The sequence below is a fragment of the Pipistrellus kuhlii genome, unplaced genomic scaffold, assembly GCF_014108245.1.
Source record: "Pipistrellus kuhlii isolate mPipKuh1 unplaced genomic scaffold, mPipKuh1.p scaffold_m20_p_3, whole genome shotgun sequence".
In the NCBI taxonomy this organism is placed as follows: domain Eukaryota; kingdom Metazoa; phylum Chordata; class Mammalia; order Chiroptera; family Vespertilionidae; genus Pipistrellus; species Pipistrellus kuhlii.
Genome location: NW_023425529.1, coordinates 12,090,025 through 12,162,113, shown reverse-complemented (window position 1 = coordinate 12,162,113; position 72,089 = coordinate 12,090,025). Strand labels below are relative to the sequence as shown.

At 39.3% G+C, this 72,089-nt stretch overlaps 1 protein-coding gene, 1 long non-coding RNA gene and 2 other non-coding genes across 10 annotated transcripts; 3 read left to right on the top strand and 1 right to left on the bottom strand.

Moving 5' to 3' along the window:
• Positions 1–17,704: 17,704 nt before the first annotated feature.
• On the bottom strand, positions 17,705–24,641 carry LOC118729268. Its single transcript, XR_004991176.1, has 3 exons — positions 24,458–24,641; positions 23,001–23,003; positions 17,705–17,715 (listed from the first exon to the last, which is right to left on the bottom strand). It is a non-coding gene; the product is annotated as an uncharacterized LOC118729268 (long non-coding RNA).
• Positions 24,642–25,429: 788 nt separating this feature from the next.
• TRNAD-GUC lies at positions 25,430–25,501 on the top strand. Its single transcript has one exon. It is a non-coding gene; the product is annotated as a tRNA-Asp (tRNA).
• A 770-nt stretch (positions 25,502–26,271) lies between these two features.
• Positions 26,272–26,343, top strand: TRNAW-CCA. Its single transcript has one exon. It is a non-coding gene; the product is annotated as a tRNA-Trp (tRNA).
• A 9,435-nt stretch (positions 26,344–35,778) lies between these two features.
• TMPO (thymopoietin) lies at positions 35,779–64,356 on the top strand. Of its 7 annotated transcripts, XM_045587636.1 has the most exons (10): positions 35,807–36,532; positions 43,634–43,760; positions 46,194–46,352; positions 47,392–47,484; positions 52,018–52,115; positions 58,617–58,736; positions 58,836–58,931; positions 59,353–59,463; positions 60,698–60,786; positions 62,125–64,356. In XM_045587636.1, exons 1-10 carry the CDS (start codon positions 36,260–36,262, stop codon positions 62,408–62,410), a joined length of 1,452 nt encoding a protein of 483 aa, XP_045443592.1. In that variant the 5' UTR covers positions 35,807–36,259; the 3' UTR covers positions 62,411–64,356. The 7 variants fall into 7 exon arrangements, with proteins under 7 accessions (XP_036314851.1, XP_045443593.1, XP_045443594.1 ...); XM_036458959.2 differs by lacking the exon at positions 47,392–47,484 and having other exon boundaries at positions 35,824–36,532; XM_045587637.1 differs by lacking the exons at positions 58,617–58,736; positions 58,836–58,931 and having other exon boundaries at positions 35,800–36,532.
• Positions 64,357–72,089: the final 7,733 nt, after the last annotated feature.

The window sequence follows — 72,089 nt, the reverse complement described above, 5'->3', positions numbered from 1 at the left end:
TTTAGATAGGATAGAGGCCTAGTGCATGGGTGAGGTCCAGCTGTTTTGCCCTGAAGAGTGTCCTGGATCAGAGTGAGGATTCCCTTGGGGCATGGGGTGGCCTGGGCAAGGGGCTTGTGGTGGTTTGCAGGCCAACCATGCCCCCTGGCGACCCAAAAGGAGTCCCTGGTATCTGTAATTTATTTACCTTCTACAATTGAAACTTTGTAGCCTTGAATGGAGGCCTAGGCCGGCTAGGGCAGGTGAAGCCAAGTCCAGGAAATTCAAGCCTCCCTCCTGCTGTCTGTGGCCATAGCCATCTTAGCTGAGTTTATTTGCATACTCACTTTGATTGGCTGGTGGGCGTGTCTTGTAGGTGTAGCAGAGTGATGGTTAATTTGCACATTACTCTTTTATTAGGTAGGATAAGCCAAAAATTGGAATCAACTCAAAGGTACAGCAACTGATGGACAGATAAACAAACTGTGATATATCCATGTAATGAAATACAATTCAGCAATAAAAAGAAACAAACTTCTGATACATGCAACACCATGGATATTACATACTGTACAATTCCATTTACATAGCATTCCAGAAGCAAAATGAGGGACAGAAATCTGATCAGGATTGCCAGAGTCTGGAGGCAAGAGTGAAAGGAGAGGAGATTGACTGCAAAGGCATAGGAGGTTGCCTCCTGGCATGATGGGAATGTTCTATATATTGAACATTCCTGCTTGCTCCATGGCTGCCACCATTTTCGTTGGGATTTATTTATCTTCTATAATTGCAACTTTGTAGTCTTGAGTGGAAGCCTGGGCCAACCAGGGTGTGCAGAAAGCTTGGCTTCCTCCAGTGCCAGGAGCAACTCAAGCCTTCTGCTAGCTCTGTGGCCACAGCCGTCTTGACTGGGGTTAATTTACATATTTGCTCCTGATTGGGTGGTAGGCATGGCTTGTGGGTATAGCAGAGTGTGGTTAATTTGCATATTACTCTTTTTATTATATAGGATTAGATAGGATAGGTGCTTACAAATTTAACTTGTTAATTTATTTTTTAAATATATTTTGTTGATTATTTTACAGAGAGGAAGGGAGAAGAATAGAGAAACGTTGCTAAAAACGTTGATCAGCTGCCTCCAGCACATCCCCCACTGGGGATGTACCCACAACCAAGGTACATGCCCTTGATTGGAATCGAACCCAGGACCCTTCAGTCCACTGTCCAATGCTCTGTCCACTGAGCAAAATTGCTAAAGGCTGTAATTTGTTAATTTAAAATTAAGGTACAGGAATAGGGTGTACCTTAATCCTAATGAGTAGTATCTCATTTGGACACAGACATAAACACTTGTAGAGAGAAGTTAATGTGAAGAGACACAGGGAGAAGATGGGAATCTACAAACCCAGGAGAGAGGCCTGGAACAGCTCCTTCCCTCACAGCCCTCAGGAGGAACCAGCCCTGCCAACACCTGACCTGAGCTGGGCAAGGGTGCTGGGATCCTACAGCCCTGTACAGGCCAGTCTGTGGGTGCAGGTGCTCCAGGGACGAGGACAGAAACTTGAGCAAGGTGATTCTCTTCAGCCATGGGAAGCTCCTGGAAAAGATTGGAGCTGGAAATGTGAGCCAACTCTAACCCGAGCATCTGAGGGATAAAGCTTTCCATCCTGGAAGAGGGGATCTCAGCTGTGCAATACAACCAACGTCTTTCTCCCCAAAAAAACCTTCTAGCAATGATACATTATTAATTTAGTCCCTTCTGTGTTTTCAGCATGTGCCAGGCCCTAGAGGCACTTCAACTCTTATTGAAAACTAACACTTGATGAAAAGAGAGAAGAAGCCGATCTAAATATTTGATGAATGAATTCTCAGTTCTTTATATTGAGATTCTCATACTTTTTCTTTTGGTCGTTTGAGATGGAAATGTTTTTCTTTCAAAATATTTTTTTTGAGGACACATTTAATTTTATACCCATCCCAAATAAAAAATTTATATAAGCTAGAGGGGGGGGGGGGAAGATACTTCCTTCATTTGAAAAGGGGTTACTACCAAAAACTTAAAACAAGTCTTGTTCTTTTTTATTTTTCAATTACAGTTGACATGCAATATTATGTTACAGGTGTATAGCATAGTGATTAGATATTTATATAATTTAAAAGTGGTCATCTTGATAAGCCTACTACCCACTTGCACCATATATAGTTATTATAATATTATTGACCATATTCCCTTTGCTGTACTTTACATCCCCATGATTATTTTGTAATTTGTTCTTTCTTTTCATTTGAATCTTTTTTTTCATTTAACTGTTAATAACAGAAGTTTTAAAACATACACACAGAGAAAATAGATTAACGATCACTATATACCTGCCACTCAGCTTCAACAATTATCAACATTTTGCCAATTTCCAAATATCATTCTGAAGAGTAAAATATTAGACCACATCATCATTAAATGGGAACAAGATATAAGAGTGCCTACATTTATATTCAATAATCATGTTCTAGAGTTACTGGTCAATACAAAAAAGATCAGAAAAAAAATAAAAAAATATATGAATATTGGCAACGTAGACATATATATAGAAAATTCAAGGCAATCACATAATATCTATATGGATCAACTAAAAATTTCAGAAAGGTAGAAACAAGATTAACATAAAAAATCTACAAATTCTCTATAATCATCACAAACTAATTTGAAAATGTAGTAGAGAAGAAAACTATATTCAATTCCACCGAAACCTTGAATTACTTAAGAAAAAAAACTAAAAGGAAGCTGGCTGGTGTGGCTCTGTTGGTTGGCCATTGTCCCATACACCAAAGGTTGCTTGTTTGATTCCTGGTCAGGGCACATGCCCAGGTTGTGGGCTCTAGCCCTGGTATGAGGTGTGCAGGAGGCAGAGGTAGGAGGCTGCCTCCCTGATCAATGTTTCTCTCTCTCCCTCTCCCTTTCTCTCTTTCTCTGAAATTCAATAAAAATATTTTTTAAATGTAAAAGTATGGACTTTATTGAAGATAACCATATAATTTCAATGACCATAAAATGTGTTCCTAGATAAAAAGGTTCAATATCATACTGATACTAATGCTCCCCACATTAAATAATAAATGCAATGCAATTTTAATCAAAATCCCAACAGGGTATTTTATAGAATTGGCAAGCGAATTCTAAAGTTCAGCTATGAGATGTGCCCAAAAATAATCAAGGTTTTTATTTTTGGGGTTTTTTTTGTTTTTGTTTTTTCGAAAAAGAACAACCAAAAAAAAAAAAAAAAAAAAAAAAAAAAAAGAACTTTACCAGATATCAAAATGTACTATTTCCTATGCACCTCACATTGTATTGGATACATCTTATTTAACACTCACTGGAATGCTAAGATACATGCATTACTCATCCAGTTTACAGATGGGAAATCAGAGGTTCATAGAATTTAAGTAGCTTGCCTGAGATCAAATAGTGGCAGAGCCAGGGATGTAATTGACACCCTGCACTTCAAAGACCGAGTTCTTTGTCTTGCACCATTTAGAGACATTCTTCCCCTTCCTGTATTTCTACATTTTTTTAAGCCATTACACAGTATAATAAGGAGATAAGGAATGCAAGCTCTAGGGGCAGACTGCCTTGTTTGGTGAAAGGAAACTGGTTACCTAACCTCTGCTAATATGATCTGGGACAAGTAACTTAACTTCTCCAAGCCTCAGTTTTCCCCTCTGTAAAATAAAAGATGTGATAGTAACAACTACCTCAGAATTTCAAGACTGGTTAAATGAGATGGCATTTAACACAGCGCCTGCCCATTGGCTAGTCCACAATCCATGTTTGCTGCATTGTTCCCACACCAGGACACCCTGCTGGTACCAGCCAAGTCTGCTTAGGACACCATCCTAGGGTACTTTCAGGAATCCACAACAAATTACAAAATTTCTCTGAAATGTCTTAAATACATACTTTCTGACAGGGTCTAGTGTTGCTTTCCTCACTTTTATAAACTCCGAAGTGATAGGGTTGAAAAGAGGGAGAAATAAAGGCCATCATAACTCATAAAATACATAATAAGACACCGAGAGTATAGAAAGTTGGCTTAGCTGTGACTCATGCAGGCATATTTGTACCAGTTCCTGTTGCAGTACCACAACTCACTCCCCTTATTGCTCAGCCCTATATATTTATCAACCACAACTCACATTTGAGGGCCCCGATTACAAAATGTCCTTTTGTACCTTACCAGCCACCACCAGTTCCCCCACCCCCACATTCACCAACCTGACATGGGTTCAGATAACTAAGGTTTCGGTATTTCAACAGGAGGAAAAAGGAACTCATTGTGTACCACATGGGTTCTGTGAGATATTTATTTCTGTCCCTATTTGACTGCTGAGGAAGATGCGCTTCTCAAGACCATTATTTGTATTTTACCCAAAGTCACAGAGTGGCTCAGTGATTGAGTGGCAACCTGTGAACCAGGAGGTCACCATTCCACTCCCTCACATTGCTCTGGTTGCAGCCTCAATCCCCAGTTGGGGGCGTGCAGGAAGCAGCAATAAAATATTTCAAAGTCACAGAGTTGATAGGGGTGGAGATAAGAGTTGACCCAGATCACCCACAATGCTGCTCCCGGTGGAAGGAGCCCATCGCAAACACGATGCTCCCAAGCTGGTCCCCAATTCACATGCCACCCATGGCAGTTTTGCAACATCTTTCTTCCTCCTGTGGGATTATTTACTGACTTTTTTTTAAAGTCAGTGCACTTTCTGCTAACTAAATAAATTAGGAAATAGCAGTCTAAGTAGCAACAATTGTGAAATCACATTTTGCACACCATGTACCGTATTTTTCGGACCATAAGACGCACCGGACCATAAGACGCACCAGTTTTTAGAGAAGGGAAATGAAGAAAAAAAGATTCTGAAACAAATAGTGTCCTAAAATATTTTATGTGCATTAAAACCCAACATCACAGTCATAAACACATGTAATCAACCCTGTAAAGTAAACAGCAGCATTTAGAACCATTTTAGAGCCGGGCAAGCACACAGAGACCACACAGAGCCGGGCAAGTAAAAAAACTTTTTTTTTACAGTATATGTGTAGGCTATATTTGGACCATAAGACGCAGGGACTTTTCCCCCCCACTTCTGGGGGGGAAAAAGTGCGTCTTATGGTCCAAAAAATACGGTATTTTTTGTAGATTACATTTTTAGGTGTATTCATTTTCTAAAGCTGCCATTTAAAAAAATAAAAATAAAAAACTATAAACTGGGTAGGTTAAAACAACAGAAATTGATTCTCTCACAGTTCAGGAGACCAGAAGTTCAAAATAAAGATATCAGAAGGGTTGGTTCCTTTTGGAGGAAAAACTGCTCCACATCCCTCTCCTAGCTCCTTGATGTTCCTTGGTTTCTATCCACATCATTCCAATCTCTACCTCAATATTCACATGACCATTTTTTTCTAAATCTCCTTTCTCTTATGAAGACACTAGTTATTGGATTCTAGGCCCTCCTACATCTAAGAGTATTTCACCTTCAGATCTTTAACTAATTATATCTGTGAGGACCCTATTTTGAAATGAGGTCACATTCTAAGTGTATTTGTGTGGACCTGAATTTTGAAGGGTCACTATTCAACCTTCTACAACTGAGAGTGGGGTAGGACATGTCATGAGAATAGAGGGGATTGGAAGAGTTCCAGTGGCCACTTCCTCTTCCTTCTTTGCAGTCCGGGCTCCTGTCAGGCACTCTCCTCAGACCCCCGGGGAACTTGGCTCCGGCTGCCCACCCCCTGCTGCATGCAGAGCCTCCTGCTGGTCTGTCAATATGCAAATTGGTCATTACTGGGACACCATAATGAACAAGTACCATATTACCTCTTTATATGTATAGATTATTCACCTTATTGACTATAAATAAGAAGTTTTCTTACAGAATCTGAGAAACTGGAGGGTGAAACAGGCCTGTAAGAGATAAGACATCTGTAAAAGATAAGAAACCTTACTTAGAAAAGAAACACATTTTGAGAACAGACCAAAGACAGGACACGCTTTGATTTGGTTGCTGCACCTGGACCCTGACCCCCTCTGGGAGTTTTTCTCAGGAACGCTGACCATTCTCGGTCCCAGGAATGGGCTGAGCTGTTTGTAACGTCACGGAAGATTAGCCACCTTGTTATCAGACTTTGAGCTCCTGAAGGCCGACTGCAGACTCTACCCACCCCTTTCCCTGTTACATTTATAGCTCGCAGCTGCACATACCTATCTTCTTCCTCGTGTGTGTATATAACCAGCCAACTGGCAAGGGTGGTCAGTGCAGATTTTTGTGGGTGCCTGACTGCTCTACCATACTGCCAGCATTATTGGAATAAACGCTCATATATGGCTCAACCCTGTTTCTGATTAATTGGCTCAAGTGGTGACAGGCAGCCCAGACCCCTTTGGTTGCCCAGTTACACAACAAGTAAATAATGATTACAGTATTTTTTCTATTTTATTATTGATTTCAGAGAAGAGATAGGGAGAACTAGAAACATCAATAATAAGAGAGAATCAATGATTGACTACCTCCTACACGCACCCTACCGAGGATCGAGCCTGCAACCCAGGCATGTGTCCGTAACTGGACCCCTCAGTCCACATGCTGACGTTCTATCCTCTGAGCCAAACCAGCTAGGACGTGATTACAGTATGTTTTAAAGTTTTTCCATGCACCACCTACAATCATCTTGCATCCATGTGATTTGTAAACCACACTAGGGAGACCCTGATGTACACATCTGGAGACCTTGGAAAGGAGCAGATTTTATAGTGAAGGTGGTTATACTTCCATTGCTGCATTTGAATCAACATGTTTTAGTTAACTAAGAAGTTGGTCCCCTAGACAGAGCCAATTCTCTGGTTTTCAGAACCTAGAAAACATATTGTTTCAAGAGCTCTTTCAAGAAGATAGAGGAGTCCAAGCTTATTTCATGATTCGTTGTTTCCTGAAATCAGTAGCTGTGTGAGTACTGGTCTCTGCACGGTTGTGTTTGGGGATTTATTGTCTTATCTCCATAGAGAAAACCAAAAGATCATAATGTGAATTTGCAATTTAAAGCAAGTCATTCGATAACAGTGGACATTGTGAAACTCCACTTTGAGCACAAAGGCGGGATTCCAGAGAGCACTATAAACAGGAGCCCAGAGGAAGCCAACATTTCAATCCAGAGAAGAATGGAAAGGAGAAAATTATTCTCAGCAGCCTTTCTGTGGCCTAGACTTCCATGTGAATGCAGGTAGTGTTAGGGGCAGAACTAGATTATCGGGGACCCACTACAATTCTAAGAAATAGTAATCATGCTCTGTGAACCATGACAGTTCTGTTCTCATTCGAGAAAGCACATTTTCACCTGGCTGGGAGTTGCACACCCTGAGACACGAGAGCTAACATCGGAATGCAGTCCACCTTCCTGTCCCAGCCTCCTGGCTGGAACAATCCAGTGCCAGAGGCACCTGCTCTGTACAACCCCCAGCACCTATTACTTGTAATCTGGTCCTGGGGTGCCTGGAGGTGCCCACCCTCTGCGACCCTCACCCCCAGCCCGCATGACTTGTAACCTGTAATGATTGTCCCATGCCCACTTTCCCATACCTGTAATCCCCATTTTCCCACATAATCTTTGGCTTCTACACAATTTAAGCAGCTGGTTTATGGGGACTGGAGAGCAGACTTTAGTGGATGACCTGCTGCTTTTCCTTACTGCCAGCAGTATTGGAATAAACATTCATATATGATTCAACCCTGTCTCTGCTTAATTGGCTCAAATGGCAACAGGCAACCCTTGGTTGTCCGGTTATAGTTATATAAACCTGAGTTTTTCCATTTGAGATAATATTCAGACCTTACTCTTCTAAATGCACAGACTTGAAGTTTTTCTAAAAAGTATAAACTGGATAATGGAAACTAAAGATCTCAGGGAAGACATTTTTATTGATCTTCCTTTTTTTTTTTTTTTTTTTTTTTTTTTTTTTTTTAGTTAGATGTTTTTTGCTCCAAAGTATTAAAAATAACTATTTATCAAAAACATAAAGGGAAACTGTCATAAGTGAAGAATTATCAGGTGGTAAAAATCTATTATCACACAGGCTTGATGCAAAATATTATGAAAGATGCATAAGAGCAGATGCTGTGCTTGGAAACATCTCAATAAACACATTTCCATAAACACATATGGTGCAGGAGCTTTCACATCCATACCTCAGTGTTTATACTGAGATAAATAATTCAAGATGGTATAACCAGCATGCAGAACTGTGACAAGACACTTTAAGTAAATGGGACCATTGCTATGACAAATAACCTAAGCAAAAGAAATGACGACAACAACAAAAACAACCATTTAGACAGAGGAGGTGGGGAAGGTCTCAAAAATAAAATGTTTGCCCTGACCGGTTTGGCTCAGTAGATAGAGTGTCAGCCTGCGGACTAAAAGGTTCCAGGTTCGATTCTGATCGAATAGGGGGTGTGCAGGAGGCAACTGATCGATGTTTCTCTCTCATATATGTTTCTAACTCTCTATCCCTTTCCCTTCCTCTCTGTTAAAAAAAAATCAATAAAAAGAAATAATAATATTTAAAAATAAAATGTTTAGTATTTTTTGGGAAAAAATTAAAGCACACGATGTCATTAATAAGCGCCTTGTGTTTCTACCAACAAATATAGCTTAAAGACCCAAACTTGCATGTATGAATGATTGTTGGCCTTCAAACAGTATTTTTTTTATTTTATTTTTCAATTACAGTTTACATTCAATATTATATTGTTTTCGTTTCAGGTGCATAGAGTAGCGGTAAGTCAATCTTCTATTTTATAAAGTGGTTCCCTCAGTATTGTAAGTATCCACCTGGCAATGTATGTAGTTATTGAAATATTGTTGACTATATTCCCTTCCCTGTACTTTACATCCTCATGATTATTTTGTGACCACCAATTTGTACTTCTTAATCCCTTCACCTTTTTCACCCAGCCCCCACTTCAACATTATTTGTCATTATATGACTCAACATCCCCCAATACCGACAGAGGTTTGTAAAATTTCTCTGCAGAATCTCTTCAGAGGCTGACCATTCACCTCACCAGAAAATGTGTTCCTTTACTTATTTTTTATTATTTATTTTGTTTTACTTTTTCCATCACCATTTATCCCCTCTATGCCCTTTTCCAACCCTCCCCACCCCACACCCTCACAATCACCACACTGCTGTCCATCGCCATGAGCTTGTTCTCCTTTTGTTCTTTTACTTTTTAACCGCTCTTAGGTTTTCATGATGTGCATTGCCCGAATGGATAGCAAGGCTTTGGAGGGTCAAGGATGAGCAACTCCAGATGAAAATGTATTGCTTTGCCAGAAACATAAATTTTTAAGAGGAGACAGGCAGCTTTCCCACATGCTTTTAGAAGGAAGGAAGCGGGGATGGAGGAGAAGTTGGAATATGGGAACGAAACCGTGGTGTTACTTATTCCACTCCCCTTTCAGAAATTCAAAGCAGGTATCAGCGTACTAATAGCTTCATGGAGACAAGAAAGAAACCTGTTTAACCTGGTTTAACATATCCTTTCCCAACTGTCTTGACTGTAAATCCCTTCTTCATGTAATAATACCAATTCTCCGGGATGTGTTTTGGGGGATGTGGTCTCCTACCACGGCTCTGAGATGGCCCCCAGTGCTTCTCACCTCCTGAGATCCCCACCCTCGAGCAATCCCCTCCCATATTTAATAGAGCTGATTCACATAATAAAAATGATATTGCAAACATGATCCAGTGTGACTCCTGAGGCTGGGCCATTAAAACACTGTGACTTTCCCTTTGTTCTCTTGGATGCTCGCCTGGGAGAAGCCAGCCACCCTGTCCTAGAGGCACTCTAGCTGCCTGTGAGGCATCCCACATGCGGAGGAACTGGGCGCCACATGGATGAGCCTATGTAGAAACTAATCCTGCAGCCTAGTCAAGCCTTCAGAGGACTCCAGGCCCGGTTGACATTGTGACTACAACCTCAGAAGAGACCCTGAGCCAGAACTGCCCAACTAAACCAGCCCTGAAGTTCAAACCACAGAGACTATTGAGAGCACACATTTTCTTCTTAAGTCACTAAGTTTGAGGTAACTGCTGTGGGGTCGAATCCTGGGTTCGAAATAAGACCACCGGAGGCTGATGATTAATTTAAAAAAGCAGGCAAGAATTTATTGAAATATCTGGCCAGGATAGCCGCAAGAGCACCACACACAAGTGGTCTCCACACGACTGCACCATTTCAGTGGTAGGCAATCCCTTTTAAAGGTTCAAACCACAGGAATTTTCCTCTGTTCTAAATTCTAAATCTTAAAGACTACATTCTAAAGACTGGGGTCAGCCCACAGGGTCATTGCTAGTCACATTCTGCTGGACATTGGAATGTGGCCCTATCTTGCATTAGCCTATAACATAGAAGCAGAGCTCAGAGGTTATCTACAGTTTCTATCTCTGAAGGTTACTGAGTCAGTGGGAATCAATCCTGTGGTCCTGGTCCCAGGCAAGGGAAAATTGCCTTAGCCTCCAGATCTCCACCTGAAAGCTAAGGTAAATAGTTTTTTCCCCCCTTGTTTAATCAGGTGCAAGAGCCAAACTAGAAGGGTTAAAATTCAATCAGCAGTTTTTACCAAAGTATGGTTGCCACTATATTTTAGTAACTTGTTATGCAGCAATAGATAACTAGTATGGGGAATAGTAAAGCACGTGGTATCAATCCTTTTGGCTTGTCATTTAACCCTCATCAAACTGTAGTGTATAATATGTTTTTATATGATTCTACCTCTCTAAACACAGTTAATGGGTTAAGTGATAGACTCATATCTAAAGCCCCAGCTGGCAGCTAGGGAAGGGATGCCCTAGTCCCCACCAGTCCTGATGCCAGCCAGGCCTAGGGACTTTACCCATGCACTTCGTGTACTGGGCCTCTAGTCTTCAATATGTGGCAACCAAATTCAACTCTCAAGTGTGTCTCCACACAGCCATTCAGAAGGAAAAACTAGCAGGTAGAGAGCCACCCACTCCTTGGCTGTATTTCTGCAAATATCCATTATCTACACCTCAACCAGATGTCCTAACTGTGGTAATATGCTACATTTCCCAGAACTCACTCTCCATCCAGACGCCAGACTTCCCAGAAGGAGATCCTGGAACCCTCAGGAATATGGAAGCTGAACACGCCTCAGAAACCTGTTTGGCTTATCTTTTGAGAGCTTTGCAACAATGGTTGTGCTTGCCACTCAATTGTCAAAAACGTAATGTATTATGTAAAGGTGCACGAAGGTGGTAAAAGTATAAAGCACAGCAAGGAATAATTAACAGAAATCAAGAGTGGTTACCTCTTGAGGGAGAGGGTGGAGAATGTGAATGAAGCAGAATACACAGAGGAATGCCAAGTTCCTGGCAATCTTTTGCTTGTTAACCTAGGTAACAGGTACACAGGTGTCATTTTACCATTGCTCTTTAAACTCTGCATATATGTCTTTTTTTTTTTAAATATGTTTTATTGTTTTATTGATTTTTTACAGAGAGGAAGAGAGAGGGATAGAAAGTTAGAAACATCGATGAGAGAGAGACATTGATCAGCTGCCTCTTGCACGCCCCCTACCGGGGATGTGCCCACAACCGAGGTATATGCCCTTGACCGGAATCGAACCTGGGACCTTTCAGTCCGAAGACCGACGCTCTATCCACTGAGCTAAACCAGTTTCGGCATAAACTCTGCATATATGTCTTATACAACCTTCTTTGTGTGTTATACTTCACACCCAAGAGCTTAGTACAGGTAGTGTTAGACATAAAACTACAGATTAAGTTTTCATCCTGACTGCTTTGCCCTTGAGTTCCTTTCCTTAGAACTTTAACTAGAGTGTTAAAAGTACTGGGATATGGAGTGGGTGGGAGGTAATCAACCAAAGACTTTGTATACATATAAGCATAATCAATGGACACAAATAATAGGGTGCTAAAGGCCTGGGGGGCGGGGGGGGGGGGGCGCACAGGACAGGGGGGCAGGAGCAGGCTGGAGGGGGTCAATGGGAGAAAGAGGGAGACATATGTAATAATTTCAAGAATGAAGAATTTTTTTTTAAAGTACTGGGAAATGGAGTCCCTAAAAATTGGGAACACTTTAGAGTTTCCTTTAGTGGGGAACAGGTGGAATGTTCAATAAACAATACTAGATGGAATTCATACCCCAAACATTACACCAAAGTAGATTCCAGATGGATCAAGATTCTATTCAATATGTGAAAAATTGAAAAACTGAAAGTACAAGAAGAAAAATGGGAGAATTATTTTATAACCTGGGAGTAGAGGAAACCTGCTGCAACCTTTTGCAGGGAAGATTCAGGATCTGGAGAAGGGGCCGTGCACAAATGGATATACTAGGCAATAAATATAAATTTTGAAATTATTGGGAGGAGCCAGGCAGAGACCTACTCTCTAGGGGAGTGGCTCCTGGAATCTCTGGACCCATAGCTTTTTATTTACTAGAATATACATTTTCCCTTTAGCAAAGCAAACAGACATCAAAGGTATGGTTTGGTAAACGATAAAGGATTATCAGGTTAGGGGATTGCTTTCAGCCATTCAGCCAGCAGCAGGGTAATACAACATGATTCTCAGCCCTTGCTGAATATCAAAGTCCATCAGCCTTCTGACAGACTTCTCACATTTATATGTTAACTACTTGTTGGTCTTTGCCTCCAGCAGAAACTTTTGTGAGCATGATACAAAACATGAATGCTGCCAAGTCCGGTTTATCTCAATGGATAGAGCGTCGGCTTGGGGACTGAGAGGTCCCGGGTTCGATTCCGGTCAAGGGCATGTACATTGGTTGTGGGCACATCCCCAGTGGGGGATGTGCAAGAGGCAGCTGATCGATGACTCTCTCTCATCGATGTTTCTAACTCTCTATCTCTCTCCCTACCTCTCTGTACAAAATCAATAGAATATATTAAAAAAAAAAAAAAAACATGAATGCTATCAAAGAAAGATCTTAAATATACCAACTCAAAAGGCAAAAAACCTGGGAGCAAGTATTTGCATTCATAAAAGTCAATAAGAAAAAGACCAATAATTTGATTGGAAATAAGCAAATAATATGAGTAGACAGTTTCTAGGAAAGAATTTCAAATGGCTTTTAAACATATGAAAAGATGATCAATCTTCTCCATAATAAGAAAAATGCAAATTAAAACTACCATCTTGATGGATACAAATTTTGATAAAATCATGTGGATGAAGGTTAGAGAAACAGATGCTCTCCCATATTGCTGGTTGGGGTAATCTGTCTCAACGACTGTGGGAATCAATTTGACATTATCTATCAAAAACCTAAAATGCGTATTCTGGCAGGCACCATTAGTTATATACCTCAAATCATTCTTCCATATTCCTTGCTAACAGTTGCTTAGGTGGCAGCATGCCAAATGCTAAGCAATGAGTTTATTTATGGATTCATTAGTATTTAACAAGCATTTACTGTGTACCAGACACTGTTCTAGGCACTGGAGATTCAACAGTGAAGGAAGAAACCAAACCCCAGTCTTCATAATAATTATGATTGAGATTGAGATTCCAGAGCCAAATAACAACTGGAATATTTTGATATACATTTCAAACAATAGGTGACCATATAATTTTCATTAAAAAAAAATGTAACACTTGCCCTGACCAGTTTGGCTCAGTGGATAGAGGGTTGGCCTGTGGACTCGAGGGTCCCAGGTTTGATTCCGGTCTGGGGCATGTGCCTTGGTTGTGGGCCCATACCGGGTGGGGAGTGTGCTGGAGGCAGCTGATCAATGTTTCTCTTTCATCGATGTTTCTGGTTCTCTATCCCTCTCCGTTCCTCTCTGTAAAGAATCAATAATATATATATATATATATATATATATATATATATATATATATATATATATATATATATTATTTTTTTTTTAATGAGACACTTATCAGAGTGAATGGAGTGTTATTAATAAAATACACCCAGGTGCTAACTGGGATGGTCATAAGAAATATGGTTGCCCCTAGTAATTCTGAGACAATGATGACAGCACCATAGGCTCAGTTGCTGTTCTAAACAATGCCCTTCCATTCTACAGTGATTCCACCAGAAGTCTTCCAGTCCACTGGGGGTGTGGGGTTGAGGGGTAGGGATTAGAATCAAATTAGCTCTGGAGAAAGCACAAATAACAGATAAATATGAAAAGATACTCATCCTCCTTATAATGAGGAAAATTGAAATTAAATTTAAAATATAGAGAAAGGATGTGGTCAGAATACTTTCAAAACATGTGTTACCTTTGTTGTGACATTTAAATGCAATATATAATTTTTTGGACATAGCTCCAGATATAAAACTGATTAAAACATTGTTGTTAAAGTAAGGAAAAACCATATTATACTAACCAGATTTCAGTTTTTAAAAACAACACAGAACACTAGAATACTGAAAACTAATAGCATAATCACCACCCATTCCCTTTTGCCAGATAGTCACTTTACCAGCCTCCTTGTGAACTAATAGTGGCTAAAAAAAACATGGGGTACTCTAGCTGGTTTGGCTCAGTGGATAGAGGATTGGCCTGGGGACTGAAGGGTCCCAGGTTCGATTCTGGTTGAAGGCACGTGCTTTGGTTGCATAGGGGGCATGCAGGAAGCAGTTGATCAATGGCAGGAAGCAATTTATCAATGCTTCTCTCTCACTGTTGATGTTTCTCTCTCTCCCTCGCCCTTCCTCTCTGACATCAATAAAACCATATTTTTAATTTAAAAAAAAAAAAAAAGTTAGTTGGCTAAGGTTTGCAGAGAAGAAAGAACCCAGAGCTCTTTCTTGATGACTTCGGGGAACTACTGGACCAATTTGACAGAGAATTGTAAGAGGTGCCTGCCTATGCCAGGAGGAACGGAACATTCTTATTATCAGAGACATCAAGGCCAGGAGAACTCTGAACACGCAGACCTTGTTAAAATAACTCTATCATCCTTTATTCTCCCCATAGATTTTGGTTACTTTCCCACAATTGCCTCTTTGTTCAACTTAATATAAAAAAGCATTTCGATATTGCCACTTCTTTGGGTCTTCGTTTTCATATGGGAGCTCCCATGTACATATAAAAATCTGTATGCCTTTCTCCTGTTTGTCTTATGTCAATTTAACCCTCTGTCCCAGTAGGAGACCCTAAAAAGATAAAGTTTTGCCTTCCCAACACTTATTCAAATAAGACTGTAATGCCTGGGATCTATCAATCCTTAAACATTTAAACCAAAAATATTTTTTTGTCTATGTTAGGGTAGCGTTTGTTTTTTAGGGGGGGGGGGGAGGTTTTTTTTTAGTAAAAATATAATTTCAGCCCTTGCTGGTTTGGCTCAGTGGATAGATAGATCATCAGCCTGTGGACTTAAGAGTCCCGGTTGGATTCCAGTCAAGGGCAGCGTACCTCAATTGCAGGCTCAATCCCTGAACTGATCAGGAGGCAACCAATCAATATGTCTCTCTCACATCCATGTTTCTTTCTCTCTATCTCTCCCCCTCCCTTCCACTCTCTCTGAAATGGAAAAAAAAAAAAATATCTCGGGTGAGGATTAACAGCAACAGCAACAAAATACAACCTCAAAAAACATGTAGTTTGATAGAAGTAAATTACAGACATAAAGAACTTTCAGTATCAATTCTCACATTATAGGGATAAAGCTCAAAGTGGCAGAAATTGCTATCAGCAAACAAGCTAACGTTTATGTAACCAGCCCCCTTCGCCTAATTTATCTGCCATTAGTCCAAAGTATTGATTTATGTTGAAATTGTAGGACAAATTTTTGAACCAAAGATGTTGAACCCAGAAACATGTGCCACATGTTTTGAGGGCTGACTTGGCTTCTACATTTTTTCAAAAACATCAGTGCCCACACCTCTATAGTTTCTCAAAGAGGAAACTTGCCAAGATTCTGTGTGTGATTCCTTCCCCTAAAATTCCAGACATTCTTGTCTCCAGGCCTCACCGAGGGGAGGGTGCGTTGTGGAAATGAAAGTGATCTTTGTGGGTTATTGTGTGGCGATACCTCGCTGGGGCACCAGAGGGCGCGCGGAGGGCCGGCGCTTGTTTTTCTTTAAATCCAGAATCCAAGTCCGTGCTGAGAAAAACAAAAGGCTGGGACCGCTGGGGCCCAGAGACAAAGAGACGTGGAGAAAAAGGCTGCACGCCCAGTTTCACTGGAGTGAAATTGCTTCCTCCTCCCACGCCCATCTCCGCGCCTTTAGAAGCTAGAAATAAACAACTTCGGCTACAAACTAATGAAATCTCCGAGTAACAAACAAAACAGAGTCGAATAGATTACTTAGTAGAGTTGTCCCCATAGGGTTAGGGGAAGATATCACAGGTGTACATTTGAGCGATTTGCAGGCCTGATGTTAGTAACCTTAAAAATATTTGTTATTGTTTTGTTTTTCTGAGTTTAAGAAGAATCTATGCACATAAGTAGAAAACTTAGAAAATATTGAAAAGCAAAAAGAACAGACATTCTCTAACCCTGATCGTCCTATATTTCCTTCCAAGATTTGTTTCAGTATTTATAAGTGCATGGGGGGGGGAGGAAATGGGACTCTGCATGCTATTCTGCGCTCGTTTTCCTATCATTTATTGCATCATCTTCACTTTTTAGCAACAAATGCTCATAACACAACCTTGCTAATCACAAGCCCTGGTAGAAAAGCAGGAGATTTCAAATGTGCTACAGGCAGCTTTTTTCCTGAGGCTGCAGCAAGTTGTCAGCTCCAGGGCAAGTACTTGAAGCAGGAATGTTTCTGTTGCTTTGCATTTAGGTAAAACAAGTAAAGACTTAAAAAGGAGAAGCTATGTCACCAGACCCCAAATAAGTGGAATGAATGTGTCCTTTGTGGGAGCCTGAGGACTGACCCCAAAAGCAGAGAGCGTAGGTCACCAGAACCCAGTGGTCCTCCCACTGAGGCCAGTGCCATTACAGACCAATATACACAGTTACTGACACAGGCAGGCCAGCAAAGTGGTCAACAAGACATTAAAAAAACTGAAGGATGCCCAGGACCAAACTATTGTAGAAACAGTCGGACCTGCATCACCACCATTTGTCCACCAACCAGATCTGAAATATCATGGCTGGCATGTACACATAAGGAACTATCTGGCATTGAATTTGGGACTCAAAAGAACTGTTGGCCCAGAAAGGAACTCACTACAAACTGATTCATTTGCCTCTCAGCATAACCATTATGGCTTGTCGCAGTTTAGGTTCTTACAAGGGTATTTCTTGGATCACATGATCTCACACAACTAGAGTAAATAATGAACAACATAAACTGATGAACAAAAACAGACCCAGAGAAAGAGAAGCAGCGATTAGACTCTCAAACCTCAGAGGGAAAGTAGGGGAGGGTGGGGGTAAGGGGAAGAGATCAACCAAAGAACATGTGTGCATGCATATGGGCCTAGCCAGTGGCCATGGACAACAGGGGGGTGGGGGCATATGTAGGGAGGGGTTTGGGATGGGAATGGGGGGATGAGGACAATTATGTGATACCATAATCAAATAAATAAATAAATAAATAAATAAATAAATAAATAAATAAAACGTACAATCCCTTGGGGTGGGGAGGGTCAGGAACAGGAAGGTCACTGAGTTTGAGGCTAGGGACCAGTTGTCACATCTGATTTTTCTCAAAGAGCAGCTGAGACTAGCCCAGAGGCAGATTACAACAGGGAAGGTGATTGCCAGATCTGATGCCCCAGAGGCACCCCGAGACAACTAATCACTGAACCTGCTGCCATGAATTACTGTAGCTAATAAAGGGAAGAGTGGTGATCTTCTCGACCTAGAACATCAGAGAAATCGCTGGAGCTCTCTAGGCCTCAGTTTCCTTATCTGTACAATGAGAGGGTCTTAAAGATCTTGGAAGTCTCCAGCGGTTGCTTAATCTGTGATTTTTCACTGTCCCCAAATGTGCACGATAATGAAAGGTGAAGACATTTCCTGCAATCCACATGCAGCAGCCCTTCGACTGGGTATTTCCAAATCTCCACAGATGCTTTCTGAGCCTTTGCTTCCTCTTCTAGAGGTGCTGGGGCACCTTCCCCCTCCTCTTTCAAAGCTCTGCATCACCTTTTGAAGGCCCAGATGAAAAGGAGGCCATTTTCAACCCCTAGCTGAACTAGTCCTTCCTTCTCCAAAGTCCAATAGTATTTTGCACTTACTTCCACCATTTTCTACCTGTGTGACCTCAACCTTCCTGACCCTCAGTGTCATCATCTGTAAATGGGAGGGAAGTACTATTATACATATCAAATTCATAGGACTGTAAAAAGGATTACATATGTAAAGCACTTACAACAAAGCCTACATGCAGTAGGCTCTCAATAAGCATGGACTATCCCTTCACCATGACACTTAAAACTATCAGTTAATGCCCTAGCTGGTTTGGCTCAGTAGATAGAGCGTCAGTCCTGCCTACTGAAAGGTCCCAAGTTTGATTTCAGTCAAGGGCATATGCTAGGGTTGCAGGCTCGATCCCCAGTAGGGAACATGCAGGAGGCAGCCAATCAATGATTCCCTCTCAACATTGATGTTTCTATCTCTCTCTCCCTCTCCCTTCCTCTCTGAAATCAATAAAAATATATTTTAAAAAAACAAAACAAAAATTATCAGTTAAAGGGTCCACCTCCCCCATGAAATCTGTGTTCCTGGAGGGCAGGAAGTGAGCCTTACTGATATCTCTGTCACCAATGCCTAGCTCCATGCCTGGCACAAAGAATAAATCAAAAAAGATTTTGGGGTGTATGCTTGTTTGTTGTTGTTCTTTTAATAAGAAAAAAAAGGAAAGAGTAAAATGTTAAAGTGTTGATTGCAGTGGAGGGGGATAGACTTTAGTTTTTCAATTTTCACTCTGGGTTACTATTTAAATAAATTAAGAAAGGAAATGGTAATCTATAAACTTACTCATGGATTTTTCCCCCCTTAATAATACAAATATGTATCCATCTAAGTCTGTCTTCCAGACCCAAATCGTAAATATTCAACTTGGAATATTAATGTTTATGGATGTTTAGTGTCCATATTTGCATGGAGTGTTTTTCACTTTAATAAATGTAAATGATGTTTCTGTGAATGAATGATTATAGAATCCAAAACTGCTTGGGAACAATTTAGGCTATTCTTTAATTATGGGGCAGGAGAAGAGGGAAGTAGGGAGGTTGTGTAGTGAGCTGGCCCAAGTTCATGTTTACATTATGTTCAGAGGGTGGGTTGAGGAAGTGAAAATAATAGAGAGAAAAAAGAAAGAAACACAAGAAACAAGGTCATGTATGGTCAAACTAAAAAACACAAGTTGTTTAAGAGAGTGAAAAGACAAAACCCAGCTCAGAAGAACATACATCTCCCAAGATATAGATGTGATGAAATATTGCAAGACATATCTCCAGATATAGTTTGGAACACATATCTGATTTTTTAAAAAGACTAGTAATTAGAATATACAAAGAACTTTCAAAATGCAATAATAAGAAAACAACTCAATTTTAAATTGGGCAAAAGATCTGGATGCCTAAATAAATCCATGAAGTGATGCTCAACATCATTAATCGTTAGAGAAATACATGTTAAAACCACAGTGAGATCTCACTACACATCTATTAGGAAGGCTTAAACAGTTGAAACCGGTTTGGCTCAGTGGATAGAGTGGTGGACTGACAGGTCCTGGGTTCTATTCTGGTCAAGGGCATGTACCTTGGTTGTAGGCACATCCCCAGTAGGAGGTGTGCAGGAGGCAGCTGGTCAATGTTTCTCTCTCATCGATGTTTCTAACTCTCTCTTCCTCTCTGAAAAAAATCAATAATATATATATTTAAAAATTTTAAAAAGGCTTAAATTTAAAAAATATACAGCACAATACCAAGTTGCTTTGGGGAAGGGAGATATTATTCAACCAGGTGCCTGGTCAAATTATCGTGAATTCTGAATGAGTTTCTGTTTTGCCTGAAGCCCAATTCTATGCCCATACTTCTGAAGGTAAAAGGAAGAACCAGGCAGATTGGAAATGAAAGGGGAAGTGGGAGCACTGTATACGGGCAATGCAGAAGAGCTCATGGTCTGGAGAAGGAATAAATATAAAATGAGTTTAGATTTCTCTGAAGCAAAGGACAAGACAGGGGATGTTTTATAAAAATCGGTGTGATTTTCTTTAACATTTGTAACTTTTATGTGCTCAAGTGTCCTGGTACCATGAACATGGTTGGTGTAAGATATATCTCTGCAACTACTGTTTATATATTAACACTAGGAGCCCAGCGGGCGATTCGAAATCCCACAGCACTACCCACCCTAGAGTCGCTGGTCCAGCCCTGCCTCCCTCTTTGGCCCCTGAAGCAGCCGTGGCCGCTGCTGATCCGGCCCTCCCCAGCCCATGCACAAGGAGGCCCCTGCCACCCCACCCCAACACTGTGCCCACAACCTCCACCTCGTTATGGTGCCCCGGTTAATTAGCATATTTCTCTATTTTTTATGCATATATAGAATATAGGTTGGTTCACTTACTTTTTAATTAAAGACAACACCACCAAGAAAGCAACCTACTTGTGTTTATGGATGTGGACTTTTGGCCATCTCTCTGTGAACAGTCACTGCCTGGCTCCCCACTGCAGCAAAGTACTGAGAGCTGGAATAGTTCCCAGGAAAGTATATTGGAATTCACTTTATTTCCTCATTAAAGTCAGGCAATTACAGGGTATAGGATAAATTATGCCTCCGCTTAAATAACATGTTTTCCCTTAATTGAGGGAGAATTCTTCTCTATTGTTATCTTCACACATCTGGCTATAAATCCATACACGAAAAGGAGAGTTTTTAAAAAATGTTCCCAAATAAATATCAGCATGAGATTTTTTAATATGCTAACAATGACTATTCCATGGAAGTCATTTTTCTAGTTAAGTTTCAGCAGCTCCTTTTCTCTGAAATTTCAACTATATTGATGAGACTACCTCTTACATGTATTTACACTTGCCTACATTGGTAAATAGGGCATGGTAGATTATATTTAACCTTTTTTTATGACTTCAATTGAAAATTATGTATTTATATTGGGCTGAATGGTGATCCCCCAAAAAGATGTACTCATATCTGGTATGAATTCCACAAAATTCATATATGGAAGCCCTAACTCCCTATATGCCAAATTGTAGTTATATGTAGATCAAATAAACTCTTTAAGAAGGAAATTAAATTAGAATGAGTCCTTTAGGGTAGGCCTGAAAGAAAAAAAAAGAAGTGATGGCTATCATAGAAATAGCCTAGAACTGTGGTCGGCAAACTGTGGCTCACAAGCCACATGCAGCTCTTTGGCCCCTTGAGTGTGGCTCTTCCACAAAATACCATGGCCTGGGCAAGTCTATTTTGAAGAAGTGGCATTAGAAGAAGTTTAAAAAATTTGGCTCTTGCCAAAACCAGTTTGGCTCAGTGGATAGAGCATGGGCCTGCAGACTGCAGGTCCCAGGTTTGATTCTGGTCAAGGGCATGTACCTTGGTTGCAGGCACATCCCCAGTAGGGATTGTGCAGGAGGCAGCTAATTGATGTTTCTCTCTCACCGATGTTTCTCATATTCTATCCCTCTCCCTTCCTCTCTGTAAAAAATCAATAAAATGTATTAAAAAAATAATAAAAATAAAAAACTTGGCTCTCAAAAGAAATTTCAATCGTTGTGCTGCTGATATTTGGCTCTGTTAACTAATTGAGTTAACCAACCACTGGCCTAGAAAATCAAAATTCATATAACAGTACACCTAAAAAAAAGTGAATTTTGTTGAACATAAATTATACCTCAATAACCCCTAAAAAACATTCATTCATTCATTCATTCATTAATAGTAATGAGTAAGAAGCCAAAAAAAAGTTCTTAACAGCCTGAGAGACCCTGCATTGTCCCACACCACTAGCCTTCAGCCTCATCTCTCCCATGATACTCCCCACTCTCCCTAGCTACTTCGGTCTCCTTTCAACCCCTCTACTCACCATGACTCCTCAGTTCCTGTAACCATTGCTCATCCAGTTCCATCTACCCAGAAAGCCCTTTCCTCATCTTTTTAATAACTGTCACAGCTGCAGTTTTATCTTTTTCTTGTTACTGTTTTCCTTTGATTAATGATATGTGTCTCCTCCACTAAAATGAAAGCTCCTTGAGATCAGGTTTGGTCTTTGCTCATTACTGATTCTCCAGCTCTCAGCACTATACTTACCCTACACCAGTGATCAGCAAACTGCAGCTCTCGAGCCACATGCGGCTCTTTGGCACCTCAAGTGTATCTCTTCTACAAGATACCATGGCCTAAGAGAGTCTATTTTGAAGAAGTGGCATTAGAACAAGTTTAAATTTAAAAAATTTTGGCTCTCAAAAGAAATTTCAATTGTTGTACTGTTGAGATATATATATATATATATATATATATATATATATATATATATATATATATATAAAGTGTCCCAAAAAATGTATACACACTTTAGCAGATAATAACTTATTTAATTTTCACTCTTTTTCAGGTTTAATTGGTTTGAAATAATGGGTGAAGCCAGATTAATCTTTAAACATGGAAAATTTATCCTAAAGTGCCACTAGACTTTTTTATGGAGGTACTTAAAAGATAAAGTTTACAGTACAAAACTAGCAACTGCCAATGAACCGAATGCAAATAATACCAAATGAAATGATTCTTGATGTTTGCTATTCCACAGCTTCGAATGATAGCTGCTGGGACCAGAATAGCCATCAGTTTGAAAACAGACATCATCAACAACAAAATTTATTCATTTCTGTGGATTCTTTCAAATTTTGAAAATGAACGGTATGTTAATAAACACTGACTTTATAATCATTCAAATTTTGTATACATTATTTTAATTTGGGGGGACATCCCGTATATATATGGTTTGAATGGTTCCTGGCTTCTCTCCACTTTCTACCTGTATGAATCTATACAAGATTCTCTTATCCATCCTGTAACATAGAAATGAAACGCTTATTCTCACTTTCAGGTTTAACTGGTTTGAAATAATGGGTGAAGCCAGATTGACCTCACTTAATTTTCACTCCTTTTCAGGTTTAACTGGTTGTTGAGAAAAATGAAATGAATGTGAATGGTTTTGCAAGCTGTGATACGCCATACAGTTTTAGGTGGGGAAGATTTGAAACTTTCAACAACATCAATTGCCACCATGCTGTTATTTACTTCCAAAGAGAGTGCTTTCTGTTCTGCCAGCCAGGTTTTAACCTTTACTCTCTCCCAGAGCTGACAGTGAGGAATCTCTCAGCTCCCTTACCCTGCTCGGGTTAATTACTCTCTTTTCCTTTCCATTTTAGGAAAATGGACAGCAGGTGCTGAGTTCCCTGCTCCAGAATTTCTGCTGACTCAGGCTGCTTCTTCATTTCCTAGTGAAGAATAAAGAAGCACAGCAACAGCACATGCAGGAACACTGACATAGCTTCCCAGAGCTTAGGTGGAAAGGGTGGATGGAGTCTCTTCTGAAGGGGAAAAAATTAAGCTTAGGCCTCCTCTACCAAAGCGAGGCACTTGGGAGGGGGGTTAGGGGGCCACCGACACAAGGGCAGTTCAGGAAGCCTAAGTTCCCACTCCCCTGTGGCTCTGAGAACTGAGAAACCTGGGAAATGTCCCTTCAAGTCTCTTCCATCTTACCTGGAGGAAAATACCATCCTAGTTATTATAGGGCCTTTGGAACTAACAAGTTACTGGAGGATCAGAAACAGAAAAAACTCCAAAACACTGAATTTTATTGAGACTTTTGGTGTATTTAATTTTAAGAGTGAAAAGTAATGCCAAAGTGGCCTCAAATTTTCCCCTATTTCAATGACTGGCGCAAACAATCTCATTCATTTGATCGGAAATAGCATGTAACCTATGGTCTCTAAAACTGTATCAGTTCATAGTACACTACAAGGAATGACTTACTTAGGACACAAAAGTTTTTCCATAATGAAAACTTTCAACTATCTCAGTTTACAACTTTGTGGGGGTTGTTTTGTTTTGTTGTTTTGTTTTTTGGGGGGGATTTACAATCTTAGATTTATTTTTAACGTGGCAGGAGGGAATAGAGTGTCAGACTCAAATCCATTCTAGTGGTGGTCCTGGAAATATAGGTTTCACTTATAAAGAAATTAAATGATCTTACCTTAGAGGCACCTACAAAGATGAGCTCAATATGTGTGAAATAAAAATTAACTGACTCTCAGTTATTGCTAGCATGTGACACCAAAGCTAACAGAGATATCTGAAATTAATAGATATTCCAAAAACCCAATTTCATTCAATTATTTGAACTTAAAAGTAAAACAGATAAAGGGAATTAGATCTGAATTTATTTATTTATTTATTTATTTATTTATTTATTTATTAACCTATTCTCAACTGACAAGTGTCAGGGAGTGGTGACAGCAGACAAGGGCAGCGGTAGCAGAAGGAGGGAGTGCAACGGCGCTCAGACTGCAGCTCTGGATCATGCAAAACTGACTTTCTGGGGCAGAGTCCTTACGAAATGACCAGGACATAACTCTTAATCTCAGGGATGGCAAAAGCATCATGTAAGTGTCAGTTTGTAACTTTGAATTCGCTTATTTAGAGATAATGTGAAATCATTATATGTATGTGAGGCCCTCCTGGTCCCCCTAGGAAGAGGCTTAATATTGTTGATGAAAAGACTCAGGATGATACAAATTATAACGCATTCTCTTAGCCCTGCATTGAATCGATGGTATATCCTTGTGAATTATTTAAATCAATTATTTTAACAATTTACGTGTTTATTTGTCATTTTCAAATAACTGTAGACGCCTAGGGAAAGAGCCCCGAAATACAGGAGAAATCGGCTAATAAAATTTCATTTGGCTTCAGCTGGTCAAATGCGTGAACCCTTTTGTGTCACAAAAGCTTACAAACTGGAGGCATTGGACTGTGGGACAACCCGGACATCTGACAGCCATATGGTCTCCTGGAACTTGGACTTCAGAATGAGAATGTAAATGTGTGAAAGCAAAGCTCTGCTTCCATTCACATACTCCTGCTCACTCTTTAAAACAAATAAAAACCTCCTGCCTGCAGCCTAAATTATCCGGAGAACATGAAGAACCCGGAAAACTACTTTCAACAATGCACCACCCCTAAAACTGGAAGCGCATTTTGTTTCATTTATTCGCGCCCATTTATTAACTCTTTTCTTCCCCCCACGGGTCCAAAGTACTGAGAAAGAATAATTAACCGAGGAGTTCACTGCGTTTTGACACTTCCGGGTTAGAAGTGGAGATACATAAGAAGGCGGGAGAAAACGCTTTAGAAGCTTTAAAGTGAAATCTGGGAGGACTAGCAGCAGCAGCTCCTCGTTAGTATAGTGGTTAGTATCCCCGCCTGTCACGCGGGAGACCGGGGTTCAATTCCCCGACGGGGAGGTTGAAGTTTTTTTTATTAATTCCCTTACCGCCCCTCTCTATCTTCCTTGTAATTCAGCAATAGGCAAATAGGTGTGTTTTTTTCAAATTGGCGTGTCTTTTCTATCCTTTCCGATCCCTATTTTCCTTGTCATTCAAGTGCGCGACATTGCTGACAAAGACAACATACTAATTTTTGGTTCATTTCTTTGCGTGTCTTTTCTACATAATGACTTTTAAGCTTCATCCTCACCAAGAAATAAGTTACTACACTGAGAGAAAACGCTTTTATAACGTTGGCAAAGAAAGAGAGGGAAGGAAAACGCTCGGGCGGACCTCCTGGCTCCCTCCGAGCCGCTGGCTGGCAAAGGCGTGCGCGTGCGCAGTGAAGCCCCGCCAAATTGCAACGGAGGAAGGTCGCGACCTCGGCTCGCGGGCCCCGTGGGGGAGGGGAGAGGCAGGGAGAGGGCGGAGTCTCCGCCCCTCGCCGGGCGGGTACGAACGGAAATCGCTTCCTGAAGAGGAAGGACGGATTTCCTCCGAACGTGGGGGCTGGACTGAACGGAAACTCCTTCCTCCGGTCTCCGCGAGTTCCGTCCCCACCTCGGTGGAGGGCTATCTGTTAGGAAGCTCTTGGTGGTAAAGGTATCAGTCTCCACCTCCGACTTGGGCTTCGACCTGAACCTAACGGAGGGGCCGGGAGAAAAATCCAGAAGGAGCCGCCGGGGCTGTACAAAAGAGACGCCATGTTACCGGAGTCCTAAGACCCTGCGCGAGGCACAGCCCAGCAGGACCTCGTGGCGCAACGGTAGCGCGTCTGACTCCAGATCAGAAGGCTGCGTGTTCGAATCACGTCGGGGTCATGGCACTTTTATTTTGTTTCCTTCTCAACCACGGGCCTCTTCGAAGCCTAGAAGTTTTCCCGCCATTTTTTTTGAAAATGCCGTTGCCTTTTTAGAATTAAATCTTCCTCGTTCAAATGGTATCCTAATAATCCTTACTCTGCAAAGGGACCAGATTCACTCTATAGCATAGAGCCTTAAGGATCATGATTCTTGTACTGTTTGGCCTTCGAAAGTGAGTTTTCTGTCATTTTAATAGGCATAATGTGTGAAAATGAGGGTGTTTCAGTGGGCATATCAGTCCACGGTACAATATACTGTGCTAGCTGGTTTTCCAAAGCTGGTTTTAGACCCGCTTTTCTTGCCTTTTTGAAAGCAAGAAAAAAAGAATAGAATTCCTAACTTTTAGTATTATAATAGTTTACATGGTTTAGTCCGAGTGCCAGGCACTGTAGACAATCTTAAAATATGCGATTAATATCCCACTTTTATAGGTAAAACTGTGACACACAGGAATAGTGAGCGACCTCACAAGGGTCACCCAAGAGAACAAGCCAAGTGACTTGACTCCAGATCCCCCTCCTCACTAGATGTTTCTAATAAAGGTGGAAATAAACGGTTGAATTTAAGTGATACATCAGTGCACCATATTTTCATGTGAGTGGTGCCATATCAGCCACTTTCAACTACTCTATTCCTTTTGTAAGCTTCAGAACTTTTAGTACTACATAGTTCCTAACAGGCATGTGTCAAATACTTGTACAAAAAATAAATAGCAAGGCTGTAAGAAATGAATATGTTTAGATTTGTATTTAATACGATCCATAAAACTCCGAGTTTTCTTTGTTCAGTGTTTTGAAAATACCAAATATTAATTTCTTAGGATTCAACCTAATAATAGCAGTAGAGCTGAACCCTGTATTTTCACTTTATGTAATTAGTTTTTCCTTTTCCTATTTGGTTAGATTGAGATTAGATCATCCATTTCAATAGGTATTTATGGACCACCACGTATGATGAGCCTGATACTGTGCTAAAGCACTAAGGAAAATGATAGACTGAGTAAAAATGAGTTTGTGTGTATTGTTGTTTTTTTTGTTTTCTTTTGAGCAGCAGTAGACAAATTTGTTAAGTAACCAAATACCATAAATACTTTGGGATAAGTGCCATGAAAGTAGCATAAACAGAGTGGTGTGATGGTGCTAAAATAGGGACATTAACTGCCCTGGGTAGTTCAAGAAGGCCTTATTGTGGAAGACCTTGAAAAATAATGAAAAGTTTGCTATGTGACTTTTAAGGAATTTATTTACCCAATGGACATATTTGAATGCCTTCTTGAGTCAAGCTCTTGTTGCTTAATGTTCCTGGGATCTGATTTCTTCAACTACAAAAATAGAGGTTGAAATTAGTTTGCTAGGGCTGCTATAGCAAAGTACCGCAGAATGGATGGCTTAAACAATAGAAATTTATTTTCTCACAGTTCTGGAGCCTAGAAGTCCAAGATCAAGGTGACAGCAGGGTTGGATTCTTCTGAAACCTGTTTTTGATTTATTATAGATGGCCACCTTTTCACTGTATCCTCTCACAGTCTTTCCCTATACTACGATATCCTTTTATAACGACACCTGTCAGATTGGATTAGGACCACTCTAATTGCCTCATTTTAACTTAATCACCTCTTTAAAAGGCCTTATTTCCAGCCCCAGGTTGAGATACTGGGGGTTTGGGCTTCAACTTATGGATTTTAGGGAGACACAACTTAGTCTGTTACAAAACTTACGTTCTTACTAAAACTGTTTTGGCGCAGTGGATAGACTGTCAGCCTACGGACTGAAAGGTCCCATGTTTGATTCTGGTCAAGGGCATGTATCTTGGTTGCGGGCACATCCCCAGTAGGGGGTGTGCAGGAGGCAGCTGATCGATGTTTCTAACTCACTATCCCTCTCTTCCTCTCTGTGAAAAATCAATAAAATACATTTTAAAAAAAACTAAAAAAACTTATGTTCTTTCTCTCCCCAGCAACCTTTGCATATATAGCATATTACCTACATGCAACAATACTTGATCTTAGCTTGCACAGAGCATGTTATCTAATTTGTACAAAATCGTACTCTTGTGAGATAGTCCCAGCAGGTTGATTTACGTTGTTAATCATTTTGTTAAAGGCAGTCCTGGAAAACTAATACAGCTTTGTTGGAGAACTGCTGGTTCTCTATTATGGCTAGAGAAGAAAAAAGAAAGTTCAGATCACTCACTGTGTACCATCCTAGTTTAGATTTTATTCTGAGGGCAATGCTGAGCTATTATTCAAGAATGTGGAATGGTTGGCCGCGGCTTTACAAAGAATGTAAAAAAAAAACAACAACAACACCTGGACTTAATGTTTCTAGACCTGCATCCTGGGAAAGAGTAAGGAATGCAATTTTTCAGGCTCTACTCTAGGCCTGCTGGCGATGGAGCTAGCAACCTGAGTTTTAACACTGGCCTATACAGCAAGGCCACACTGGAGGTCCTATTTAACTCACAGAGTTGCTAAGAGAACAATTAAAAGACTAACTTGTAAAGCAGTGTATGTATATGTCATTACTAATACTGCTATGATTTTAAAACTGGGATGTCTGTAGTTTCTTAGAATGGCCAATTTGCTGACTCGCTATAACTTTGAACAACCTAAAATCTGACTCTTCATTTTAACCGTCTGCAATCATATAGAAATGACGTGAGGAAAGTGTCTGTAATAGGCAGATCCATGTTTGAATTATCAACTCCTGACAATAGCTATGTGATTTTGTTTTATTTCACACACAAAATTTCCAGTCTGTCATTTATCCCTCCAAGTGGATTTATTCACTGGTACAGAATGCTTTGAACATTTATTTCACCTGTTTAATAAGCCAGCTTTCTCTCTTGAGGTTCTTTTTAATCAGTTACCTAAGGCTGATATACTCTGGATGAACTGAAAATGGAGCCTTTGGAAATGCAAAAGTGACAGACTGAAGTTTGAAAAGCCAAGTGATTCTCACACTGTTTCAAAAAGAAAAGTAGTTGTGGTTACAAAATCATGTATTAATTTTATAAATCTTGGGAAATGTAGAAATATGTAAAGAAAAAAATAAAAATCACTTGTGCCACAACACCTAGAGGAAATTACTAGAAATATTTTGGTCTATATTTATTCAGTCTTTTTTTGTATATATTTTAAATATACACATATCCATACATACTTTAGTTTGTTATAGAACTGAGATATTACCCTAATTGGTTCTCTATTTTTTTTTTTGTTTCTTTTTTACTGATTGCTGTATCATCATTCTTTTATATTAAAATTTTTTTAAGAACTTGACTTTTATGACCTTGTAGTGTTTTGTCACCCTTAAATTCATAACTGAGTCCTATGCAAAACAAAAATGTTATTTTATATGTAATGTTTTGATAATAAAAAACAAAAAAGTTTGCAGTACATTTAAGAGCATTAAGAACTTCAAAAAGGAAAATGGAAGCAGTTATCAAGTGATTTAGAAAAAAGCTTTGGAAGAATTTTCTCACAAAGTACATCAATTAAAAATTTTTTAAAATTGATTTAAGAGAGAGCAAGAAACAGCTGGGATGAAACCAAGCAACTTTGTTGTGTTGGGATGATGCTCTAATCAACTGAACTACCAACCAGGGTTTCAACTTTTTTTTTTTTAAATATATTTTATTGATTTTTTTACAGAGAGGAAGGGAGAGGGAGAGAGAGCGCGCTAGAAACGTCTATGAGAGAGAAACATGGACCAACTGCTCTTGCACACCCCCTACCGGAGATGTGCCCGCAACCAACGTACATGCCCTTGTCCGGAATCGAACTTGGGACCTTTCAGTCCACAGACCGACGCTCTACCACTGAGCCAAACCAGCTTCAGCTCAACTTTCTTTTTAAAGCTGTGGCTTCACATAGACATACCTTTCCATTGTTTTAAAGATTTTTAGGTATCAATGCTATAACATTTAAAGATTAAAAAAACACCTATGCCAGTATTAACATAAAAGATCATTTTAAAATTTTATTTATATTGAATGCATGTAACACAAAATAAAACGCCAATCTTTTTCTTTTTAATTCAGAAATGTCACAGGAGATGACTGAAAGAATAAAATTCTTGAAAAAGAAGTATGAAATCCAGAGTTGAAGTGGTGGAATTCACTCTGATAGAGGGACAACTCTTCCATTGAAGCAAGAAAGATGCAAGAGAAAAAGACTGCAGATTTAACCGTCTGAAGTTGACACCATCTTTCCTTATAGATGGTTTCTGTTTCCTCAAGTATGAGGCAAGGTTACCGGCTGAAAATGGGGAGAGGTCAGGAAAGGCATGTGAGTGTTTTGTGGAAGAGAAGTGAAGGTGTGAATGATTAATCCAGATGACTAGCTTTTCCAGCCAGTGTTGAGTGCTCCTATGAGATCGTTAAGTTAAAACCAGCCAGCCCTGTTGTGTGATGTTTCTCCAGTAATACTGGTTACTTGGTCGTAAGCACTGAGAAAGTTTGTTCCAGCACGGTTCAGTCCAAGCAAGGTTGAGGTACTTCCAAATTAGAAAGAGACATTGGGGAAAGAGAGTTAAAATCATTTGTAAAAGACTGATTACAAGAATAGATCAGGGAATCTAAGTCCGATGAGTTGGAAATGATTACTGTGTATGGTTGCAGAAGCAGGATAATAGATTTTTTTGCAAGTGTTGGAGTTAATGGATTAGAAGTCTCAGTTAGGTCATTGAGAGTATAATAAGCCATAGGGAGAAGGATAGCAATTGACAATTGGGATGCCTGAAGTTGAGATATAGAAGGTAAACAGTTATTGATGACAAGGTTCAAATTCTTACCACTGTAGTGAATGGATGTGATGGAATAGACTAGAGCAGTGGTCGGCAAACTCATTAGTCAACAGAGCCAAATATCAACAGTATGACGATAGAAATTTCTTTTGAGAGCCAAAAAAAATTTTTTTTGAGAGCCAAATTTTTTTTTAAATCAATCTTTATTGTTCATATTATTACAAAGGTTCCTTATTTCTTCGCCCCTCCACCAGGTTCCCACCCCACCCTCCACCCCCTCCCCATCCCCCATTGTCCTCATCCATAGGTGCACAGTTTATGTTCAGTCTCTTCCTCCCTCCCTTTCCCCAATAGTAAATACCTTTTCAGATAGTAAATCTGTTACTTAGCATTTTCTCATATCAATAATACCACCACATGCCCAATGATACACTTCACACAAAAGACATTTCCAAATAGGTCAACCAGCCTCATCCAGGCCCCACCCAAGGCACTCACAGATCAACACCCCAGCCCTATACTAACTCAACACATCCAGATCTAAGCCTTCATCACTTGATTCAGCAGACCCTCAAGTTCCCGCAAAAGTTTCCAGCCAGGGAGCGGCCAGGCCCAGAGCAGCCGGGTCTGGTGCGGCCAGGCCCGGAGCAGCAGTTGCCAGGCTGGGAGCGGCCAGGCCCGGAGCAGCGGCTGCCAGGCTGGGAGCGGCCAGGCCCAGAGCAGCCGGGTCTGGTGTGGCCAGGCCCGGAGCAGCGGCTGCCAGGCTGGGAGCGGCCAGGCCCGGAGCAGCTGGGCCCGGAGCAGCCGGGTCGGGTGCGGCCAGGCTCGGAGCAGCAGCAGCCAGGTCGGGAGTGGCAGTGACCAGACCTGGAGCAGCTGGTTGTGGAACGAACCAGAGCAACAGAGGCCAAGCCCGGAGCAGCCAGGCCCGGAACAGCTCGCTCCTCGCCTGCCCCTGCCCCACGGCTGCCTCTCAGACATGGCTGGAAACTTTTGTGGGAACTTGAGGGTCTGCTGAATCAAATGATGAAGGCTTAGATCTGGATGTGTTGAGTTAGTATAGGGCTGGGGTGTTGATCTGTGTTGATCTGTGAGTCCCTTGGGTGGGGCCTGGATGAGGCTGGTTGACCTATTTGGAAATGTCTTTTGTGTGAAATGTATCATTGGGCATGTGGTGGTATTATTGATATGAGAAAATGCTAAGTAACTGATTTACTATCTGAAAAGGGATTTACTATCCGGGAAAGGGAGGGAGGAAGAGACTGAACATAAACTGCACCTATGGATGAGGACAATGGGGGATGGGGAGGGGGTGGAGGGTGGGGTGAGAACCTGGTGGAGGGGGGAAGAAATGAGGAACCTTTGTAACAATATGAACAATAAAGATTGATTAAAAAAAAAAAAAAAAAAGTTTCCAGCCATTTCTGAGAGGCAGCCGTGGGGCAGGGGCAGGCGAGGAGCGAGCTGTTCCGGGCCTGGCTGCTCCGGGCTTGGCCTCTGTTGCTCTGGTTCGTTCCACAACCAGCTGCTCCGGGTCTGGTCACTGCCGCTCCTGACCTAGTTGCTCTGGACTTGGCTGTTGCTGCTCCGGGCCCGGCCGAGAGCCAAATTTTTTAAACTTAAACTTCTTCTAACACCACTTCTTCAAAATGGACTCACCCAGGCTGTGGTATTTTGTGGAAGAGCCACATTCAAGGGGCCAAAGAGCCGCATGTGGCTTGCGAGCCGCATGTGGCTTGCGAGCCGCAGTTTGCTGACCACAGGACAAGAGGAACAAGCTTTTGGAGATGGAGAGATCAGGCATCCAAGAGGCCAAGCGTTGGTGTCGTATGGGTCATCTGTAAGAATGTTGAATTCACACACAATGCAGACAAAAGAGATGGTGAGGAAAACCTAGAGCAAGGAGCAACAGCCTGTAATTTTGAGGTAGAGTGGCCAAGAGGATGATAAATGATAGCAGTAAAGACAGATGGGCCATGGCCTTTGTGCCCATGGGGTTAGAGCATCAACCAGTGGACAAGGGTCCTGGGTTCATCACTAAAAAAAAGTAGTGTGAGGGATATATTGATGCACCTAGGATGATACCAAGCCTGATTTTTTTTTTAAAGTACATTTTATTGATTTTTTACAGAGAGGAAGGGAGAGGGATAGAGAGCTAGAAACATCGATAATGAGAGAAACATCGACCAGCTGCCTCCTGCCTGCAACCAATGTACATGCCCTTGATCGGAATTGAACCTGGGACCTTTCAGTTCACAGTGGCTCCATCCACTGAGCCAAACTGGTTTCGGCATCAAATCTGATTTTAATAACTGGAGTTTGTAGATGACATAGAAAGGCAGTCTCACTGTCTGAAAGCATATGACATCAGCTATGCCTCCTGAGAAATGTAGAGTCCACAAGTAACTTGTTGGTAAGTGTCCCCGGAAAAGAAAAGGTGAGATGATTAATAAAAGGGATTACAAATGATGCTTCTGCTCAGGGAACATTTCAGGCATCAATCAGGGGTCTTCAAACTATGGCCCGCAGGCCACATGCGGCCCGCAGAGGAGTCTGATCCGGCCCGCCAGGTTTTTTGGGCAGTGAGTGCAGCCGAGGTGTTACAGTAGGAATTAGTAGTTCATATAGTCCAGCCCTCCAGCTCTCTGAGGGACCGTGATCTGGCCCCCACTTTAAAAAGTTTGAGGACCCCTGACTAGACTGTAGTTCTTTGTGAGTTATCTTTACTATTAGCCTGTAGGCATGGTGCTATGTCTATTTAAAACAACTTTCAGATGCAACAGGTGATTTTTAATTTTTATCTTTTTGCTTGTGGTAAAATAGGCTGAATTACTGCCTCTAAAGATTACACTGTCTGGAAAATTTCTGGTGCAAAGGCCCTATGAAAACAGAGTCCCAGTGTACCGTAGTATCCTCGGTTGATTCTCACAGGTAGCTCTGTGACTCCCAAATTTTACTCTGCTCACATTCTATTAATGGACAAGATTATCCTTAAGTGTCAGTAATGCCACCTCCTCTGAGGACCCACTTCAGCAACCAGCTGCCCAGGTATTATCAAACCATAGCAGCTTGGAGACCATTGCAGTCAGATCAAATCTAGCTCTGGTAATGCTGACACTTTTCAGTGAGAATAGCAAAACGTACTACCTCTTAAAAACTATTAGTACAGTTGAGCCAGAGCCAAACTTTACAGGGTGACGATTTAGCTGGACAACCTGCAGAGATTGTGCTCAGTACTTTGTTGTTCTGCCCATTACAATTTGAGGCTATACTGGAAGAAGTCACTGAACTGTGGCAGGCATAGTGCACATCAGGACCGTGCTATCGGCATTCATCCGTCTGTGAGGTTACCAGTCCTGCAAAAGCTTGGTCCGTTGCCATTCAGTTCCGTTTCCCCTTCTTCGCCTATGTGTTCAGTGAAGCTTGCTAATCAAAACACAATATTTAATTAGTATTACTAAGTTTAACGCTGTTGCTTAAATATATGCAAATACTGAGGTTTGTAGAAAAAAATAAAATATAAAATTGCCTCTAGGAGAATAACCTTTCATGAAAAGAAATGCCTCTTCCACTTGGACAAAATAAAGTGACTTTAATCCACAGGAAACATTTTCAGTGAAAGCTGTTAAAAATTACTCCAACTTAACCATGCAGAAATCAGATAAACGTTTAAAAATCATTTTAAAGCAGCTTATAAACTAGTTTGGAGATCAGAATCTGGGTAAATGACTAAGACACCGCTAGATCCAATCTCAGCTTCTTGCTCCTTCCTTGGAAGAAAGCATCGAAACATGTAAGTTCCTAAGAAATGCAGATATTCGCCACCCATGGCATTTCTGAGGAGGATATGTTCATTGTAACAAACTTCTGAGACTTCACCAGGTTTGAATTTGATTCAACAATGTGGTTTAGAGCTTCCCGGCCTAATCATCAATCACTGGGCATGATTAAAATCGAGTACATATCCACCTCAGTTATCTTAAGTTGCCCGTTCAGGCATTCATAAATGTCCCCTTTTGTCTTGTTGAATTTATTACACGTTAGGTTTTGTTTACATTATGGTCAGGTACAGGTGGAGGGCAACTCGGAGACGGCTCCCAACAAAAAGACAGCTGAGCCCCAACTAACTGTCCGCAGGGAACGATGAATGCCCCAGCCTTCGGGGTAAGAAGCAAGTGGAATTTTTGACAATTTCATCACAAATTCAAGGGCAATTTCAAGTTCCCTGTAGTCGGGGGTCTGGCTTCTCCCGAGTTTCGGGAACAAAAGAAGCAACAATTCCCAAGCCGAGACGTGAAGGCGTTTGCTTTATATTTACTGGAAAGTAAATCAAATCAAGGACCTGGAGTGTCCGCACACACTCATGTCGGCTTCTCCCTCCTTTCGGGGCCCGCGGTGGGGGAAGGAGGGACTCCTCTCCGGCGGGTCCGGTCCGGAGAGTGAGAAAGGCCCGGCCGCGGTCCTCGCGACTCAGCCCGGGGGGCGCCCGACCGACCCCGGGGAGGAAGGCTCCTTCTCCAGCAGGGAGGGGAGGAGGAAAGGGGGGAGGAAACGGCGCGCACAAAAGCAGCCCGACTGGTTCCTTATCGGAGTCCGGGGGGGAAAGGGTGGAGAAAAAAGAGAGGGCAACAGAAACGGGGCCGGCGGCGCAGCGCTCCCGCCCGAGCGGCTTTTAAACTGCGTCTCCACAGCCTCTCGCAGAGCGCCGCGGCTAATGGAACCCGCGCGAGGCGCCGGGCCAATCAGCGCCGCGCTTCTTCCGGCCTCCGGCCAATGGCGGCGCGCGTTCTTGGGGCGTGGGCGCAGCGGGCTGCTTTCCGTGGCTGTGGTGTGTGTGTGTGGGCTGGGGTTGGTGCGGGCGCCTGGCTGGGGCTGCACTTGGTCCGCAGTTGTGCGCCGGGGGCTTTTGTGTCCGCCTTTTTGCTTTGCTTTCTGGGAGCGTTTTTTTTTTTTTTTTTTGGTGTGTGTTTTTGTTGTTTTTTTGTTTTCTCCGCGCGCCTCTCCTCCAGCGGAAGCCGCGAGGCTCCGAGGCAGCAGCCCGCACCCCAAGGCGAGGAGGAGCGAGCGCGCCGGCGTGAGCGCCCCAGTGACGGCCGCGGGGAAGGGGCTTCGCCGCCGCCGCCGCCGCGATGCCGGAGTTCCTGGAGGACCCCTCGGTGCTGACCAAGGAGAAGTTGAAGAGCGAGTTGGTGGCCAACAACGTGACGCTGCCGGCGGGGGAGCAGCGCAAAGACGTGTACGTGCAGCTCTACCTGCAGCACCTCACGGCGCGCAACCGGCCGCCGCTCGCCGCCGCCGGCGCCAACAGCAAGGGGCCCCCGGACTTCTCCAGCGACGAGGAGCGCGAGCCCACCCCGGTCCTCGCCGCCGCGGGCCGCGGCCGCGCCGCCGCCGTCGGCAGGGTAAGGGTGCCCGGCCCGGGGTACAAAGGGCGGCCGTTGGACGGTTGTCGCTTCCCCGCGCGCTCGCGGTCCTCCCTCCGCGGCGCCCCCCTCGGGCCTCCTCCTTCTCCTCTTCCTCCTCCTCCTCGGCGGCGGGGCCGGACGCGGGCCCTGCGCCGGCCTTGTAGGCCAGAGGAGGGGAGGGAGGGAGGGCGCTGGAGAGGAGAGCCCCGGAGTCGGGGCCCCGGGGCCGGCGCTGTGGCTGCGTGCGCCCGGAGGGGGTGAAGTTGGTGTGTGCGCGGGGGTTGGCGCGGGCGGCGGGGGGCTCGGTGGCGCCGGACGGGCCGCCGGCTCGGTGTTCGGACGGGGACTGAAAGCGCTAAGGAGGGGCCAGCCCGAAACCGCTCCGGGTTATACACCTTTGAGCGTTTTCCCGCTTTCTGAACTGCAGGGACTGGTAACTGAGTCTCGGAGCGCTCCCTGGAGGGCGGTTTGTGCATATTAATGTCTCACCAACATTTGAAATACTACGTTCCCGCCTTTTTAGGTTGTCCTTTTTTTTTTTTTTTTTTTTTTTTTTTTTAATCTGGAGGGCTTTTTGAACCGTTTATGTTCTTGTTTGTGTTGTTCTTTTCTAAGTAGCGAGGTCATCTTTTTTGCGGGGGACCTTAAAATGAGCATTTAAAAATACGCCTTTAAACGGTTTTCTTACAGACTCAAATGTTTTAAAATTCTGGTTGTTAAGGGCTTGGGTTTTTTGGATTTTTTTTTTTTTTTGACAGATTTGTAGAAGGAAAGCAAAGACTTCGGAAACATGAGACACACGTTTATTTCATGACATTCTGGTATGTCAGTGTCACATTTTGGAATATCTAATCGCGGGTAAAAATCTCAGATTGGCTCCAGCAAATGGATAGTTTGTTTGAGAACAGTTTGGGGGTTTTGTTCGGTAGGTTTCAATAGGTTGTTTTGCTGGTAAGAATCTATCAAGTTACCAGACTTTGAATCCTAACAGAATGTAGTTTCAAGTAGTGATTGATGTTAGGGACAGTGCTTTGTCAGAATTTAGAATATTGAGCTTGGAACTGTTGCTACTACTTATTGGTATAACTCAAAAGTACTTGTTTCGAAGTTATGTTGTTTAACTTTAATCTATCTGATGGGCTTTCTGGACTACCCATAATAATAGAAATAAAAGAAAGATGTAATAAATACATATAAATTTAATTGAAAATGTTAGCCCGGGCTTTCAAGAATTGAAAATCTTACAACTTAAGCCAGTGCCTGGAAAATAGTAGTACCAGGTCTGTATTTGTTCAATAAATAAAAGACTGCTGGGCCGGAATGGCTCAGTGGTTGAGCATTGACTTATGAACCAGAAGTCACGTAGGATTCCAGGTCAGGATATTTGCCCAGGTTGCAGATTGATCGGTAGCAGAGGCAGTCAGTCAATGATTCTCTCTCATCATTGATTTTTTTTCCTCTAACTTTACCTTCCTCTTTGAAATAAATAAATAAGTAAATAAATATTTTAAAATAAGCAAATAAAGACTGACCTTATTGTTTCTGATGTCTTGTTTTTGTGGATTTAAAGAAAGCCAGTTGACTCTTACATAAAAAAACAACAAAAAACAGATTTACATTTGAAACAGAGCATATCCCTCATCCGTTTTTCTCCAGTCCTTCTGAAAAAGAAAGTAATGCTCAAATTATTTCAGTAAAGATTTGGCTGAAATGAAGTTTTTAAAAATATTTTTATTGATTTCAAGAGAGGAAGGGAGAGGGATAGAGAGATAGAAACATCAATGATGAGAGAATCATTGATTGCTGCCTCCTGCATGCCCCCAACTGGGGACTGAAACAGCAACCCAGGCAAGCGCCCTGGACTGGAACCAAACCTGGGACCCCTCAGTCTGCAGGACGGCGCCCTATCTATCTACGAGCCAAACAGGCCAATGCTGAAAATGAAATATTTTCCATTTAAATGAGCACATTTAAAAAATATAATAAATAACAGGTCTTCTATAGAACCCTATCTTGGTCTATGCAGACATTCTTTTTTGTTGTTAATTCTTAACCTAGAATGTTTTGTTGTTAATTTTTAGAGAGTGGAAAGGAGGGAAGGAGGCTGGGAAAGGGTGGTTGGCAACATCGTGGTGTGATCATCAGAGGGGCTTATGGATTAGTTGCCTCCTGCAGAAGCTGGTACAACCTGCAAACCAGGTATATGCCCATGTCTAGGGATCAGTCTTGAGACCCTTATGTACATAGGCTGGTGCTCTAACTGTTGAGCAACACTGGCCAGGGCACAAACATTCTTGAACCATAGAAGTATTTGATTGTATGCTTTATAATAGGACTAGAGGCCAGGTGCCCAAAATTTGGTCTCAGCCTAGTCTGCACCCTCTCACAGTCAGGGACTCTTCTGCTTACTGCCCATCTGCTCCTTAGCACTGCTGTGAGCCCTGCTCTGGCTGAGTAGCACTCCCCCTGGTGGTAAGTGTGCATCAGAGTGACCTGTCATTTTGTCCTTTCATCTATTTGCATATGAAGCTTTTATATATAGAATAGGAAGGATAGCATTACTGTTCTTACTTTGATGACTCATTTTCTACAGAAACAACCATCTTGGTTTTGATGTTTGTTTTTCAATTAGTTTTAGAAGAGTATTCTAAATTGTGTTCTAAATTTCAGTTTAATTACTCAACATTTTTTTAGTTCCTGTCTTATGCTCTGAAGTACTGGAAATGGATTTTTGCTGACCCTGCCTACCACCTTAATTTATTATTTTTTAATTTTTTGTATGATAGTCATGTTTTATTATTTTTGTAATCTCAAATTTCCCATATTATCCAAGTTGTTTAACACTATGCAAATAAACTCTGGATGAAAGGAATTAACATTTTAATTCAATGTTCAGTGGCATGCTAAGCCTTTTATATGTCATCTTATGTTTTGATACGTATAGAGAAAAACTACTTCACAGCCATAAAGTTAGGACCTCTCTACTTGTATTTAAAACTTAAAAAAAAAAAATGTGTATTCTTGGCTAGGCTTCATAGTGTGAACAACTTGAAGTTAATAGTGGGCCCTAGCTGGTTTGGCTCAATAGATAGAGCATCGGCCTGCAGACTGAAGGGTCCCAGGTTTAAATGTGATCAAGGGCATATCTGGGTTGTGGACTCAGTCTTCTGTAAAGGTTGTGCAGGAGGCAGTTGATCAATGATTCTCACTCATTGTTGATGTTTTTCATCAACCTCTCCCTTCTCTGAAGTCAATAAAAAAATTTTTTTTAAATAGTCTCTTAAAAAAAGAAAAAGCTAATAGTGGTAATTGGTCAAAAACATCATAAAAAGCAGAAATTTAAAATCTGTTTTAAAGCACATTTAGTAAATGGTTATAAATTAACTTCGGAGTCTAATAGACAGGTTTGTCAGGTATAGGAAAAATATTGAATATATAGGAAAAGCATTTTGGCATTTATAATAGTGAAATTCTCTTTTGAATATTCCTTTTCTGTGTACATTTTGTGTTCTAGTCATTGTTAGTTCCATTTATAGTAACAATATAGACTCACATTTCTTTTTTTTAATGGAACATGGGAAGAATTAACTTTTTTTATTATTATTATTGATTTTAGAGATGAAGGGAGAGGGAGAAAGAAACATCAGTGATGAGACAATCATTGATTGGCTGCCTCCAGCAGGGCCCCTCCTGGGGATCTAGCCTGCAACCCAGGCATGTGCCCTGAAGGGGAATAAAACCATGACCTCCTGGTCCATAGGTTGGTGCTCAATCACTGAGCCACACCAGCTGGGCTAAACTCACATTTCTTCTTTTTTTTTTTTTTTTTTTTTTTTTTTTTAATATATTTTATTGATTTTTTACAGAGAGGAAGAGAGAGGGATAGAGAGTTAGAAATATCAATGAGAGAGAATCACCAATCAGCTGCCTCTTGCACACCCCCACTGGGGATGTGCCTGGAGTCAAGGTACATGCCCTTGCCCGGAATCGAACCTGGGACCTTTCAGTCCACAGGCGGATGCTCTATCCACTGAGCCAAACCAGTTTCGGCTAAACTCACATTTCTTAAAGAATGTTTGTAATCTGTGAGAAAGCCAAATTGTGTCAGAGATGCAGAAAAGGCTAATTTTCTAGGTGGTGAATTTTTAACATTTTAAAATAAGTCAAACTGGATTTGGCCAAGGGCATAGCATTTAAACATGGGTTTATGAGGAATATTTTTTAAAAGAAGGTTCTTACTGATTTTAGAGAGAGATGATGGGAGAAACATCCATCAGTTGCCTCCCATATGCCCCCATAACAAGGATTGAACCCACAACCTAGGTATGTGCCCTGATGGGGAATCAAACCAACAGCTTTTTGTGCAAGGGACAACAATCAACTACTGAGCAATTGTTTTATTTCTGTCATTGCTGTCGTCTCTCAGATTCATTTGATGTAACATGACAAAAATGTTTTCATGTCCGAAATTTGGTTTTGGGTTTTAGTTTTCTATTTCTAAGGTTTTTATGCATTTTGGTGACACCAGTATTTTTAGGTGTTGATTGTAGGGGAAAAAAAAACAAAAACATTTACAGAGTTGGCAGCCTGCCTGTTACTGCCAGGATGCAAAGTATTGTAACAATTTTGAATCCAGTGGAGCATAACTTTCTTGAATGATCTTGCTCTGTCAGGATTATGAATTCTTACCAGGAAATATTTGAAGACATGGAACAAAACTTTAAAAAGTACTATGCTAATGTGTCCTGGCTAGTTTGACTCAGTGAATAGAGCATCAGCCTCTGACTGAAGGGTCCCAGATTCGATTCCAGTCAAAGGTTATGTACAGTGGTTGCAGGTTCAAATCCCCCAGGTGGGAGGCAATGATGTTTCTCTGTGTCTCTTTTCCCTTCCACACTCTCTAAAAATCTATGGGAAAAAATCCACCAGTGAGGATTAACAACAGCAACCAAAATATGCTAATGATGGTCAATATTAATTAAATCATACATTGCCATCAGACTCTACAATAAGATGCTAAGTGTACAGGCTTCTGAATCAGGGTTATAGATTTAAATTCTGGGTCAGCTGCTTATTTAGATGACTTTTAATAATGAACATTGTCCATTAGATGCTCAGTTTTCATTTGGAGAATAGGAATAATCTATCAATAATAGCTACTTAATTAGGTTGAGGCTTACAGTAGGTTGCATTTCTGAAAGTGTCTAGTGCTTAGCAATTTATACTACTACTTCTAGAGGCCAGGTGCATGGGTTTGTACACTGGTGGGGTTCCTTAGCCTGGCCTGCAGGGATTGGGCCAAAACTGGCTCTCCAATATCCCCATAGAGGTCCTGGATTGCAAGAGGGAGTAGCCCAGGCTGAGGGATCCCACTGGTGCATGATTGGGACTAGGGAGAGACCGTAGGAGGGCTCCAGGGTGTGCATGGCCCATCTCACCTAGTCCTTATTGGCCGAAACCCAGCAGAAAGCTAACCTACCGGTCAGAGCATCTACCCCTTGTGGTCAGTGCGCGTCATAGTGACTGGTCGAGCGAATGGTCAGGCACTTAGCATATTAGGCTTTTATGATATAGGGTAACGTGATTTCTAAACTTTTTTTGTTTTTATTTAATGCCAGAACAATGCAAGGTTACCATAATATATTTTTCAGAATTGAGTAAAGTAAGTTTGTGAAAATGATGTATGACTAGTCTACTCAAACATTACTATACAGCATATTATGCAGAATGTCTGAGTTACCCATGCAAAAGTATGCTTGAGTTTTTTCTGTAAAAATGGGAATATTAGTATCTATCTCATAGGATTTTTATTCATTAATTTAATACATACAAAGTACTTAGAAAACAGCTTGGTACATAAGTATTCACTAAAATCTGTTTCAAAACAATAATTATTATACTTGAGCATCTTTACTACTAATGGTAGTGATTTTAAAATAAGGGATTCATAGGTGATACTATACAACTGTTGGATTTTATTTTATTATTACTAGAGGCCCATTGCATGAAATTCGTGCAAGTATAGGCCTTCCTTCCCCTGGCTTAAGTCCCTGCTCCCGGCCCAATCAGGAGCTTGCAAGTCCTTGCTTCTGTCTGTAGCACGGTTCCTGTAGCTCCCTCTGCCATCACATAGCAGGCATCCCACCCCTCCTGGCTGCTCCACACCTCCATATGCAAATTAACCTGCCATTTTGTCTGGTTAATTTGCATATCCTTCTTGACTGTGGGCATAGCAGAGGTATGGGCATTTTACATGTTTGTCTATTATTAAGTAAGATTATTACTAGAGGCCCGGTGCACAAATTGTGCACATTGGGTCTGGCTGGCCTTCCCTGATGGGAGCCCATTGGACTGAGCCAGTGAGAGAGATGGGCCACAGGCAGTTGGCCCAGTTGGCCCCACCCCTGATTGGTCCCCAGCCAGCCCCATTCCCAGTCAGGATGTTTAGGCGCTATGGGGGGCAGGGCCGGCCAGGCAGGGGATGCTAATTGGGGCCCAATTCAGGCTGGTTGGCTGCCACAGTGGGGGGCTTGCAGGAGGCAGCTGACCAATGATTCTCTCTCATCATTGATGTTTCTATCTTTCTCTCTTCAGTCTCTGAAATAAATAAAAATAAAATAATATTAATGTCTGTAAAATTGAATTACTTGATTGGCTTCTAGGTTTGTGTAATTATAACCAAACTTAGAAAATATCTCCAAACAGCCGAAACCGGTTTGGCTCAATGGATAGAGCGTAGGCCTGCAGATTGAAAGGTCCCAGGTTTGATTCCGGTCAAGGGCGTGTATCTTGTTTGCAGGCACATCCCCAGTAGGGGGTGTGCAAGAGGCAGCTGATCGATGATTCTCATCGATGTTTCTAACTCTCTATCCGTCTCTCTTCCTCTCTGTAAAAAATCAATAAAATATATTTAAAAAAAAGAAAAGAAAATATCTCCAAACAAGTAGTTACTTTTAATTTAGTTAAATAGCTAAGGCTTAATATAACTATAAATCAACTTGAAGGTGAATTTCCATGTTTATTGTATATAGTGTTATTTATATAGTAAATGAATATTTTAAAATTCATATTGAAATGATAACGGGACTTTGTTTACAGAAAGCCACAAAGAAAACTGATAAACCCAGACTAGAAGATAAAGATAATTTAGATGTAACCGAACTCACTAATGAAGATCTTCTGGATCAGCTTGTGAAATATGGGGTGAATCCTGGCCCTATTGTGGGTAAGTTGACAAATTTCAAACATCTTTCTGTGAAGTAGTACCACAAATTGTTTTTCCCTTTTACCTAGCAGTTAAGTTTGGGTTCTAAAGACCATTCTTTCAATCATTTATATTGCAAGGACCTTACTTCTTTTTAAAAAAATTTTTTTTAACTATAAATGAGGGAATTGAACTAGACAGTTTCCAAGATCACTTTACCTCTGTTGTCAAGATTGTTTCATATATGCTCATATTACCTGGTGAGACACATGGTAATACAGTCTTATATGTCAGTTGAGGAAAATCTGAGGTAACATGACTGGCCAAAGTCATTTAAATAGTAATTTAGTAATAGGCTTGTTAATATAACTCAAATTCATCAATACCTAGCATTTTCTGTTATTAAAACCAATTTAATATGTGCACATGAAGAATCATAAAAAATCTTGTTTTGGTTGGAATTCAAGAATGATACCCTGAAGAGCAAACTAAAAAGAGAAAACTTAGAACTAAATACACTGAATTGCTATCATTTGGTTACTTTTATAAGGCTGAGTATGCCTTAATTTTAGAAGGTCTTGGCAATATATAATCTCAGGGTGAGGAAGTCCTACATATTTTGATCTTCTAAGTTATGTAAAAGTTTGCACACTGGAGATTTGTGGGTTTGTTTTCTCCATTGGAGCAAAGAAGGATTTTGGGTGCGCCTTTCTTTTGTTTTATTTAATAACTGTATTGAAGTAAATAGTACTTGCCTATTAATATAATTACCAGCAGACATTTGGTACCCTTATAAAATTTTATTTAAAATGCAAAAGGGGGATGTTAAAAAATTGGTATTATAATCTACATATATATAAAGCCTGCAATCAGAATGCCGTAACAACCAGAATGACAGGTTGCTGTGACGCCCACTGTGGCCAGCGAACTGCCCCGATTGAGGGCAGGGCAGCTGGCCAAACCTCCCTCGCCATGGTCCTTCCCCCCAGCCAATCCTGCCCCTGATCACCCTGCCCAACTCCACCCCAATCAGGAGCAGGGCTGGCCAGCCAACCGCCTGCTGCCCTTTCCTCCAGCTGGCCCCACTCCCGATGGGCCCCCACCACCCTGATCAGCCTGTGGCCCCTCCTCCCAGCAAGCTCTGCCCCATCAGCAGGCCTCTTCCAGCCCCCATCAGGGGCAGGGCCAGCTGGCCAACCACCCATGGACCTTCCCACGGTTACCCTCATCCCCGATCAGTGGTTCAACAGTAAATTTACACAATTACATATTATATTTCCAGACATATTCATCTGGCATAACTGAAGTTTTGTATCTTCCAACCAACATTATGCCAAACACATTTACATTTTTAAAATGTGATTTATAGCCCTACCTGGTTTGGCTCAGTGGATAGAGTGCTGGCCTGCAAACTGAAGGGTCCTGGGTTCGATTCCAGTCAAGGGCACATGCCTGGGTTGCAGGCTGGATCCTCAGCAAGGGGGCATACTGGAGGCAGCCGATCAATGATTCTCTCTCATCATGATGTTTCTCTCCTTTCTCTGAAATCAATAATAAAAAAAAATACTTATTTAAAAATGTGTACTTTTCTCATAACTGGATGGTGCATATTAATCTCTTAAAGGGATTTTGTTGTTACGTAATATGTTTTTATTGACTTTTTAGAAAGAGAGGAAAAGAGAGAGAGAGATAGAAACATCAGTGAGAGAGAAACATCACTTGGCAGCCTTCTGCACACCCCCAATGGGGTAACAAGCCTCCAATCCAGGCATGTGCCCTGACCCAGGAATTGAACTGGAGGACTTCTTGGTTCATGGGTTAGTACTCAATCACTAAGCCACTCTGGCTGGGCAAGTTGTGGGGTTCTAATCACAATAATTTAGATGAGTACAACTGTTTAATAAAAATAGAGTTTCTACAAAGGCAAGTACTATTATATTATGTAGTACTGGAGGAAATATACAAATTCTAAAACCTTGGGGGCAAAAATACTCAATAATACCTGTTTCTTCAGTAGGTTATCTAAAAAGACCTGTATCAATTTATATATTCCATGCTATTGATATAAAAGAAACATTGTTGTAATTATGTGTTAAAATACTATAAAGATATATTTTTATAAAACAATTCATTATATAACTCTGACCAGGTGGCTCAGTTGGCTAGAGTCTGTATACCAAAAAGTTGAGGGTTTGATTCCCAGGTAGGATGCATATGGGAGGCAGCCAATTGATGTTTCTCTTCCTCCCCTTTCTCTTTTTCTCCCCCCCCTCCCCCCAAAACAATAAAAACATCCTCGGGCAAAGGTTAAAAAAATTATTAAAAATTTCATTTTTCAGCACTTAATTACAAAGCAAAGAATAAACGTAACATTTTAATGTTGCTAAAGATAATGTTTGAGCTTATTTTAAGTAAGACAATATAAATACTAAAGCGAGTTCTGCCTTAATATAGGAACAACCAGGAAGCTATATGAGAAAAAACTGTTGAAATTGAGGGAACAAGGAACAGACTCAAGATCTTCTACTCCTTTGCCAACAATTTCTTCTTCAGCAGAAAATACAAGACAGAATGGAAGTAATGATTCTGACAGATACAGTGACAACGAAGAAGGTAAAGTTTTAAATGATGTTAATCAAATATATAGTGTTTTGGGTTTTTTTTTTTTTCAGGCTCATAAGATACAGTAACCATGTAGGAAATAAAATTTAAAATAATATTACCAAAACATATAATTTTTGCTCATACTGTATCATTAATTTTTCAAGTAATTGGATTTAAAATAGCTTTTCTTGAAAATTCTTAAGAAACAGAAGAGTACAAGTGTCTAATTTTCTGTCACCTAAAACTACCTAAGTATCTTTGTCTTTTTTGCTTAAAATCTCGTTTTTTCTAAGAGAATAAAGTATTACAAATAAAGACAAAGTTGCCCCACTTATTCCTTTCCAAGTATTGTCTACATAGTAATAATCACTGACCTTAGTTTATGCTTCTCTTTCCAGCCCACTTTTAAATGTTTTTTATATGCACCTATCTAATACATGGTATTACTTTGTACTTTAAAATATCTATATTAATAGTATCATGCTAAATCTTTGTCACTTTTCTTTATTCTGTTATATTGCCAAGATTTCACTTATTACTTGTCTGTTTGATTTCTTGTAATTAATATATAGCAGAAGTGTTTACATATGTTATGTTTTCTCTGTTTTCTATAAGCATTTAAATTGACAGTTTTTGCTAAATAATCTGATTTCAAGACAACTACAGAGCAGATATTTTAGTGGACTATTTTAAGAAAATTTGACCGAATTTTTAAATATTTTTGAAAATAGTACAAGAAATAAATGACCTTTTAAAATTTATTATAAGAACAAGTTTATATTGGTAAATATTCATTTCATTTATATGACTTGTTTTATAATTTCATGATTACTTAATTTGACCCAAATTTCATGATTACTTAATTTGACCCAAATTACTTATATCTCTTAAGCATTGCCTGCCAGGGCATAGTCTGTCAAATTGGTTGTTCAGAATATGAAATATAGAGGCTTTTTCTTCAACAGCACTATGTTAGCAAGGAGGCAAAGAATAAAATCAGCTTAAACACAAGTAGTGCTTAAACTTCCTGCCTCTTTTGCCTCTACAGGAAAGAAGAAAGAACACAAGAAAGTGAAGTCCACTAGGGATTTTGTTCCTTTTTCTGAACTTCCAACTACTCCCTCTGGTGGATTTTTTCAGGATATTTCTTTTCCTGAAATCTCCCCTCGTCCTCCTTTGGGCAGGACTGAACTGCAGGCAGCTAAGAGAGTGCATACTTCTAAAGGGGACCCACCTAGGGAACCTCTTATTGCCACAACCTTGCCTGGCAGGGAACAATTGCACAAGTTAGCCTCTAGAGGAAATTTGTTTATTTCCTCCAGTTCTAGCCATGATAGATGTTTAGAGAACAGTTCTTCGACATCTCAGCATGAACTCGCTGCCATGTTGGTCTCTGCTACAGCTTCTCCTTCACTGAGTAAAGAAACCACCACCACTTGCTATAAAGAAAAAATAGGAAATATTTACTGTGGAGAGAAAAGTGGAATTCAACCATTATATACTGAGAGGTCCCATGGTTCAAGTCAGTCGATTCTGTCCAGTGAAAGGAAAATAGTAGAAGAGTCTGAGAGATCACAAGTAATTTCTCCACCACTTGCTCAGGCAATCAGAGATTATGTCAATTCTCTGTTGGTCCAGAGTGGTGTAAGTAGTTTGCCTGGAACATCTACCACTACACCCTCACTGGATATAGAAAACATATGGAAGAGAATTGATCAATCTAATTTTCAAGAAACTGAATCTCTCTCTCCTCCACGAAAATTGCCTAGACTGAGCAAAAAGTCAGGAGAGGAAAAGGATTCAGGTTCCTTTGTGGCATTTCAAAATATAGGTGGATCTGAATCCATGTCTTCTTTTGCTACAACTGTTGTCTCTCACTCTCTTGCTACCTTAGGCATAGAGATGTCTAAGCAATCACAGTATGATAAAGTAGATGCCTCAGAACTATCTTTTCCTTTCCACGAATCTATTTTAAAAGTAATTGAAGAGGAGTGGCAGCAAATTGACAGGCAGCTGCCTTCATTGGCGTGCAAGTATCCAATATCTTCCAAAGAGGCAACACAGATATTATCAGTTCCAAAAGTAGATGATGAAATCCTGGAGTTTATTTCTCAAGCCACTCCACCAGCAGGTACTCAGGTAGCTTCAACTGATAAACAGTTGGACTCAGCACTTTGTAGAGTATATGAAGCTGCAGCATCAGCATTGCAGGTTGCAACCCATACCGCCTTTGTAGTTCGGGCTATGCAGGCTGACATTAGTCAGGCTGCACAAATTCTTAGCTCAGATCCTAGTCATAGCCACCAGGCACTTGGGATTCTGAGCAAAACATATGATGCAGCCTCATTTCTTTGTGAAGCTGCCTTTGATGAAGTAAAGATGGCTGCCCGTACCATGGGATCTTCTACTTTAGGTCGCCGTTACCTCTGGTTGAAGGATTGCAAAATTAGTCCAGCTTCTAAGAATAAGCTGGCTGTTACTCCCTTTAAAGGTGGAACATTATTTGGAGGAGAAGTATACAAAGTAGCTAAAAAGCGAGGAAATAAACATTAATAAAGTTAAAAATAATGACATCCATCTTAACTTTGATTCAGGGAACTTAGCAGATTTTCTAGGGAATTTAAGTGCATTTAAGTAAAAAAATTTTAAGGTCTTTTTAGTTTCCAAATGGGGCTAATTTTAAAGTGTCAAGCTTCAACCCATAAAATTATAGTTTAAAAGTAATGGTCTACATAGAACTGCCTTTTAAAAAAAGTTGCACAGATAGAAAGCCCGATACAATTTAAAGCTTTGTAGTTCACATTTTTATCTCAAATCGTTCACTCTATTCCATAAGATTTTACAACTATTCAAACTAAGAAAACTCTAGTAACTAGAATATAAGTAGAGTCTTTGCTGGTCTTAATATCTTTTTACTTTCTACAGCATTTCTACATATTTTTTTCACTTTTTGTTTGTTTTTTACTTATGTCTACAGTATCATTCATAATATTCTAGATTATTGCATCTTAGTGTGCCAGTCTTCAAACTGTTACTGATCTACAGACAAGCATGCAAAATAATTTGAATCTAGAAACACTTTCAGATTAATGTCCAGGTTTATTTTCTTGGTAAAATTTTACTGATAGAGAAAACAGTGTACTGACCTACCGTCTAGTCCCTCATTTCTTCATGGGCTGGTGGCAAACACTTTGTTGACCACACTGACAAATACTGCTCTAAACCATCATACTCCAGGATAGTGCATTCTCACTATCACTGTAGTTTATTAGATGAACTCAATACTGGAAAGATGGTAATTTAAAAAGAAACAAATCATACTTTCAAGTGTATGTTGCAGTTCATAGGTTTAATCTAAATTCTAAAAGTAAATTTAAGTTAGTTGGGTGGTGATTTTTTAAATCCTAAGAAATCATACTATACCCCAGTATCTTTGTGTCTTTATCAAACAGTATATTATCTTGTGTTTTCATTTCTATGATTGTAAGATGAGAGTCTAACTGTAGAGCCATTTGATAATCAAACTTCTTTGTACTTTTATGAAAATAATAGTATTAAGTATAAGCAAAACATGGTTCCTTGGATACTCATAGCCAGATTCTTTGCAGCTTTCTGGGAATAATTTTATTTGTTATTTGTCTTCTGAAATGTACATGTATACATGTACCTACTAAGTGTTGTGTGACTTTAAAAATGTATTACTGTAGAATGCTTCTGCAAATTCAATAAAGATGTTAAATTTGAACAGTTTTGTGTGGTCTCCAGCAACATGTTGTATGTGTGTTTTCTTCTTGGAGTTAAAATAAGTTAGATATTTGCAAATGAACATCCCTTTATCATTTCTTCATTGAAACTCACTTGGCATTACAGTGGTGTAATTGAAAATATTCTAAATATAGTTTTATTATATTTGAGGACCATGTTTTTATTGGCTGTTGGAATTTAAAATTTGTTAGAGAAATTAATCTGTAACCGGATACCTTATTTTAAATCAGTTTCTGCTCACCGAAACTGGTTTGGCTCAGTGGATAGAGTGTCAGCCTGTGGACTGAAAGGTCCCGGGTTCGATTCCGGTCAAGGGCATGTACCTGGGTTGCGAGCACATCCCCAGTAGGAGGTGTGCAAGGGGTAGCTAATCGATGATTCTCTCTCATCGATGTTTCTAACTCTATTCCTCGCCTTTCCTCTCTGTAAAAAAAATCAATAAAAAATATATATTAAAATCAGTTTCTGCTCAACTATATTGGGTTCTTTGGATGTTTTCTAATTCTTAGAATCTGAGTTAACAAAGCTTAAGATTTTATAAAGCTAATGATTGTTCCAAATACAGATATATAAATATATAATAGACCTATTAATAAGAGCTTTGGGATGTGGGGGATAGAGTTGATACTTAAATTCTAAATAGAGATTGAACTATTTGAGCTAACATGCTGAAAATAAATATCATTGCTCACTTTTGGGAAATTTGCAAGTAGATATTTAGACTGACTAATGCTAGACTAGCTAGCAAGACACAGCTCCCTTGACTACTACTAGTACAACTGCATTGAGTTCATGCGAAGCTAATTGACTCCATTTCTTTGGTACAAAAGTAATCTCAAGTTTTAGAGGTGGCAACTGACATTTTGCTATGTGATTATAAACGGCCACAAAATGTGGAAGTTAACTAAAATTTATATCAGTCTTTTAATCTAGCTCTTTAAGTGATAGAGGAATGGGATATTAAAAGCCTATAAAAAGACATACATATTTATTTGTGTTGTTACTATTATGGTGGCATGCTAAGTAATACATATGCACTAGCTTCTCTTTAAAGAAATGTATTGGGAGGAGGTGAAGCAGTGGCCTGTGATTGGACTTTTCTGCCAACAAGATTTCTCCTTACCTCTCCTCAGAGGTTGTACTTAGGTTTTGTTTTTTGTGTGTTTTTTTTAAATACAGTTTTATTGACTTCAAAGAGGGAGAGATAGAAACATCAATGATGAGAGAGAATAATTGATCAGCTGCTGTCTGCACGCCCCTTACTGGGGATTGAACCCAGGACCCTTCAGTCCCCGGGTCTATACTCTCTATCCACTGAGTCAAACTAGCTAGGGCTGTACTTAGGTTTCTTATAATCACATCAAAAAAGGGAGGAGAGACTTAAATTGCACTTATGTATTAACATTGTTGCACTTAATGTTATTAGAAGCTTGGTACTGTATGGGTAGGTTTGTTTTGTTTTTTGTTCTTAAAATTCCCTATAGCCTTTTCCTTTATATATTTCAATTTTTAATTTAATAACAAACATTAACCATGTATGGACAAAAGAATGGCAACAACTATATATTTTAATGTTCTTTTCCCACCTCTAAATTGTTTTTAGTGAAAAGCCTCCATGGGAGCAGTTTGAATTCCTTTTGTTTCAGGCTGTTAGTCCCAGAAAAAGGGAAGGAGAATAGGAAATTGTGATTAAGGAGTGGGGGAGATAAACAGAAACGGAATAAAATAAGAATGGAAAAGAAAAGGACAAAAATTGCAGTTAAAACAGTTTTGGTTTGTTGAGGTAATACCTGTAGATGACTTATTTTACACATTAGTGTACCTAAAACTAGCATTCCAAACCAATGTTAAGATGGTTTCATTTATTGTATGTTTCAGAAAGTAATGGTTTCTCCGATGTTATTTCCAGACTCTAAAATAGAGCTCAAGCTTGAGAAGAGAGAACCACTAAAGGGCAGAGCAAAGACTCCAGTAATACTCAAGCAAAGAAGAGTTGAGCACAATCAGGTATCTTTAGTTTTGTGATCACTGTATTCAGGTATAAGTAGTTTCCAGGCCTGTGTCCTAGTCTTTGGTTAATAGTTGACACCCATATTCCATCACACTAAGTATTGTTCATTCATTGTTCATTAAATGGCATCAGAAATCTAAATTTTGTTTTGTCAGTAGTGTACCTGTGTTTGCTGCAAAAGAGTGTGTTTAATGTCTCATTTGTGTTTGATTCTGAAGCTAAGAATGGTTCAAAGCCAGTCATACTGCTTTTGAAAAAAAATTTTTTTTTAGTTATAACTATCTTTTTAACTTTTTATTTTTCAATTACAGTTGGCATTCAATATCATATTAGTTTCTTGTGTGCAGCATAGTGGTTAGACATTTATATAATTTACAAAGTGATCCTTTCAATAAGTCTAGTATCCACCTGGCACCATACATAGTTATAATATTATTGACTATAATTGCCTACCCGTGCTGCACTTTACATCCCTGTGACTATTTTGTAACTACCAGTCTGTACTTAATCCATGACCTCTTTCACCCGGTCCCTCAAGCTCTCTCTCATCTGGCATCCATCAGTTCTCTGCATCTGTGAGTCTGATTCTTTTGTTTTTTAGGTTCCACCTGTAAGTGAAATTATATGGTATTTGTCTAAAAGAAGGTGGACATTCCCTAGCTAGTTTGGCTCAGTGGATAGAGCATTGACCTGTGAATTGAAAGGTCCTGGGTTTGATTCTGATCTAGGGCACATGCCTGGGTTGCGGGCTCAATCCCCAGTAACCTGGCATGCGGGAGGCAGCCAGTCAATGATTCTCATCATTGATGTTTCCATTTCTCCCTCTCCCTTCCTCCTGGAAATCAATAAAAATATATTTAAACAAAATAAAATAAAAGAAGGTAGACATGCCTAAGTAATTCTGATATTTCCTTAAAAGGCAGGGGAATGGTTTTATATTTGTCTCTTTGCCTCTAAGATTTCTTTAAATTGATTTCAGAGAGGAAGGGAGAGGGAGAGAGAGAGAAACATCAATGATGAGAGAGGATCTTTGATCGGGTGCCTCCTGCACAACCCTCAATGGAATCAAGCCTGCAACTAGTACATATGCCCTGACCAGGAATTAAACCGTAACCTCCTGGGTTCATAGGTCTATACTCAACCACTGAGCCACGCTGGCCAGGCTGTGTCTATTGATAGATTTCTGGCTGTGCTTTTACTTTTGCCTGTCTTCTATGACTTTTTCTTCAACTCTGAACTTAGTCTGGTCCTAAGACCACACTTTTCTTATTTTAGATGAAAATTTTTTTTATTGTTGATGAGGTGAGATGCACTTAGTGTAGAAACTGAAAATCTATTGAAGGACACTGAAATATTGGATAATTTACGGATAATTTTGACCCAGAGTGTATAGAGCTAGCAAGAGTGGGTGACTGGTCAGATAACAGGAAAAAGGAGGGGGGAAGGATGATATTAAAGATGGTTTAAAGGGAAATTGTTTCCATTGGGGAAGCTAAACTGAAAGACAGGATAATCAAAGGAGAGAAGATTTAGAGGACAACAGACAGAATTAGACAGTGGCCTTAGATAACAAAATTTAAAATGTAGAAGAGTAGAGGGGGGAAGAGTTTAATGACTTCAGTCACAGAGCTTCAACAGTTGTCAACATTTTTTAAAAAAATACGTTTTATTGATTTTTTATAGAGAGGAAGGGAGAGGGATAGAGAGTTAGAAACATCTATGAGAGAGAAACATTGATCAGCTGCCTCCTGCACACACCCCACTGGGGATGTGCCCGCAACCAAGGTACATGCCCTTGACCGGAATTGAACCTGGGACCCTTCAGTCCACAGGTCTACACTCTGTCCATTGAGCCAAACTGGTTTTGGCCAGTTGTCAACATTTTATCGGTTTTATTTCATTTTCACGTGTGCTCTAGTTTAAATCTTTGCTTGTATTTTGCTTTTCACTGGAGTAAGTGAAAGCAAATCTCTGACATGTCATTTCCCACATTAAAATTTTGGTATATGTCTCTCAAACATAAGAGCTGTTTTTATACACACACAATGCTATTATCACACCTAAAAATTATTTTTCATTTCTACTCTGTTTAAATTCTTTCAGTTTTAGAAATGTCTTGTGATTATTCAAGTCAGGATCCAAACAAATTCCACATGTTGTTTTGTTTTTTTTAATCTCACATCTGTAGCTACTTCCCCTCCATTTATTTAGTTAAGAAACCACGTTGGTTTGCTATACAGAATTTTTCATATTCTGGATTTGGTAATTGTTTCTTCAAGTGTTATTTAATTTGTTCTGTACCTGTATTTCCTGTAGTCTGGGAGTTAGAGATTTATAGTGGAGCAATGCAGTTGATCTTTCTATGATGACAAATGTTTTCTCTCTGTTGTCCATTATGGTAGCCCTGAGCCATATGTAGGTATTGAATACTTGGAATGTGACTAGTGTGGCTGAGAAACTACTTTATAAACTTAAATTTAAATTGCCACATGTGGTTAGTAACTACTGTATTGGACAGCACAGATTATAGAGTTCATTAGATTCAGGTTCAGTTTCTTTGACAAGAACATTTCATAAATAGTGTAGCCTTCATATTCAATCGTTTGACATGATGTCCTTTGGTTATGCTAAAATTAGTAATGGGTTCAAATGTTGAAAGCCTAATCCATTCATTATAAAGTTCTGTATCACCCTTTTATTTAATAGTTTTGACAGCCATTTATAATTACTGCCCAGGTCCATTATTTCATTTGCAGTTGTAAGATGATTTCTCTCATTTTCTCATTCCTTTACCTCTATAACTAATTTTTATAAAGAATTTTCTTTCCTGATGAACTGCTTAGATATCTTAAAATAAAACTCATACAGGAGTACCAGAATAAATGTTTAATTCTTGTCTTTTCTACTTTTCAAATCAAAGTGCCCTACTTTGAAAAGTGATCGATGAGTATCTTTTAATAGTATGGTATTTTAAAAATACATTTTTATTGATTTGGGAGAGAGAGAAATATCAATCAGCTGTATTCGCATACCTCTTACGGGGATTGAGCCCCACCCAGGAATCGAAATGATTACCTTCAAACAATTGAGTCACACTGGCCCGGACAATAGTATGGTTTTATATATTTTATGATCAATTGCAGTCTTTTTTATATAAAATATATTTTATTGATTTTTTTACAGAGAGGAAGAGAGAGGGATAGAGAGTTAGAAACATCAATGAGAGAGAATCATTGATCAGCTGCCCCTTGCAAACCCCCTACTGGGGATGTGCCTGTAACCAAGGTACATGCCCCTGACCGGAATCAAACCCGGGACCCTTCAGTCCGCAGGCCAACGCTCTATCCACTGAGCCAAACCCGTTTCGGCTAATTTTATAATTTTTTAAATTCTATTTTCTCAGTCACTTGTGTATAGTGGATTCTGATAAAAAAAAATATATATATATTTTCAGAATATCTTCTGATTGTATTAGTTTTCTGTGAAGATGACTAGTTCTAGATTAAAATGATAGTCAAGAATAAAATTGATTAATAGTCCTCAACCAAAGAATTTAATAAACCTGAACAAAGACATGTATAAATAATTTATAGAGAAAAGTATTCATCCCACCCCTTTTCCCAGCTATTCCCACAGGTAACAAATATGTTTCTGGTGTTTCATAGAAGAAAATAATAGTTAAACGGTACTTGGCCCCTTTTTATTAACCATAATAGTTTCAATAGATGTTTTATAAGAATTTTTGATGAAGGGATTATTTTAGTTATTTCTTAAAATTAAAACATAATATGGGAAGTCCTGGAATTTGGTAGCTAACTAATTTTAAGGGAAAAGACATTGTCTCCCCAAGTCCCCTACTTTCATGGATATAAGTAAAGTATTTGACCTTTATATTATATCAGTTGTATAAATGGTAAATATTATATCTTTCAAGCAATGTAGTTTTATATTCATTGAAGAATTTTTAAATACTGAGTTTGATAATAGACGATTTTACCTAGACTATTTTAAACTAAAATATTTTTAAAATACTTCTAATTGTTTATATTAGCACTGATTTTTTTTTAATTTATAGTCTTAACCATTTTTTTTATTCGTGTTTTTTTTTGTGTGTGTGTTTTTAATATTCTTTATTGATTTTTTACAGAGAGGAAGGGAGAGGGATAGAGAGTTAGAAATATCGATGAGAGAGAAACCAATCATTTGCTTCGTGCACACTTCCTACCGGGGATGTGCCCACAACCAAGGTATATGCCCTTGATCAGAATCGAACCTAGGACCTTTCAGTCTGCAGGCCAATGCTGTTTGCACTGAGCCAAACCGGTTAGGGCTGGCCTTGATTATTAAAGAGGAAGCAATGAGGTGCATCATCAATCAGTTATATTATCTTAAATAAGTTCTCAGCTCTGGCTACACATTAGAATCCCTTTTGGAATTATAAAAATTTAGTAGGTATAGTCCCTTCTAATTCTGACTTGATTGGTCTAAGGTAATGTTGGTTAGGGTATATTTTTTAATGTTGATACTAGAGGCCCAGTGCATGAAATTTGTGCATGGGTAGGATCCCTAAGTCCTGCCACAGGGTGATGGAGAGTTGGGGACTGGCACCCATCTTGGCTGGCTTTGGGCCTGTGGGCTGGGAGCAGCTCCTGCATTGAGTGTCTGCCCTCTGATGGTCATTCCACTGGTCATTTGCTGTTTAGTCGATTTGCATAGTAAGCTTTTATTATATAGGATGTTTTTTAAAAAGCTCTCAGATGATACTGTGCTCCAAAGATTGAAACTATTGTTTCCTTCTATTCAAATAATCAGGAACTTAACTATTAGTAAGCTTTTATATATATAAATTGTTCACAGATTTTTCTTTTAACTAACATTAAGTTTGCATTCAGCCCTGACTGGTTTGGCTCAGTGGATAGAACGTCGGCCTGTGGGCTGAAGGGTCCCAGGTTTGATCCCTTTCAAGGGCATGTACCTTGGTTGCGGACACATCCCCATTAGGGGGTGTGCAGGAGGCAGCTGATTGATGTTTCTCTCTCATCGATATTTCTCGCTCTCTATCCCTTTCCCTTTCTCTGTTTAAAAAAGTCAATAAAATATATTTTAAAAAATAAAATGGACTTTAAAAAAGAAAGAAATATGGAGAGGAGGAGGTGGCAGAACTGCTCTGTTAAAAAAAAAAAAAAGTTTGCATTCAGCAAAAATTTCCTAATTGAGAGCAGGAAAAAGGACTCAGAGGTTCAGATTGTGAGTCAAAGGGAAACTACAAAATCAGTCCAATGAGATTGTCAGTATCTTGCGGGGTTTGGTACTAATACTTCCAACCAAATTAGCATATTTATCCTTGTCCCAGGATAAGAGTAAAATGTATTCACCTTTAAAATTAGCCTACATTAAAAAAAAATTTAACCTACATTAACTCAAATATAAAAAAAAAAAAATGCCCTTTATCTAGATAAAATGTTAGCAAAAGTGACCATATATGCACACTCTAATATGCTAATCAAGGATGGCTATTTCATAGTTAAAAGAATTTTAAAGGGTCATCTGGTTACAGTGGCTTCAACTGTATAGCTTGATGCTTGGGTGCAAAATCTTAAGTACCTTACCTGGGCTGCTGCATCAGAATCTGCATTTTAACAAAAGCTTCAGATGGTTGAAACACACAGTATAAGTTTGAGAAGCACCAGTCTAATGACTTTCAAGCTATTTTTATAAGGACTGGTAATATTTTTTAAATGAGGAAAAATTATTCAGCTTCTCAAGGAAGAAATGAATCACAGATTGGAAGGTAAAACAATAGTGTGTCGCTGTTATCTTTCTGTAGTGAGGAGTGGATAGCATTGAAGGAGGTTTTGGCTGTGACAGGTTAGGTGTGCATGTTTATGAAAGAGATGACACCAAGTTTTCGTTGCTATTTAATTTTAATGTCTTTAAGAAGAGTTTGACACATGGGAATTTTTAAGTTCTGACAGCTGTGTACTGATTATAATTTAAGCTGATTCTATTTAATAGTTAAATAGTCCTAACCATAGGAAACGAATAATGTTTAACAATTATAAAATTTGTGTTTTGTTTTAAAAGGATTCTGACTTATAACAAATGACTTTTTTATAAGTCAAAGAAAGTCTTCATGCTCAGACTCAGCCTGTTTGTTGATTTGACGGTTAGAGATGCAGCTGCAATGCTAGAGGCAAATAGCACACAGCAGTCACAAAAGGAGACAGTGATGAATTGATGCACTTTTTCTCCCCTAGTTTCTATTACAATTTGTGAGCTTCTGTAGTTGGACTCTTGAATGTATTTTTGCCATACGTTAAGTGTTTTCTGATACCTACATATCAGTTCAGTCAGTACAAATAGAAATATATTGAGGGCATAGCATTGTTTGCAAACGCTTGCATTTGGAGAGTTTTCATGGCTTGTCTGTGCTAATATGGCCATTATTAAGGTGTTTGATATTAGAATTGACTTTTTAATGTGTCGATGTTAATTAGAGCTATTCTCAAGCTGGAATAACTGAGACTGAATGGACAAGTGGATCTTCAAAAGGCGGACCTCTGCAGGCATTAACTAGGGAATCCACAAGAGGGTCGAGAAGAACTCCGAGGAAAAGGGTGATGCAAGGCTTATTGCTTAGAATTGGGTTTTCAGATTGGTAGGGTTTTAGTGATTATTTTATATTTATTGTTTTTGTTTTGTTTTCAAACTAACAGGTGGATACTTCAGAACATTTTCGTATAGATGGTGCAATAATTTCAGAGAGTACTCCCATAGCTGAAACTATAATGGCTTCAAGCAACGAAACCTTAGTAAATATGTTTCATAAACTATACAAGTTGTATTCTTTGTAAATTACCCTTTAATTAGAATTGGGGAGGTGGTGAATTTTGGCAGCTATCAAACGTACATTTTTTTTTTTTAACATAAACTTATTCCCCACATAATTCTAAATTTAAAAATGTTTTCCATATAGCCAGTTTATATATGTATAAATTTAATTCATTGCGCAAGAATCGAAAGTATTAAAAGGATTCTTTTGCTAAAATATTTAAAGCATGATAAGGCTTCATATGTGAGAACCACTGAATATGTTCATTTCTGGGTCCTTTCGCCTAAATTTTTATTAAGGGAAAGTTCAAATAATATAGAAATAAAATATCTTTTTCTTTTTTTCACATGTCTTTGTTATGTTTGGATAATTCTGAGTCTGAATAATTTGAATCTTGGCAGGTTGTCAATAGGGTGACTGGAAATTTCAAGCATGCAGCTCCTATTCTGCCAATCACTGAATTCTCAGACATACCCAGAAGAACACCAAAGAAACCATTGACAAGAGCTGAAGTAAATGAATAAAATTTAGATAGATGTTATCATTGATCTTTTAAAGAGGAAATACTTATTTGCTTTTTGAAGTGGGAGGGAGCAGAGCTTTATTGGGTGGGGTTGTGTGTGTGTGTGCACGCGCTTATATTTTAAAGACATACTTCGGCTAGTGACAATAAAAAGTAACCAATGTAATATGATGTACTAATACTATCCTCTTGCTATTACTATGTGCCTCCTAAGTTCCAGTTTTCAAGGGAGTGGTCCTTTGTGTGCTGCTTACAACATGCTCTCTTTGTTATGGAGGAGCGTTGAAAGTATAACTGGGCAGTAGGGGAGGCTAACTATCTTTTCACTTAAAGGTCAAATAATGGGACTTTAAATGACTTTGTATGATGCTTCATTTGATTAACTTCTGTATAATTAAGCTTTAAAGTGCTAACTGCATGATGCATTATAGTTTTAATAAATTTTTACCAAAGGTTATTTTGATTGGGGCATAAAGGCAAGCAAAACAATCAGGCTACTAAAAAATATAGATCTTTTTAAGTTAGGAAGATTAGGTTGACTGTTTTAAAACACATATTGAAATTTGTTAAAGGTCCAAATTAATTTGACATCTATATTTGATCATCTATTTTATTACAAAGTTTTTTTTTTTAATATGTTTTTGTTGATTTTTTTTTTTTTTTTTTTTTTTTTTTTTAAGAACAAGGAAGGGAGAGACAAACATTGATGAGAAAGCAACATTGATTAGCTGGCTCCTACAGGGGCCCTACTGGGGATTGAGCCTCAAAACCTTGCTATGTGCCCTGACCAGGAATCAAACTGGCAACCTCTAGGTTCATGGGACTACGCTCAACCAACTGAGCCACTCCAGTTGGGTTTATTATAAAGTTTTTAATGGAGGGAAAAAAGTGTAAATGAAAATCATGGGAAATTCAGTGGGGGAACTATATTGCCATATTAGCTACACTGAATTTTTGTTTATTTTACTTTGACTTGTTAATTTTTAATGTGTGGCTATTTCTCCCCCCCTCCCGTTCCCCCCAAAAAATTATCACCTTAACATCTTAAATTTGAAGAAATTTAGAAATGTGTGGATACTTAAGTGATAATCAATTTAGAAATGGCAGTTAAAAGCTAGAATAGATTTAAATGCATTATCTTCTCTGAAACTTCGATTTAAAATGTATTTTCATTGTTGCACGTTTACACTAATTTTTAACTTTGGTTGTTTGTTTCTTATTAGGTGGGAGAAAAAACAGAGGAAAGAAGAATAGACAGGGACATTCTTAAGGAAATGTTTCCCTTTGAAGCATCTACACCAACAGGAATTAGGTATTCAGATATATTGAAATAAGTATTAACCTGTTAACCGAGCAGGACCTATAAATACGTCAAACATAAAACACTATCGGGAACGGGTAGGACATATGAATACGTCCTTGAAATATATGTTGCGCCCTGAGAGGGACGGTATATATTTTTTGTAATCTTTTTTTTTTTTTTTTTAATGTATTTTATTGATTTTCTTACAGAGAGGAAGGGAGAGAGATAGAGAGCTAGAAACATCGATGAGAGAGAAACATCGACCAGCTGCCTCTTACACACCCCCTACCGGGGATGTGCCCGCAACCAATGTACATTCCCTTGGCCGGGGACCTTTCAGTCCGCAGACAGATGCTCTACCGTTGAGCCAAACCGGCTTCAGCTGTAATCTTTATAATTGTTTGTAAAATTTATAACTTTTTAATTCGATGTTTCCATTTTTTTGTTGGTATTCTTTTCTATTTGTTTGTAATTTTGTATTTTTCTTTGTGCTTTATATATAAATAAATGAAAAAAAATATTTCATTTATTTTAATTAAGTATAAATAAAAAAAATAATAATATAAAATTACGTCCGCTGGGTGTGACGTACTGACACGTCCTAGTGAAAGATTATGCACCCATTGTACGTTGCGTAATTAAAAAGGGAACTCCTCGGTTAACAGGTTAATGGATTCTATGGGGGTGTTTTTATTTATTCACTTACTCCCACATTTATTTAGATATAATGGACACATAAAATTATATATTTAGGGTATACAACATAATGATTTAATACACATAAATGAGAATTTTAATTTTTCATTCACAAAAAGTTAACTATACTTGTGTTCTCAGAATTAAACTGTTCTTTTGTGAGCAGTTTATTCTGGAAAATTGAGTGTTTCAAAATTAACTTTGTTAAACTGAAGGATTGTAAAGAAATAATTTACCTACTATTTAATTTCTATTTTTAAATTCAAATGGAAACCTAGTAAGAAGGAAATCATTGTTTTCACAGATTTTTTCTGATCTGTTGAATTGTTTCCTGACTGAATCACAACCAAACTACCTTATTTCTTTCCTATTATCTCCTAAATATATTTACTCTGAAAAGACTTTCAGAAGGCAAGTTTAGTGAATCTTTATCAATGTTTTGAATATTATTTTTTAATAAAAGATAATGCAATTTTTAAAATGGAAAATGTATAGAAGTTTTAAGTAGCTTGACCTCACTGTTTTTATGTGACATTTACCTACTGTTAACTCAAGGAATGTGTTTGGGATAAGGAGTGGTCATGATATTATATATTATTTATGTAACATAACTTTATCTAAAATCTATTTTTTGTCCTTTTATTTCCACAGTGCTAGTTGTCGCAGACCAATCAAAGGGGCTGCAGGGCGGCCGTTAGAATTCAGTGATTTCAGGATGGAGGAATCTTTTTCATCAAAATATATTCCTAAGTATATTCCTTTGGCAGATGTCAAGCCAGAAAAGACAAAAAAAGGACACTCCATTCCCATGTGGATAAAAATTTTGCTATTTGTTGTTGTGGCTGTTTTTTTGTTTTTGGTCTATCAAGCTATGGAAACCAACCAAGGAAATCCATTCTCTGGTTTTTATCTTAGCGACTCTAAAAGTTCCAACTGAATGATATCTCTTTGGCACACCCATCATGGTCTCCTATTTTTATTAACTGTATAAAAAAACATTTGTGTACACTTCTTGACGCAAGAGCTAAATATAATGTGATTTCACCTCAATAAATATATCAATAGTATTCCATTGAAAAGTAAGCAATATATAAATGGACTTCATTTAAATGTTTTGGACTTTGGACAAGTAGGAGATCACTTCGTGCCATACAAATAATCTTTTTTAGCTCTGGAACTTTTTTGTAGACTTTATTTTTTTAATGTGGGCATCTTATTTCATTTTTGAGAAAAATGTACATTGTTTCTGTGTTTCAAGAAGGGCGAAATGTATAATGTGAAGCTACACATTTAAATACTTTGAATTCTTACAGAAAAGATTTAAGAATTATTCTCTGCTGAATAAAAACTTTAGAGATATGTGAAACATAAAATTTGTTAAGAGGAAAAGTAAGTTGGAGTTGTACTTTTTGTAACAGCAACAAAGTTTAATGGTGTTTATGGGGAAAAGTACAGCAATAATCTCTTCTGTAACTTTTATTACTAGGAATGCCATTAGTGTAGCCCTGTTGTACTCACTTTTTTAAAAATTTCTAGTATCATGAATGTCCTACTTCAGTAAGACCCATTTAAATACAGTTGAATTTTAGCAGTGATCTTTTAGTGCTAAAGATTCTTATATGTATATGTTTTAGAAAACTTAACTAGCTATACATGTTTTTAAAAGCTGTTTAGCTAGCTAGAAGACTATAATTGGGAACCTGTATTTTTTATTTACAGCTAAAAATATTGTCAATCCAGTTTGCTACCAAATATTTTTTAGATAAATGTGTGTCTGTTCATAAGTTGGAAACTTTACACACTGGTCTTTGTTTCCATTTGAATTCCCTATTGCATTGTCTTCTGTTACTAAAAACAAATTTTGCCAAGGTTTTTTTTTTTTTTCCCCTGTTTCCCAACATAATTTGATTTTAAACTGCACAAAATATTAGCTTTCAAATGACATAAACTTTTCTTGGATACACAGTAGATACAAGAATTTGTGAACTCTGAATATGAGGTGGGCATTATGATTTTTGTGTACCCTTGAAGTGGTTAACTTTATCTTTGTGGTTGATGTATTTTTTTATTATTTTTTTATTTTTTAGCTAAAACTTACCTCATGTATAACTTGGTTAATTGAAATTTCAACAGAATCAAGTAAAACAAAAATTTTAAACTTATTTGAGTTACTAATTTTACAGTCTTTGACCATAAGCACACTAAAAAAATGTAAGTTATTTTTAAATGCCATCTGAAATAAATATGATACTTTTTCAAAAGGGAAAATGCTGAAGGTATATATTTAGACCAGCAAACAATTTTTATTTGAATTAGTCCTTTTCCTGATATTTAGCTTTTAGATATTTTGTAGACATTTTTCACTTGGCAGTTTATCAGGAATGTTTATAGGCCTGAGGGAGTGAGAAACACACAGGTCAGAAATGCTTGCCTCTGAGTAAAAGTGTTCCTTAGAGATGAGCCACACAGGGGGCACGTTTTACTCAACTTTTCGTGTAAGGTAACAGCAGTCCACTTTCACTTTGTTTTTAAACTTTGTTTCCCATCTTGTTTTCAATCTTTTGTTTATAATTAGAAATTGTGAGGAGCTGCAGTTACTGTTTAAAAATGTAGGGTGATAAATTAGACTTAATATGTATGTAAGGTCAATTTTCTAATAGGAAAGGTGTGGTCCAAAATAGCAAAAGTAGGACCAGGTAAAAGTCTTCTCTCCGCCCCCCCCCCCCACCTCCCCCCAATGTGTATTTGGTCTTTTGTGTGTGTGTGTTTTACTCCACTAGAATTAATGTGTTCTTGATGTAAATGCAAAGCATTTCTTTCCGATTAAATTGTAGATGTAGACTTTACAATATAATTCAATAATAAAAAAATAGTTAACCTCTAGTTTGGTCATTGCAATAAATGCTTTTTAGATTGCACAAATTGCAAAATGTCCTGATAACATTTCTTACATGATATTTATGGATTGTTGCATTTTAGTTCTCATTTTCAGTAAGCTCCTTTATGTTTTGTTCTAATCATTGTAGTAATCGGGGTCCTTATTTATCCATAGGTAAGTAGTGTGTAGCCATTATGTGTACTTGGAGGATGACAGGGAAGCTTACAGAGGCACCTCTCTCTCTACAGTATAGAAACTACTACTTTTCAGTCATCTTCCCCCACCCTTTCCCAGCTTTACTATCTTAGTACAGTACTTCTGAGGCACTCATGACAGTTAGTCTTGCTTTGAGGCTAAGCAAAGATGTTATGATATATTTATCATGGAGCTGTGTTCACAAAGATTGAAGTTCCTGTAGCATCTTCATTTATGTGTTCCCCAAAGGTGATTTTATTTAAGTTGTCAATTCTCATAGTAATATAGAAAGAAAACAGCATCAAAGGCTTAAAATTTAAAAATCCCTAGAGGTTTGGAACTTAGAAGGACCACTGAAGTCATACAAAGAACAAGGCTAAATAGAACTGGTGTAGAAAATGAACAGGGACAGCATGGTCTTTTAGATCCCCTTATTTCCCAGCTGTGAGAACCTGGTTAAGTTTCTTATCCCCTTGGAGTATCATTCTCTCCTCATATGTAAGAAAATACCTACTTCAGCCCTAGCTGGTTTAGCTTAGTGGCTAGAGCATTGGCCTGTGGACTGAGCGTCCTGGGTTCAATTCCAGTCGGGCACATGCCCAAGTTGTAGATTTGATCCTCAGTAGGGGGTGTGCATGAGGCAGCCGATCATTGATTCTCGTCATTGATGTTTCTAACTCCCTCTCTGAAAATACAAATATATTTAGAAATAAAGAAAATACCTACTCTACTTCATAGGATTATCTTGAGGATTAAGCAAGTCAGTACATATCAAGTGCATAGAACAAGATCATTCTGTGGCCGATGCTACCCAATGAGCCAAACTGGCTGAGGCAAAGCATCTACTTAACCCTAGGGAGAATTCTAGGAACCACAAAGGGAACCAGGAGTAAAACTTGAAGGATACGGCACGGGGCCAGCTAGAGCTATTGGGGCACCAGGAGGAGCCGTTCCACACCACCTTCCTTTCCAGGCCTGTAGCCATGAGCAAACGGCATCCAAATTGCCTCCCAATTCCAATGGTTGCAATTCCTGGTCCCCAAGTAAGAAGTGAACAAAAGCTCAAGGAGCTGGAGCTAAGATTACCAGGGCCATTACAGCCTTGAGGTGGGAGTAGCCCTGCCTCACCAGAAGTATCAGGCAGGTGGATGAGATGAGGTGTAAAGCACCGCAGGTCAACTGGCCACCAGAGGCCAAAGGTTTGGCTAGTGGGGAACCAAGGACAGGAGGCAATCCTAGTGTGACTGGTCTTCAGTAAGGACCCTTTAGCTCCACAAAGTGGCAATTGCATTTCTGAACCAAAGATTAAAGATATAGGTTTTGACAAAAATAATATATTTGTGAATGTATTTGGGATGTCCTAAAGAGGTTTAAGAAGTCATAATGTATTTTTATGTGAATCAGTTCTATTACAAAAAATAAAATTTTAAGAAATCAGAAAAAAGCTCTACTTGGGAACTCTTTCAACACGTGTGCTGTCTTCCTCTCTGGCACTTGCTGGACCTGGGTCTTGGGGGCGGGGCTTTCCTATGTTACTTTTCAGGGGCTAGGAGACGGTGAACAAGAATAACACATTTTAGAAGACACTGGGAGCCGTGAAGAAAACGGGCTTAGATTATGTGATTAGGGAGTGATATTTGTTTTCTATTGCTATTACTACAAGCCAAGAAGCCTACACCACAAAGTGTGACCACAGGTGAAGGGGGTCAGAAACCTGAGGCGGGCCCAAACTGGTTGCTCAGTGGTTAGAGCATTGGCCCATGCACAGAAGGGATGTGTGCATGAGGCAATGTATCCATGTGTCTGTTTCTCCCCACCTCCTTCCCACTCTAAAAATGGGAAAAATATCCTTGGGTAAAGATTAAAGAAAATAAAAGACAATGTATTGAAAATAATGAACAGCAATTTTTTATCTGTCAAGAAGGTAGTCATAAATCTGGAAAAAGGCACCCGGCTGGCGTGGCTCAGTGACTTGAGTGTTGACCAATGAACCAGGAGGTCATGGTTCGATTCCTGGTCAGAGCACATGCCCGGGTTGTGGTGCTGATCCTCAATGTGGGATGTGCAGGAGGCAGCTGATCATTTATGTTTCTCCCCCACCCTTCCTCTCTGAAATCAATAAAATATACCTTAAAAAAATATATGAAGAATGAACTAAATAAGGAGGAAAGCACTTCCTTACAGTACAATGGTATTGTAGAAGTAGAGTTAGAAAACCACATTTTGGTAATTATCACAATAGATTAGGGCAATAATCATTGATAGCTATGAAAATTAATGGGTGAAAGTTTATTGTAGTCTTCCTTACAAATTACTTCTTAATTAGAGATGAGAAACAGTAAGTTGCAATGAGGAAACCTAAAAAACCCTACCTTGATTAAGTGATCCAAGTTCAGCTCACCAGTTATAGACAAGTCAACATCACATGCCTTTTTTTTTATTTTATTATGTTTTATTGATTTTTTTACAGAGGAGAAGGGAGAAGAATAGAGAACTAGAAGCATTGATGAAAGCGAAACATCAATCAGCTGCCTCCTGCACACCCCCTACTGGGGATGTGCGGGCAATCAAGATACATGCCCTTGACCAGAATTTAACCTGAGACCCTTGAGTCTGCAGGCCAGTTAGGGCTATGTGCCTTCTGATATGATACTCTGAAAAGAACGAAGAATCACTTCTGTGATATTCCTGCCCTAAAAGATTAATCTAAATCTAATCATGAGAAAACAGACAAATTCAAATTGTGTAACATTCTCTAATATATCTGTCTTCAAAAATGGAAAGGCCATGAATGACAAAGAACTGTTCCAGACTGAAGAAGCTTAAAGAGACATGAATATTAAGTACAATGTGCTTCTGTCTAGAAAAATAATTTTTTTTAATTTTTTGCTTTTTAAAATAATTGCGTTTTGATTTATTCTTTTGTTATATCAATGTTCACATCCAGATTTTGTTGGTTGTGCTCTTTTAGGAGATACACACTTAAGTGTGTAGGAGTAACTACGCATCCTGTAGAGATTCAGGAAAAATATGTGTATGTGCATACAAGGGTATATATGTGTGTATGTGTAATCTATCCATAATATGTTGTATATGTGTATGTCTATATGTGTGTCTAGGTAAACTGATGGGAGACAGGATGATGAAGCACATGTGGCAAAGTGTTAATCAGGGAATCTGAAGGGTCTATAGGCATTCTGTGCACTATTCTTGCATCTTTTCTGAAAATGTAAAATTACTTCAGATTTTTAAAAAGTAAATAATACCAGAAACATAAAAAACATACTGAAAAATTTCTCACAAAGATAAAAGCTAATTTCCATGGGTGTAAAGGAGATTCCTGAGAAGAGAGAATGGAGGGAGGCCAAAGACAGAACTTTGGAAAGACCCACAGTATCCAAGATAAATAATTGAAAAACAGATAACTGCCCTGACCAGTTTGGCTAAGTGGATAGAGCGTTGGCCTGCAGACTGAAGGATCCCAGGCTCAATCCTGGTCAAGGGCATGTACCTTGGCTGTGGGCACATCCCCAGTCGGGGGGTGTGCAGAAGGCAGCTGATCGATATATATATTTTTTAAATATATTTTATTGATTTTTTTTTACAGAGAGGAAGGGAGAGAGAGAGCTAGAAACGTCGATGAGAAACACCGACCAGCTGCCTCTTGCACCCCCACTAATGGGGATGTGCCCGCAACCAATGTACATGCCCCTGACGGGAATTGAACCTGGGACCTTTCAGTCCGCAGACTGACGCTCTACCACTGAGCCAAACCGGTTTCGGCTGATCGATATTTCTAACTCTCAATATCTCTCCCTTCCTCTCTGTAAAAAGTCAATAAAATATATTTAAAAATAAAAACAGATAACCTAACTACTATATTACTTTTAAGATTATTATACTAAGCCGAGACCGGTTTGGCTCAATGGATGGAGCGTCAGCTTGGGGACTGAAGGGTCCCGGGTTCGATTCTGGTCAGGGGCATGTACCTTGGTTGCGGGCATATCCCCAGTGGGGGTGTGCAGGAGGTGGCTGATCGATGACTCTCTCTATCGATGTTTCTAACTCTCTCTCTCCCTTCCTCTCTGTAGAAAATCAATAAAATATATTAAAAAAATAAAAAAAAGATTATTATACTAAGATAGACACTCATTTTTCATATACATATTCACACAATCATATTACATTAGATGTTTTAACAGTTGAAACATGCCTATGATTTTTTTCAATTACTCTTTTTTTAGTTTTATTTTTTTATTTATTAAATTATTATCTGTGTACATATCTTACCATTCTCCCCCTTCCATACATACCCTCCTTCCCCAGAGTTTTGTGTCTATTGGTTGTACTTATGTGCATGTATACATCAATTACTCTTTTTTTTTTTTATTGATTTTGTACAGAGAGAAAGGGAGAGAGATAGAGAGTTAGAAACATCGATGAGAGAGAGAGTCATCGATCAGCTGCCTCCTGCACACCCCCCACTGAGGATATGCCCGCAACCAAGGTACATGCCCTTGACCAGAATCGAACCCAGGTCCCTTCAGTCCCCAAGCCAACGCTCTATCCATTGAGCCAAACCGGTTTCGGCACATCAATTACTCTTGAATCCATTGTGTTAAGGCAATATCTCAAATGTTTCAACAATTTTTAAAAAATATGTGATGTGATGTTGCCTTGTTCTTTTTTTTTTTTTTTTTGTAATTTCAAAAAATTTTTAAGTTGTGCTTGATCAAGAATTTTCAAACGGTGTGCTATTGCACACTGGTGTGCTGCAAGAATTTTTAAAACATGCAATACCTGATTATTTAGCCAGGGGCTCTGATCTCTTTTCCCTTAGACTGTCAAATAAAATAATGACAACAGCCAACACAACAATAACTGTCTGATGTGAATGAGTTAAAAAATCTATTTTTTGATGTTCCATAGAATTTTTAGTAATTAGTTTATGTGTGTCACAAGATGAAAAAGGTTGAAAATCTATTATCTGGATTCCTATTAGATAGAGCAGTTTTAAAATATATACATATATTGACAAATAGGCAATTAGGAAGGATGCTTCGATATTTCTGAAAGATTGGACCTAATTGGGAGATTGTCTTAGAAAAGCAATGACTACAAGAAGCCAATAGGACTAGGGCATGGCAAAATAAGATATAAGAAGTTCTTAATGTTTAAGACAGAAGTTTTTTCACATAACTCAGAAAGAGATTAATTCATGTAATGAAAGTTAGGAAAACATGATTACACAAAAGCAAGTAGGGTTGAGTACAATTTGTTTGAAGGACAGTATACTGTTCATGTGCAAGAACACAGTGTAAGGAATCCTAGTGTCCACCAATGTGTGAAGAACATACAGCAACTTAGTTCTAAGAGTAATTACATTTCCATTTACACAGACTTTGGATGCTTATCATATTTTTAAAAAAGTAACCTGGACCGGTTTGGCTCAGTGGATGGAGCAACAGCCTGCAGACTGAAGGGTCCTGGGTTCGAGTCCAGTCAAGGGCATGTACCTTGATTGTGGGCACATCTCCAGTAGAGGGTGTGCAGGAGGCAGCTGATTTCTCATCGATGTTTCTAGCTCAATATACTTCTCCCTTCCTCTCGGTAAAAAAATCAATAAAATATATATTTGGGGGGAGAAGGGGAATGAACATTTGTAATAATATGAACCATAAAGATTTATTAAAAAAATAAAATAAAATATATATATTTTAAAAATAGAAAATTAGTTCCTAAGCTTCAACCCATACCACTTAACAATGAAATGAATAACAGTAATAATCTTTTTCATTTAATTCAGACATCAAATCTGATCATTCAAACACCCAGGAACAAGTTATGCTGACCCATATACTGCCCTAGATAAATAAATTAGATTGTTGACAAAATTCCAATTTTTTTTTTCTCCTACTCTATCATTTAAATGAGGCATGATTTAAATATTTTTCAAAGTTGACATTCTTGAAATCAAAAGAGGAAAAATACTGTTTCTTTTCCACAATGATTCAAGTCATCAGAAATGTAAAATTTAAGCGACTGCTAGTGTCATGTGGGTTAATTGTAATTGTGTACCAGCAATGGGTAGTTTCTCAGAAGAATCAAGTCCATCAATGTCACTACCATTTGAAGTGATTGCTCTCTAAAGCCTATGTTTGATTCCCTACAGACTGTCCTTTGCAATGGGCTACCTTCCAAGATTAGACATAAATAGCAGAACACAAATATTTTCCTGAAGTTCCCTTATGTTTGCAATTTTAATTTCATTTAGGGCTGACTGCAGTTAACCCCTAAATTGTGCTCATTTGTGAGAAGGCTCCTTAATACCTACGGCAAAAATATCACACAAGTGGTATGAGTTTGAACTACGACAAAACTACAGTACATTTCAGTTCATGATGACCCAGGACATAAACAGAAACTTAGATGTTAGTATCTTCTGCCCCATGTCTCTAAGGATGGACGGAACTATTTCTATTCCTTTTAATACAACTTACTCCCTTTATTTTATTTTCATCACCATTTCATTTCTCCCTAAAATGTCCAGTATGGGCCCCTCCTGGGCTCACTTCTTTTCTATAACGTTGCTAGAGCCAAAGCAGCCCTGCCTAATCTCTCCCTTGTTGCTTCTTCTATCCTCAGCCCTTCCTTGTTTCACCGTCCTTAGCTTTAATAAATGTACTCTCAAAATAAATAAAGAATAATAAATAAATAAAAAACCCACGAAGTTCCTGAATGTTACACACTTGGTGTACACCAGAGCATGGCACCTTGCTCTTGCAATTGCTCAAACCACATCAGCAAGGATCCTTTCTAGTAACTAAGCACTTTGTATCAATGGCAAACCAGGTAATTCAGGATACTGTCTCAATTTACAGATAGGAAACTCTTAGCAGGCTCATTCCACCAGATCATGTTTATCTTTGGATTCCCTAGCAGGGGTCCTCAAACTTTTTAAAGTGGGGGCCAGATCACGGTCCCTCAGAGAGCTGGAGGGCCGGACTATATGAACTACTAATTCCTACTGTAACACCTCGGCTGCGCTCACTGCCCAAAAAACCTGGCGGGCCGGATCAGACTCCTCTGCGGGCCGCATGTGGCCCGAGGGCCGTAGTTTGAAGACGCCTGCTAGAGCAGTGGTGGTTAAACTCATTAGTCAACAGGGCAGTGAGCTACAATTTGCTGACCACTGCCCTAATGCATTAGTTCCTAAACCTGGCTATCTATAAGAATCACCTGGAATCTTTAAAAAATGGCAGCCGAAACTGGTTTGGCCCAGTGGATACAGCGTCGGTCCTACGGACTGAAGGGTCCTGGGTTCAGTTCTGGTCAAGGGCATGAACCTTGGTTGCGGGCACATCCCAGTAGGGAGTGTACAGAAGACAACTGATTGATAGAGGGATGTCCAACTGCTGGTGTAGGCCCAACCCCTGTAAACCAGCAGTAGGACATCCTTTGAGGGGTCCCAGATTGGAGAGGGTGCAGGCCCGGCTGAGGGACAACCCCCGCCATGCACAAATTTCTTGCACTGGGCCACTAG

Coding starts and splice junctions, on each gene's coding strand:
- TMPO (XM_036458958.2), top strand. CDS start 36,260: ATGCCGGAGTTCCTGGAGGACCCCTCGGTGCTGACCAAGGAGAAGTTG. Junction 36,533..43,633: donor GCGCCGCCGCCGTCGGCAGG/GTAAGGGTGCCC, acceptor CTTTGTTTACAG/AAAGCCACAAAGAAAACTGA. Junction 46,353..47,391: donor ATACAGTGACAACGAAGAAG/GTAAAGTTTTAA, acceptor TTGCCTCTACAG/GAAAGAAGAAAGAACACAAG.